This window comes from Leucoraja erinacea, chromosome 1, assembly GCF_028641065.1.
Source record: "Leucoraja erinacea ecotype New England chromosome 1, Leri_hhj_1, whole genome shotgun sequence".
Classification (NCBI taxonomy): domain Eukaryota; kingdom Metazoa; phylum Chordata; class Chondrichthyes; order Rajiformes; family Rajidae; genus Leucoraja; species Leucoraja erinaceus.
Window position 1 is genome coordinate 168774407 of NC_073377.1, and position 72089 is coordinate 168846495.

The window sequence follows — 72089 nt, forward strand, 5'->3', positions numbered from 1 at the left end:
CTAATATTCAAAATATGTCTGGTTGTCATATTTGTCTAATCCACACACTCCTCACGGTCTACTTTGGAAGAGCACTCTTATAAAATGTGCTGTTTTCAATGAAAGATAGTTTCCAACAATTTTATTACTGCACTAGAAAATTGGTTACATGTTATTAGTATGAAGAATGCTGTCTTAATTCCAGAATTCATGATCATAGTTATAGCAATAAAATAGATGTCTTAATCAACTATGATCTTTTGAAATGAATCGATTTAAATCAGCTTTATGATTTGAAGATCAGTTATTGACATTGTCTTTGCTGTTCCAATTGTGTCAGCTTCAGGATATATGAATAATGTGCCCACTCAGTAAGACTTAAAGCAAAAGCAACATTTGTCTTTAGATTACCAGTGTTAAAAGAAGCTCATACTACAATGGCCATCAAGGTCTGACAGCCTTAATGTTGTCCGTGTATATTCTATACATTCTTCATGGGAATTGAGATGACTGATGAAGCCCATGCACACTTAGCCTAGAAGTACTTGTACATCAGTTTTAAATTTAAGTACATTTAAATACTGCCCTAAGCTACCATTACACTAAAGCATACTGAACTCACAGTAAAGGGGCTGTCCCACTGCGGCGACCTAATCTGCGGGTTTTGAAGAGTTTGCCCTCGACTCAAACTCACAGCATGGTCGACACGTGGTCCTAGGCGGTCCTATGAAGTCACTGGAACTCCCCTTCATGCTCGAGGGAAGTTCCCGCATGATCACGGCCTCAGTTTGGTCAAGGAAAACTTTTCAGCATGGTGGAAAATTTTTCTGCAAGTAAAAATTGGTCGGCATGGTTTTTTTAAACTCATAGTGCAGTGGAGTGGGGTCACTAGTTAGTTACAGGCAGTCGGGGGCAGCCGTAGGCAATCTCCTTCGCTGACTGGGCATTTTAATTGGCCCATTGGAGTTTTCAGGACCAAGTCTTCTGAAAAGTGTCTCCACTCCTTCTCCCCACCCCCCCCACCGCTCTCTCTAAAGGACTTACCGTACACTGTGCTGCCGTCTTTTGCCTTCCTGTTCATCGCGGGTGTGAATTTCAGACAGCGCCGTCCCGCTTTCCCTGGTCCCGTTGGAGGGGGGGTGTGTGTGCGTGTGTGTGTGCGTGTTTGTGTGTGCATCTTTGTGTGTGTGTGCGTGTGTGTGTGTGTGTGTGCGTGTGTGTGCACGCACGTGTGTGTGTGTGTGTGTGTGCACGTGTGTGTGTGTGTGTGTGTGTGTGTGTGTGTGTGTGTGTGTGTGTGTGTGTGTGTGTGTGTGTGTGTGTGTGTGTGTGTGTGTGTGTGTGTGTGTGTGTGTGTGTGTGTGCGTGTGTGTGTGTGTGTGTGTGTGTGTGTGTGTGCGTGCGTGTGTGTGTGTGTGTGTGTGTGTGCGTGTGTGTGTGTGTGTGTGTGTGTGTGTGTGTGTGTGTGTGTGTGTGTGTGTGTGTGTGTGTGTGTATGTGTGTGTGTGTGTGTGTGTGTGTGTGTGTGTGTGCGTGTGTGCGTGTGCGTGTGTGTGTGCGTGTGTGTGTGTGTGTGCGCGTGTGTGTGTGTGTGTGTGTGTGTGTGTGCGTGTGTGTGTGTGTGTGTGTGTGTGTGTGTGCGTGTGTGTGTGTGTGCGCGTGCGTGTGTGTGTGTGTTCCAGGCGAGTCTCCTCGAGCTTGAAGGTTGAAGACAGTTGCAGTAAAGTCGCGTCAGTGGGACAGGCCCTTAACTATATTTTAACTCATCACCACCCAGATCATAAGGCCTTAAGGAATAGGAGTCAAATTAGGCCATTCGACCCATCAAGTCTTCAATCATGGTTTCTTCTTGTTTCTTGGTCCTCCAAAATATTCAAAATGGAATTTAAACTGGAGGTGGAATTTTATTAAGATTAATTAACATTGTTCATTAACAATTATTAATTAATTTATTACTTATTATCAATTAACAAAATGTATTAACATTAAGAAGAGGTTGAAATTTTATGAATTGATGTCCATGCAGACTTAGTGACTATGAGATTTTTTTCTGTAGCCTCTACTTAAACTTGAAATAACTTATCAATTGTAGTAAATTACAGTGTATACAGTGTACAATGGGTGATCTATCTCTCCCTTCTAACCCCATTCTCTTGCCTTCTCCCCATAACCTCCGACACCTGTACTAATCAAGAATCTATCTATCTCTACCTTAATATCCACTGACTTGGCCTCTACAGCCTTCTGTGACAAAGAAATCCACAGATTCACCGCCTCATCGCCTTCCTAAAATAATGTGTTTTAATTATGAGGCCATGACCTCCAGTCCTAGACTCTCCCACTAGTGGAAACATCCTCTCCACATCTACTTTATCCCCAAGCCGTTCACTTTTGTGTATGTTCCATTGAGGTTCCCCCTCCTTATTCTATACTCCAGCAAGTACAGGCCCAGTGCTGACAAATGCTCATCATAGGTTAACCTTCTTGTAAACCTCCTCTGTACCCTTTCCAGAGCCAGCACATCCTTCCTCAGATGTGGTGCCCAGAATTGCTCCCAATATTCCAAATGCAGCCTTCTCATCACCATGTACTCAGCATTAGATCCCTGTTTTTGTATACAATTCATTTCACATCAATCTTCATTCGGAAACCAATATAGCTTGGCATGCTCAGTAAAATGTTTATTGCCCTGTATGCGGGAGCTAACACAAGGTTTCTTTGTATTGAACAAATTATACTTCATTGTTTATGAAACTGAGAATTATATAAATGAAAACAAAATTGTTTAAGCAATTCTTATAAAAATATGTATTGTCACGTTAAATTCTGTAGCGTATTTAGTGAGAGGGTTGGCATTAAAAATATAAAATTCAATGTTTATACATATTTACATTTATTTACAGGTAAAATTTACAATTAACTTTTTGGTTTTGTTTTAAAATAACTTTGTAGAAAATTTACAAAGGCGTCTAAAAATTCTTTGACGTTGTGTTCTTGAAATTCCTCGCATGTTGTGCAGCTGTTCTGTTGGATTAGAACACAGGTTCTAATTGATTATCGGAAAGCAAATCACATTTTTAAAGAAAAGCATGGAAACTAAATGGTGAAAATTCCCATAACATTACAACCAATACAAATGTTAAATGCTAAAGAGAGGCACTCATGCATACAGACCAGCAAAGCACCACAACACAAGGAGGAAAAAACATCAGTAAGTGGCTCTGATCAAAAATCATCAGGCAGATCGAATCACAATGCCACATATTTATTTGGGTCTGACATAAATTGTCATTTCATCATTGGCAACCACACAACAAACTCCATTTTGTTCTTGTAGAAGTGTAGTTTAGTGTCCACTACAAACCCACTGACTCCCATGGCTATCTGGACTACACGTCTTCCCACCCTGCCCCCTGTAAAGACTCCATCCCCTACTCCCAATTCCTCCGCCTACGCCGCATCTGCTCCCAGGATGAGGCGTTCCACACCAGGACATCAGAAATGTCCTCATTCTTCAGGGAACGGGGGTTCCCCTCCGCCACCATAGATGAGGCTCGCACCAGGGTCTCATCCATACCCCGCAACACTGCTCTCTCTCCCCATCCCCGCACTCGCAACAAGGGCAGAGTCCCCCTAGTCCTCACCTTTCACTCCACCAGCCGGCAAATACAACACATAATCCTCCGCCATTTCCGCCACCTCCAACGTGACCTCACCACTCGCCACATCTTCCCATCTCCCCCTATGTCTGCCTTCCGCAAAGACCGCTCCCTCCGCAACTCCCTTGTCAATTCTCCCCTTCCCTCCCGTACCACCCCCTCCCCGGGCACTTTCCATTGCAACCGCAAGAAATGCAACACCTGTCCCTTTACCTCCCCCCTCGACTCCATTCAAGGACCCAAGCAGTCGTTCCAGGTGCGACAGAGGTTCACCTGTATCTCCTCCAACCTCATCTACTGCATCCGCTGCTCTAGATGTCAGCTGATCTACATCGGGGTGACTAAGCGGAGGTTGGACGATCGTTTCGCCGAACACCTCCGCTCAGTCCGCAATAACCTACCTGACCTCCCGGTGGCTCAGCACTTCAACTCCCCCTTCCCATTCCCAATCCGACCTCTCTGTCCTGGGTCTCCTCCATTGCCAGAGTGAGCAACACAGGAAATTGGAGGAACAGCACCTCATATTCCGCTTGGGGAGTCTGCATCCTGGGGGCATGAACATTGAATTCTCCCAATTATGTTAGCCCTTGTTGTCTCCTCCCCTTCCTTAGCCCTCGAGCTGTCTCCTCCAATCCCCCAGCCCTCAGGCTCCTCCTCCTCCCTTTTTCCTTCCTTCTCCCCACCACCCCCTATCAATCTGAGGAAGGGTTTCGGCCCGAAACATTACCCATTTCCTTCGCTCCATAGATGCCTCTGCACCCGCTGAGTTTCTCCAGCATTTTAGTGTACCTTCCATTTTTTTCTTATTAGCCTGCACAAACAATTAGCTCGATCTCAACATGTTAATCTTATATTGTTGATAAATAACTTTTGTTCCTCCCTTGTGGATTAACCTGCATATTTTGACATTGTAGGTTTTAATATTGCATCAGTTGGGACACAATTCTTTCATTTACTTTTACCATGCGAGTCATATGAAGAGGGTAATATGTACAGGATATGTTCAATGGAATACAGTAATGTCAGCATTAATTACTGCAAGACTAAATTGCTTTGGGGAGCTTTGATGTTAAACCTTGAACAGTGGATGAAAATCATTTGTTTTCTAGAAACAGGAAAGGCATTGAATGCACCTGATGAAGGAAGAATGTCAAAAAATGCAAGCTTAATTTGAATTCAAGCGATATAATTATTGAATTAAAAGACAAAAGAGGAACTCAAGCAGTCAAGTGGCATCTGTGGAGGGAAATGGACTGTGAATGTTTCTGGGCAACTGTTCCATTTCCTCAACAGATACTGCCTGACTCAATGAGTTGCTCCTGCAATTACTTTTTTGCAACAGCTTCCAGTGTTTGTAGTCGCCAGTGTAATTAATATGGGGCTGGATAAAGTACACTTCAAACCATTGAAAAAAATGAATGAATATCAAGCAGGGAATGGGTGACTAACACTAAAAATAGATGCAATATACAAACAAAAGCATCAGGATTGAAGAAAGATTCTACATTAGGTGTAATATAATAATTAAAACAAAACTAACAAAACCTTAAAGGAAACATTTCCAAACTGAAAGAAAATTGATGGTGATAACTTTAGTCACAATAATGGCTGATTTATACAGTTGATATAATATTGTTTAAAAAGTGGCTTTGTGGAAAGGTTTACTTGCAGACACCACAAATGAGAATGACTGGTATAAGTTTAAGAAGGAACTGCAGATGCTGGAAAATCGAAGGTAGACTGAAATGCTGGAGAAACGCCGCAGGTGAGGCAGCATCTATGGAGCGAAGGAAATAGGTGACATTTCGGGTCAAGACCATTCTTCAGAAGAAGGGCCTCGACCCAAAATGTCACCTTCGCTCCATAGATGCTGCCTCACCCGCTGAGTTTCTCAAGATTGGTATAAGTGTATTTAGGAAGTCATTCAAGAATTTGCAGAAGATCCTGTCCCTATACCTTCTCCCTCGACTCCGTTCAAGAACCCCCGGCAGACAGACCTCTCAAGTGAGACAGAGCTTCACTTGCAACTCCTACAAACTCATCTACGGTATCCGCTGTTCCAGTTGTGGACACGTGTATGTTGGTGAGACCAAGTGTAGACTCAGCAATCGTTTAGATGAACACTTTCGCTCAGTCTGCCTAGGCCTACCCGATACTCCAGTTGATAAATATTTTAACTCCCCCTCCCATTCCCACACTGACTTTTCTGTCCTGGGCCTCCTCCACTGTCAGAGTGAGGCCAAATGCAAACTGGAGGAACAGCACCTCATATTTCACTTGGACAGCTTCCAAGCCAGCGGTATGAATATTTATTTGTCTAACTTCAAGTAACCCTTGCTTTTGCTCTTTCTCCATCCCTCCACCACCTTAGTCCTCTAACTAGTTTCACTGTCCTGATTAATTTCACTGTTTAACCATATAACATATAACAATTACAGCACGGAAACAGGCCACTCGGCCCTACAAGTCCGTGCCGAACAATTATTTTCCCTTAGTCCCACCTGCCTGCACTCATACCATAACCCTCCATTCCCTTCTCATCCATATGCCTATCCAATTTATTTTTAAATGATACCAACGAACCTGCCTCCACCACTTCTACTGGAAGCTCATTCCACACCGCTACCACTCTCTGAGTAAAGACGTTCCCCCTCATGTTACCCCTAAACTTCTGTCCCTTAATTCTGAAATCATGTCCTCTTGAAAAGCTGGTCCACATCAACTCTGCCTATCCCTCTCATCATTTTAAAGACCTCTATCAAGTCCCCCCTTAACCTTCTGTGCTCCAGAGAATAAAGACCTAACTTATTCAACCTTTCTCTGTAACTTAGTTGTTGAAACCCAGGCAACATTCTAGTAAATCTCCTCTGTACTCTCTCTATTTTGTTGACATCCTTCCTATAATTGGGCAACCAAAATTGTAACACCATACTCCAGATTTGGTCTCACCAATGCCTTGTACAATTTTAACATTACATCCCAGCTTCTATACTCAATATGTTTGTATACCTTATTGTCACCTTCCCCTCAACCAACAATGAACCATTTTACATTTTCTTGTCTGCTTTGCTCTGTTGTTTTCACACCTTATCCTTCCATGCCTCTAGTATCCATCTCCACTGACCTAGTCTGAGCTCGGTCCTCAACCCAAAACATCACCCATTCTTTTTCTCCAGGGACGCTGCCTGTCCCGCTATGTTACTCCAGCATTTTGTGTCTATCGTCAAAGAATATAATTCCACTGGTGTATTATTTCAGAGACAAAGCCCTCTTTTACAAATGTACCCGAGTTATTCATGCCAACGGCCAAATGTGGGCAAAAGGGCTAATCCTATGATGTTCTGTGTTCTTTGTTTCAAAACGTAACAACTTACCTTGCTTTTATGATTTTCAAAAGATTTAGCATTGTCTAATAACGGACCAAATTCACGAATTATTTCACAGATGAGTTTGAATTCATAGTCTATAACTTCCATCTCTGAGACGAAGCAATTCAACGATGTGTTAAAACATTCTTCCTAGAGGGGGGGAAAAAAAAATACATTTAATATATTTAGTTGGGTTTAGAGATTCGCTTTAGAAACATGACCTTTGGTTCATCGAGTCCATGCCAACTATCAATCACCCGTAGACTAGTTCAATCCTACACACCAAGGACAATTTACAGAAGCCAATTAACCTACAAACCTGTGCATCTTTGGAATGTGGGAGGAAACCAGAGCATCAGGAGAAAACCCACGTGGTCAGAGCGAGAACGTGCAAACCCCACACAGACAGCACCCATAATCAGGATCAAAACCGAGTCTCTGAGCTCCACCACTATATTCCAGTAATACTGATTTTTTGTGGGAAGAGGTTTCATTACTTGCATGTCCTAAAAAGAATTGCATTGACCAACTAATATATTTGGAAAACATCCTTGTGTTTGAAAAAAATTGATATTTAATAATGGGAGATTGGCTCCAAACTCATTTGTTCTATTTCATTACTTTAGTTCTGAAACAGCTGCAATGAAAATCCTGAATTTCAATTATTAACATAACATTCTAGTTACTAACAATCCAGCTGGCAAACTGTTCAGTCTGCTCATAGAGTCATGTAACATTGCTGTTGAGAACACTGCCTGGATTAGAGTTTTTCAGCTACAAGGAGAGATTAGATAAACTTGGTAAACACAGAATGCTGGAGTAACTCAGCGGGACAGGCAGCATCTCTGGAGAGAAGGAATAGGCGACATTTCGGGTCGAGACCCTTTTCTGACTGATGTCAGGGGAGTGGGCGGGACAGAGGTAGAATGTAGTCGGGGAGAGTAAGATTGGTGGGAGAACTGGGAAGGGGGAGGGGATGGAGAGAGAGGAAAAGCAAGGGCTATTTGAAGTTAGAGGTCAATGTTCATACTGCTGGGGTGTAAGCTACCCAAGGGAAATATGAGGTGCTGTTCCTCCAATTTGCACTGGGCCTCACTCTGACAATGGAGCAGGCCCAGGACAAAAAGGTCAGATTGGGAATGGGAGGGGGTTAAAGTGCTGAGCAACCGGGAGATCAGGTAGGTTAAGGCGGAGATGTTCAGCAAAACGATTGCCGAGCCTGTGCTTAGTCTCGCTGATGTACAGTTTACACCTGGAACAGCGGATACAGCAGATGTGGTTGGAGGAGGTGCAAGTGAATCTCTGCCTCACCTGGAAAGACTGTCGGGGTCCTTGGATGGAGTCAAGGGGGGAGGCAAAGGGACAGGTGTTGCATCTCCTGCAGTTGCAGGGCAAAGTACCTGGGGAGGGGGTGGTTTGGGTGGGAAGGGACGAGTTGACCAGGGAGTTGCGGAGGGAACGGTCTCTGCATAAAGCAGAAAGGGGTGGAGATGGGAAGGTGTGGCTAGTAGTGGGATCCCGTTGGAGGTGGCGAAAATTATCTGTTGTATGTGATGGGGTGGAAGGCGAGGACAGGGGGGAGGGGGAGCAAGAGCGGAGCTGCGGGATGTCAAGGAGATCCTAGTGAGAGCCTGGTCTATAATGGAAGAGTGGAACCCCCGTTTCCCAAAGAATGAGGATATCTCCGAGCATCTAGTATGGAAAACTTCATCCTGGGTGCATGATGAAGTTTTCTTTACAGGAAGCAGGGTGGGAAGAAGTGTAGTCTAGATAGCTATGGGACTCAGTAGGTTGTGCAAACAGTCACTTTAGCCCAAACTGTCCATGCCGACCAAGAAGCCAGCCCATTTACCTGCGTTGACCCATATCCTTCCAAACCATCCCTATCCATGTACCTGTCCACAGACATTTAAATGTTGTTATTATAGTTGTTTTAGCCAGTTCATACCATATACCCAACACTGTGTAAAAACATTGCCCCTCAATTTCCTATTCAATCTTTCCCCTCTCATCTTAAAGCTTTGCCCTCTAGTTCTTGATTCCCTAAACCTGGGATAAAATGTATGTATGTTTACTCTTTCTTTGCCCCTCATGATTTTATACTCTACTAGACCAAGTGCAGACCCGTTGGGTCTGTTTCCCCAACAGCCATTTGCAGTGTGGGGCTGCGGCATCACACTAACCTTAACCACCGCCCAAACACACAGGTGGGGGGGTGGGGGTGAGAAAAGGGGAGGGGAGGGAGAGGAGGAGGAGGAAACGGGACAGATTTGGGAGAGAAAGGAGAGTGGGGAGGGAGAGTGGAGGGGAAGGGGGGAGAGAAGTGGAAGAGTGGGGAGGGAGGAGGAGAGGGGTAGGGGGAGTGATGGAAGATGGACAGAGGGGTAAATTCTTGCGGGTACAAGCCTAGGACATCTGTGAACATTGGGCATTGTGACATCACACGATGGAACGTTCACCAGGGGCTGGGGCTGCTTCTATGGGTGAGAAGCCAGTTTATTTTTGAAATATTGGAGGGGGGGGGGGGGGGGGAAGGATTTGATTAAAAACGTGAACTTAAACACGACGAAATGTAATGAGGAGCGGATACTTAGAAAGAAAAGCGAAATCTCTACCGAAATGGAAAAGATGCCGGCGATTCTGCGTCTGGTTTCGGAGTTGCAGGGAATCAAATGAAGAAATGCGGCCGGCAGCCGCCCATGTAAATGGATCCATTCCGATTGGACATCTGCGAGTATTGGGCATTGTGACATCACACGATGGAAACGAATCAAAAGGAAGAAAGGCAGCCGGACGGACGGCAGCCACAGAGTTTTATATAATAATAGATAGATTAATAATAATAATAATAATAATATATTTTATTGTCATTGCACATATGTGCAACGAGATTTGGTATGCAGCTTCCATCCGATGTCATAACTTAAATAACTATTAACATTTAGATTTAGATACCCCGAGAACCCCTCAGTCTGCTACACTCCAAGGAATAAAGTCTCAGTCTGTCCAACCTCTTCCTGCTGTAGTATATTGGTGACTACCTCAATATTAAATTAAGCACGTCAGTGGAGTCAGGAAATCTACAATAGTATTTAGGCAGCCAATTCTACCTACTTAGGATTACTGTGGTGCTGTTGATCTATCATCCAAGCCAAGGCTTTGAGAAGAGATATAAAGTATATTCTTATTAAATGATACCACGGCTACTTTTATATAACTTGACTTCAATGCTGAATAAAATTAATCTGAAGTAGGTGGATATTTAAATTCAAGAATATCTAAATAAGTTGATGCCAAATGAATTCAGATCCAACCAAATTAGAATTCTTGTAGTTTGGAAAATACCGGTACAAAGAAAAGCTTGGGAAACATCACTAAATGTATAGGAGTTGAAATCATTCACTTGGCATTCACCACAGAGGGCAGTGGAGGCCAAATCACTGGATGGATTTAAGAGAGAGTTAGATAGAGCTCTAGGGGCTAGTGGAGTCAAGGGATATGGGGAGAAGGCAGGCACGGGTTATTGATAGGGGATGATCAGCCATGATCACAATGAATGGTGGTGTTGGCTCGAAGGGCCGAATGGCCTCCTCCTGTACCTATTTTCTATGTTTCTATATATCATGTCAGGCCATTACATTGGGACCAAATCAATATGGAACGCGCACATATTTTTCATGCAAAAATAAAAGGCTATTCTGGTGCTTGAAGTGGAAACACAAACTAACCTAATAAAGAAGAAACAATTGTCACAGCATTATGCAGCAAAAACAATTAAAAAACATTTCACACAATGAAAAATAATCATCAGATGATGCAAAATTATGTTGACAAATTAAATGTGTTATTACCGTGTCTGGTGATATGAAATCAGGTTTGATGTAGAACAAGCTGCCCTCTAATGCTGAATGAGTTTTGGATTTACCCTATTAGAGATGCATGGAACATTATTCTACCTTTGATAATCTATGTACCATTTAAAAATCAAAAGGGCATGTCACAAGATCATTATGAATGGTAAATATTTTGACTTCATGGTCACCTTTCTCTCATTAACCACAAGGGTGCCACAAAGTTCAGGCCACCACATTTCCCACAAACAAGATATTTGTTCCAGACAGTTTCCACCCAAGAAGCAGCTATTTGTTTTAAATGTTGACGCATTATATTAAAAGGGTTGGTGCAGGCAGTCGCTAGATTACATTAAGTTTGTGTTCCTGAGAACTGTCTGTAAGATGATTTCTGCATTAGTCACAAATGCCTATTTTCTCCTGTAACCTATACCTTATCACTCTACCTACACTTGCTATAGTCTTTTCATTTCATCATTTATACATGCTAACTCTACCCATAATTAAACTAATGGAATACACACAGCATCAAGTCATTAATACATACCGCAAAACAGTTTATTATTTATTGCAGTCTGGTAGGGGGATATAGATTAGTTACAGATATACGCATAGATGTGGTAGACAGATTTTAAGCTGTACAGATATGATAACGTTATTTAAGGGACTTTAAATATGCACATGGATATGCAGCAAATGGAGAGTTATCATGTCCAGGCAGGAGAGATAAGGTTCACGACATCATGTTCAGCACAGACATTGTGGGCTGAAGGGCCTGTTCCTGTGCTATACTGTACTGTTCCATGTAAATGTCAGTTGTTGCACTTTGATAGGTCAAATGTAAGTATTTCGTTAATGGCAGGATCTTTTACAGCATTGATGTAGAGTGATCTTGAGATCCAAGTCCATATCTCCCTAAAAATAGCAACACAAGTAGATAAAGAAGGTGTATGGAATATGAGGATGTGGAAGTTATGGAGAAGAGGTTTACCAGAATGCTACCTGGATTAGAGGATATTAGTTATAAAGAGAGGTTGGACCAATTTGGATTGTTTTCTCTGGAGCATTGTAGGCCAAGGGGACACATGATAGAAGTTTATATCTTCACTGTTCTTCCTGAGAACATTGAAAAAGACTGGTCTACCCCAACAGCTGCTGGCAACCTTCTACCGCTGCACCACAGAGAGCATATTAACGTATGGCATCTCTGTGTGGTATCTCAGCTGCACGGAGGCGGAGAGGAGAGCTCTTCAGCGCGTCGTCCACAGAGCGCAGAGGATCATTGGGACACAGCTACCAGCCTTGGAGGGCATCTACCACACACGGTGCCTTAGGAAGGCCGTCAGCATTCATAAAGACTCCTCACACCCTTGTAATAGACTGTTCGAACTACTTCCCTCCGGCAGACGTTACAAGGCCTTCTACGCCCAAAACTCCAGACTCAGGAAAAGCTTCATCCCCAGAGCTATAGCGGCTCTGAACCGGCCCTGCTGAGTGCTTTAACTGGTTTTTTTTTTATCTTGTTTCTCTGGGTGTCTAAATTTTTAGTTAATTAACTTATTACATCGGATGGAAGTTGCATTCCAAATCTCGTTGTACCTCTGTGCAATGACAATAAAATATATTATTATTATTATTATTATATTATTATTATAAAATTCTGAGATATAATATGGATAAATATATAGATAGACAGTCAGAATCATGGCATTAAAGTTTAAGGGGAAAGTTGAAAGGAGAATGATGGGGAACATTTTATTTTTACACACTGCCATGGGTAGTGGCGGAAGCTGATACAAGCGTGGAGTTTAAGAGGCTTTTAAATAAACATCACAATATACTGGGAATGGAAGAATATGTATCATGTGCAGACAGAATGAAGCAGCTTAATTTGATATCATGATCGGCACAAACATTGTGGGGCAAAGGACCTTCTGTGCTGTTCTGTTATATCTAGCTATGTTCTGGAACAACTTTGAAAAATGCTTTAAAAATGTTTCAGATCATTAGTGAAGCCTGATTTCCATATGTGCAGCCATCCGTTCCCTGACCAGTCCATGCACATTCAATGACATGATGAGAAATCGGAGAATTCAGCGCTCATACCATTGGTTTGCAAGCTACCCAACGGTGTGAACATTAGCTTATTTTAATAGTACAAAGAGGGTGTTATGGTGATTAACACTTACCGATACATCGTCAGGAGTGTATAACAACATTTCCTAAGTGAAAAGAAAGAACTTCAATGACAATGCATGTCAGGATTTTTCATTTAAAATGTCCTCGTTGTACACCAACCACTTTAATTTCATGTGCAATTTTAATGGTTTACATATAATTCTACCAACATAACAATATTCAATAAATAGTATATTCTATTTTTGGAAATCATAATTTTATTTAATATGGTGACAGTAAATAGTTTTGCAGAGCTTCATAAGTTCAAGGAGCAGAATTAGGTCATTCAGCCCATCAAGTCTACGCTACCATTCAATCATGGCTGATCTTTCTTTGCTTCTCAACAGCATTCTCCTGCTAACTCCCCATAACCCCTGCACCGTTATTTATCAAGAATCTGTTCATCTCCGCCTTAAACATATTCATTGATGGCCTTCACAGCCGTCAGCAGCAGTGAATTCCACAGATTCACAACTCTCTGACTAAAGAAATTCCTCATCCCCTTTCTAAAGGTACATCTATTTATTCTGGGGCCATAGCCTCTAGTCTTAGACTCTCCCATTTGGAAAACATCCTCTCCAAATTCACTCTATCCATGACTTTTACTATTCGGTAAGTTTTAATGAGTTTGCCTGTCATCCTTCTGAACTCCAGTGGGTACAGGACCAGTCCCTTCAAACGATCATCAAATGTTAACCCAATCATTCCTGGAATCATTCTAATAAACCTATTCTCCAACGCCAGCACATCTTTCCTCAGATATGGACTCAAAACAGCTCACAATAGCAATCTGTATCACAGCCCTCACTCTAGCAGTGGACAGGAGATGGAAAAGGCATTCACGTCTACGCACACAAGTCTATCTACTCTTACAGTTCTCACGTTAGCTATCTTTTGGAACAAACTAATCCATTTCAACAGTTTCTGATATTTGAATCAATGGCTCATGGATGAGATTCATTAGATTTTAAAAACGTTAGGTAGCTGTTAAATGAATGGAGAATGTGAGCATCGTGAGGTTGTAAGCAGAGTGGAAAATATTGTTTAATGTGAAAGTGAATTTGTTAGTATTCGTAAATCATGTGCATTGAAGAGAATACTAATACCTGTAATTATGTACAAGTATATGAAGTTTCATGGTAATGTACTGTTAGGTATTAAACTAGTAATCAATTTAATGCATATCTCCAGGCAATAAGAATTTGGTAGTTAATCAAAATTGAGGTAGTGCCAAATGAATGTCAAACATTGTGCAAGTTGGCTACTGCTGAAGTAATTGGAGTCAATTATGGATAAGTAGGGTTGCAATTTGATTGTGGTTATGACTAAAGTGATACAAAGGAAGAAAATGTTGGCTTTGTAGTGTGTTGGACATTTAAATCCTGCGCACCTATGATTTAAAATATTATTAAATGAGTCGTTTATAACCATGGATGCATAGCATTGGAGATCTTGCCGTCACCAAGACCATTCTTTACAGGTAAAATATCTTTAAGCTCCCATCCTGCGTTTGGACTGTTCGACCTGCTGCCCTCTGGAAGGCGCTATAGGTGCATCAAATCCAGGACAAATAGACTCAGAAATAGTTGCTTTCCGAGAATTATAACTACTATTAATTCTAATTCACACATGCACTGACTTCACTGCCCAACACCACGGACTTCCATCTGTATATATGTATATATGCATGTAGCGCCGCAGAAATTGTGCACCTATCCCCCCCCCCCCATCCCCCTCCCCCCTTCTCCCTTCTGTTTTTTGTTTTTCTGTTTCTTGTTTTTCTGTGCTAAATTGTATGTATGCACTGAGTACGAGCAGCTTTCAGTTTCACTGTACATGTATAGTGACAATAAATGGCATATCATTTATAGCTAATTATGAAAAAGGGATTTTATTTTAAGAACACAGGCATTTGCAATGGGTGCAAGCAAGAGTGAAACGGTAGTGGAATATTTGAGAGCCCTCTCTTTCATGCCATAACCAATCTGCATCCATTCGCAAAATATTAAATTCATTTGTGATAAATGATTAATTTGTTTACATACATTTTCTGGGCTAGGATCTGCCAACAAATACATGAGGATCATGACCTCTCCATTGGAATATAAATAGGCCCATTACCACCAGACTCTTCACAAGATTCTCCCGACGCCGGAGCACCATCACCCGGTGAGAAGGGCCTGGAATATCGGGTCTCCGTAGCGGCGACTGCAGAGGCCTCAATAGGCCCGACTATGGGATGGGGACTGGACTTGGTGCCTTCCCTCACAGTGGGAACCATTGTGGGGGGGGGGGGGGGGGGGGGGGGGGGGTTTATGTTAAATGTCTTTATTATTGTGATGTTTTTTATGTGCTGCGTTGGTAACACACATTTCACCACACCTATTGGTGTATGTGGCTACAAAGAACCTTTGAACCTTTAATTCCCTTGTTTTCTTCAACTCTCATTGTCTTTTCACTATGTTTGCCTCTCATCCTTTGTTGATCCATATCTGTGCCTAGTTATAATTCCTGTCAACCTTTCCATTATGCATTCTAATGCCCACCTTTCTAATTAATACATTGATATAAACGTTCTCATGTTCATCGGATACCTAAAAAATCAGTTTTACTATTTCATGAGACAATAAAATTTGTGATAAAATGTATCTAAACGGCAAATGCTTATGCTTAGCTGCAAATTCTAAATGAAAATAAAATGTTATTCTTCTAAATGTAGGGAAGATTCAAACAAGGGGACACGACTTGAGAATTAAGGGACTGAAGTTTAGGGGTAACATGAGGGGGAACTTCTTTACTCAGAGAGTGGTGGCTGTGTGGAATGAGCTTCCAGTGGAGGTGGTGGAGGCAGGTTCGTTTTTATCATTTAAAAATAAATTGGATAGTTGTATGGACGGGAAAGGAATGGAGGGTTATGGTCTGAGCACAGGTATATGGGACTAGGGGAGAATATGTGTTCGGCACGGACTAGAACGGATGGCCTAGAAGGTAATCGAGATGGCCAATTTGTGAAGTTTCCGTGCTGTAATTGTAACATGTATTTGGTTGGTGAATCCAACTCTTGTGAAGTTGAGGCCACTCTTTATAAGAGTTAGATGTGGCCGTTGTGGCAAGGGGATCAGAGGGTATGAGAGAAAGGTCTATCAGGAGTTTGATCACTTTTCAAAAATGGCGGTGCAGGCTACGAATGGCCTACTATTTCTATAGCTTGTTTCTATGTATCAAAAATTAATTTTTGTTTACCAACTGATGGAAACATATGTTGTGGCGGGGAAGGAGAATAGAGAGTGAAGACAGGAACAGTTCATGAGCATGTGAGATAAAGTGAATGCAAATGAGGTGTAGTGCGATAGGGTAGCAAATGAGTAGGAGTACAATCAGTAGCTGAAGATAACAAAATATACCAGACATCTCAGTGCAGGCATCTCAGTAAATTTACATTTCATAAATTCATGAAACACGGGAACTTACACAAAAAGAGTTTTAAAAAAAAAGGTGAATCAGCTGCTCCAGCAACTGCAGTTATACTAACACAGGTTAAATCAGTCATAATTATGATCTGTAGAAAGAACTGCAGGTGCTGGTTAATGTAAAAAAGGACACAAAGTGCTGGAGTAACTGAACAGGTCAGGCAGCATCTCTGGAGAAGATCTGAAGGAGGTGTGAAAAAGTGTCTTGCCCTGATAAGTCACATATCCATGTTCTCCAGAGATGCTGCCTGAGCTGCTGAGTTACTGTGTGTCCCATAGTTATGATCTTGTATATCAATCTTAAATATATTTTAACCACCATACATAATGTAATATCCTATCCTGGAGAATTAAAATGAGTGAGAAGTGCATTTAAAGGTCGGTGTAATTGCAGAGTTTTATATTGTTCAAGGAATCTTTCCTCCAGCCACTATGATTGAAGACAGGGGTAAGGGGATGGTTTTGTTACTCATCCACGAGACATTTAATGCCTTCGAAAGATAAATCTTCAAAACAGTCTCTTAATTAATAGTTCCTTTATTGTTGTAGTAAAAACAGTGAGCTATTCATCCAGAATTCTTCTTGTTTAAGTACATTTTGATCTAGTCAAACTTGTGCATGGTCAAAAGTTGTGCCTTCCCCATACTTCCTCCAACTCACACTAAAACTACCAGCGCTTCTGTGCGGGAACCTCAGCCTCAAACACTCCTCCAACTACGTAAAAATCCCACCCACATAATTACAGGTGGATAAAATTTAACGGCAACTGGTTATAGTTTATAACACACTGAGTTAAGCTAAATGTCTACTACAGGCGGCACTGAGCAAATAGTCACTCAATTCCAAGCTTCCTCACAGCAAGTGAGTTGCGGACAAATGCAAGCATTACCTCAAAGTATTCTTGCAAAAAATGCAACATTCTAACCTACTCATGGAAAATCCTGGCCTTGCAAGATCAAAATGAAGATACTGCTGCAAACACTGCAATTGTTGAAAACACTGAGAACCCAGAGGTTCTTTGCTGAGAGCATTTGGTCAAAGTGCTGGAAGTATCACATCAGCCTACATACATTTCAAGTATCTCCTGCTCACTTGTACATTTCACATTAGCTACATCAGCCAGCCTAGTAACCACTGAACTGGAGTGAAAGCAAGTCATTCTGAGCAACTAGGGGTTGCCACAAACTGGGGTGGGGACAGATGGAGACCAAATATTAGACAATCCAGCTTTGTGACTGACATTTCAGCCTAGTTTTCAGGGGCAGCAAAAAGACATCAAAGATTACAAATAGTCAAAGATGGGGAATATTTAAAATATTCCTTTCACCTACAATGTAAGAAATATCACAAATGCCAGTGAACTAATAGCACGTTTCAGTCATTTATTTGTTTATGGATTAGAATAATTTGAATGCAAATAAAACTGAAAGCAATCGTTTGATTTCAATATTTTTGAATATCAGGGGCATCCACAAACATTCACAGTTTTTAAATAAGGTTTGACAACTGGCTTGGATGGGTATTGTGGTTTAGCTGGTTGTCAAATAATTATGTTTGGCTGTTGCATGGATGAGATGTGTTCTGACGTACACCTTTGAAAGTATTTCCACATTCAAGGCTCAGCCATGATAACATTGAATGGCTCGAAGGGCCAAATGGCCTACTCCTGCACCTATTGTCTATTGAAACATCTCACCAATGGGGTTCAGGGGATTCAACAAAATGGCACATTTTGGCTTTTACTGTCAATTTTCTGTTAGTCTTAGCACCTCATTGCTGATAGGAAATTCTGGCCCAATATTTCTCACTGACCTACTATTAAGTCAACATCAGCATAGTTTAGTTGACACTTACCCGACAAGATGAGTTTGTCTTGTTCACTCGTCTCTAAACAAAAATAAAGAACATACAATAAAATAAAGGCAATTGCCACAATAATAATGTTAAATAGTTATATAAATGTGTTGAATACCAACTTGAATACGTTGTGTATGGACTAGGATTTCTGACATTATTGATTCTGTTCTCCTTGTTTTTCTTGTTTTAATCGAGTCTCCACCATCTGCTATTGGAAGGCACACAGCGAGGCTGCTGAGGAATGCAGAAACAATTATCTAGAGCATGCAGTAACCTTTTAAACTGCTGTTATTGTATCACTTTCACAGTCCTGTCAATTACATTACATCATGCATGGCAATAAGGTTACATCCTTGAACTGAGCTTCGACAGCTCCTTTGTCAAATATACATTGTCAATCTCTATGTTAAATAATACTTCACATAATTCATCCTATTCCTGGAGCAAACTGGCAACCTTACGATGGCTCTGGATACTAAAAACTCAATTAAACATTGATCTTCCACAAAAAATACTAAAGATATACATTTAATAGTTTCTTAAATCAAATTACCACACTGTGTGGTCCAATACTTTCAGTGAAGGGTGACAAATAAGGAATACAGGATTTTTGATTTGATTTTAAAAGGAAAAAACTGGTTTGTAATCTTAACATGCTAGCTGCATGGTGCTTGCAGAAAAACATTAAAGTATAAATATAAATGTCAATGCAAGATTCATCTTATGTAACCCTGTGTCTTTTTATTCCTTGTCAATTGTAGTTGTTTCCTGCTAAACTGTCGTTCAATGTGGGTTAAATGCATGTAACAGCATTATTGCACAACCACTTGTTCAGCAAGCACATGACATCAAACGTGACATCAGTTTGTGGCCAGAAGATGGGCCAATTTACACAGCACAGTGAATGGTTTTGGGCCCCATATCTGAGGAGAGGATCCAGAGCAAGTTCACGAGAATGATCCCAGGAACGAGTGGGTTAACATATAATGAGGTTTGACAACCCTGGGTCTGTACTCGCTGGAGTTTAGAAGGATGAGGGGAGGTCTCATTGAAACATACTGAATAATGAAGGGCCCGGATAGAGTGGATGTCGAGAGGATGTTTCCACTAGTGGGAGACTCTAGGATCAGAATAAAAGAACATATATTTAGAAAGGAGATGAGGAGGAATTTCTTTAGTCAGAGAGTGGTGAATCGGTGGAATTCAGTGTCACAGGCTGTGGAGGCCAAGTCAATAGATATTTTGAAGGTGGAGATGATTAGCAAAGGTGTCAGGGGCTGTGGGGAGAAGGTAGGAGAATGGGGTTTAGGGAAGTATAGATCAGCCATGATTGAATGGTGGAGGAGACTTGATGGGCCGAATGGAACATTGTTGCTACACTCCACCTGGCTGACAAGCCCTTATCTTGTCTACATCCCTCATTGCTTCTTCCATGTGGCATATTTTCACCGAGCAGCATCAATTGTAGCAATGGCTATTCTCCACTTGTTTGACCCACACCAATGCTTCCTGTAAGGACTCCATGCCCTACTTGTAGTCCTCCGTCTACGCCAATCTGCTCCCTCGATGTGGCGTTCTCCACCCAGTTCCTGACATATCTGAAATGTCCTGTTTGGCACCTTAACGGGGGTTCCAAGGAAATTCCTCCACCATTTCCAAATGAGGCCTCGCACCTGGGTACTCTTCCATACTGAATGTGTCAACTATGCTCTCTCACAAAACAGTTTGATTCCCGCACTCAAGCATAATGTGAATGGGCCGAGAACCCCCTAGTCAGACAGAGCAATGTAATTCACCCCACTGCCGGTTTATTGAAAAGTGATCCTCCGTCAGTTTCGCCACTCCAACGAAACACCACACTACTGGCCACATCTCCCATCTCCCCCCATATCTGCCTTCCCACAGTGACCCATCTCCATACCAATCCCTTGTCATATGCATCCCTTCCTTCTCGGTCTCCCCCCTCCCCGGGCACTTTCCCTTGCAACCGAGGGAGTACAGAGTCCCTTTCACCCCCCCTCGACTCCGTTCAAGGACCCAAGAAGAAAGACTGGGTGACGACAGAGTTTTACCTGCATCTCTTCCAACCTCATCTATTGCGTCCGCTGATTTAGATGTCAGCAGATCTATATCAGTGAGACCAAGCGGAGGTTGGGCGATCGTTTCGCCGAACACCTCCGCTCGGTCCGCAATAACCAAGCTGACCTCCCGGTGGCTCAGCACTTCAACTCCCCCTCCCACTCCGTCTCCGACCTCTCTGTCCTGGGTCTCCTCCATGGCCACAGCGAGCAGCACCGGAAATTGGAGGAACAGCACCTCATATTCCGTTTGGGGAGTCTGCACCCCGGGGGCATGAACATTGAATTCTCCCAATTTTGTTAGTCCTTGCTGTCTCCTCCCCTTCCTCAGCCCCCCTGCTGTCTCCTCCCATCCCCCAGCCTTCGGGCTCCTCCTCCTTTGCCCTTTCTTGTCCCCTCCCACCCCCGCCCCAGGTCACCTGTGCTGTTTCGCCCCTAAATGTTGTACTGTTCCTCGCTCCATAGATGCTGCTGCCATCCCGCTGAGTTTCTCCAGCATTGCTTGTGAAACCTGCTATCAGATCCACTTGTTTGACTCACACACAATCATTCTGTAAGTAGCCGAGGACAAATGCTGATACTTGTAGTGCCCATTGTGTGCAACCAGCTCCCTCGATGTGATCTCTTCTCCAATTGTTCCTGATATATTGGAATAACCTTGTTTGGCACCTTACTATAGGTTTCCAAGGAAATTAAATCCACCATTTCCAAATGTTCCACCCAGCTGGTTACACTCAAATTACTGAATGTGCCAACTATTTATCTTTCACAAAACAGTTTGATTCTGGTTAATCAAGCTATAATGTGAATGAGGCAGAACCTATTAAGGTCAGACAGAGCAATGTAATTCATTTCCACTGCTTGGTTTATTGAGAATTGATTATAGAGTTGTACAGCATAGAAACACACCCTCTGGCCTACTATATCTATACCGACCACAGTGCCCATTATACCAATACATAACACCATATGCATTACTTCCTTCTGGTCTCCTAATCTGAGGAAAGACATTCTTGCCATAGAGGGAGTACAGAGAAGGTTCACCAGACTGATTCCTGGGATGTCAGGACTTTCATATGAAGAAAGACTGGATAGACTCGGCTTGTACTCGCTAGAGTTTAGAGGATTGAGGGGGGGGATCTTATAGAAACTTACAAAATTCTTCAGAGGATGGACAGGCTAGATGCAGGAAGATTGTTCCCGATGTTGGGGAAGTCCAGAACAAGGGGTCACAGTTTAAGGATAAGGGTGAAGTATTTTAGGACCGAGATGAGAAAAACATTTTTCACACAGAGAGTGGTGAATCTGTGGAATTCTCTGCCACAGAAGGTAGTTGAGGCCACAGTTCATTGACTATATTTAAGAGGGAGTTAGATGTGGCCCTTGTGGCTAAAGGGATCAATCTGGAAAAACAACTCTCCTCTCATACTCTGCCTCCTCCCACCAAGCTAATTTTACATTACATTTGTAAACTCTCCATGGATCCCATTTCTTCACATCTTTCACACTTGAATATGCTGAGAGAATGGAGCAGCTGGGCTTGTACACTCTGGAATTTAGAAGGATGAGAGAGGATCTTATTGAAACATATAAGATTATTAAGGGTTTGGACACTAACGAGGCAGGAAACATGTTCCCGATGTTGGGGGAGTCCAGAACCAGGGGCCACAGTTTAAGAATAAGGAGTAAGCCATTTAGAACGGAGATGAGGAAACACTTTTTCACACAGAGTGTTGTGAGTCTGTGGAATTTTCTCCCTCAGACGGCGGTGGAGGCAGGTTCTCTGGATACTTTCAAGAGAGAGCTAGATAGGGCTCCTGAAGATAGCGGAGTCAGGGGATATGGGGAGAAGGAAGGAACGGGGTACTGATTGGGGATGATCAGCCATGATCACATTGAATGGCGGTGCTGGCTGGAAGGGCCGAATGGCCTACTCCTGCACCTATTGTTTATTGTCCTGTGGAACCTTGTTAAAGGTTTAGCTAAAGTGCATATGAACAACATTTACCAACCTGCCCCATAAATCTTCCTGAATAAATCTTCCTGAAAAAATGTGTCTGACCTCCAATTTGAACATGGCCGTTAGGTGATTAAATTCAGAGTTGATCAACAGCCCAGAATAAAGGTGTGGGGGAAAATTACAGAAATGGAAGTATTGCAAAAATACCATGTATATGGTATATATGTGCAACATAATGGTTTCTAATGAATTCATTCCAACTCTCAGTTTGTTAAAGCTCTATTTAGAAATAGCCACACACATCAATATTTTTATTGCGTTTGAAAACTATTGGGAAACACATTCCCTTGATGGGGCTGGATATGGAGGAAGACTCCAATCTTCTGCCACATCAGAATTTGTCCGAGTATAATTGAGAAGTAAACACACGCTGTACTAACTATCCCAGCTAGACAAAAGTGCTGGAGAAACTCAGCGGGTGCTGCATTATCTATGGAGTGAAAGAAATAGTCAACGTTTCGGGGCAAAACCCTGGGATAGTTAGTTCAATGGGAGACAGCGTGTTTACTTCAATATTGTACTCGGACAAATTCTTCGCTCCACAGATGCTGGTGCACCCGCTGAGTTTCTCCAGCAATTTTGTCTACCTTCGATTCTCCAGCATCTGCAGTTCCTTCTTGAACTAACTATCCCAATCTGACCGCTCTCTATCCAGACTTCAATATTGAAATTTGAGGCTCGGGTCCAATAACTATGCACTATAAGGCAACAGTCATGTGTAATAATCAAACACAATGATTACTTCATTAGAAGCACTATAAATATTACTGGAAAGAAAGTACTCATTAGCCAATCTCTTGGCAGCCCGTATGTACCATTGGACTCCAAAGCAGATTTCCTTCTTAGTCGCAAAGTTTCAATGATACCATGCTGTTACTGATCTTGCAAACACATTTTAAATTTGCTTTCACATTTTTGAGAAGAGCCGGAGGAGGCTCAGGTAAAAAGAAGAGAAGGTACAAAGGTACAAAGGTACAAATGACATTTGGTGTAGTGAAATTTGACTTGCCGTGGTAAACACTCAATAGCTCGGCCCTTTGCTATGTAAAGAGCAACTGCGTCAATGTTTCTTTCAGAATCATTGACTTTGTTTCTCTCTCTAGGGTGTTGCCTACCTGGTGAGTATTTCCAGTATTTTACTGTTTGTATTTCAGGTTTTGACATGGAGGCTCGTGTGATGTGCATGGAGCACGTTGAGATTGTTTGGGAGCACCTGAGGTAGAGAAGGCTGGATTAGTAGCGGAGGGGCAATGGGTGAAGGGGCTCGAAGCTGTGAACTTTAGAAACAGCATGGCTATACACAAAGGTGCCGTGGAGAGAGAAAACCGGGGAGGAGGAGAGTGGAAGACAAGGCTCAGTAAAACATCTTTCATGAGGTGCAGGAAAGTAACAAAACTGCAGTGGAGTTTAGCTTTGAAACTGGTTCATGAATTGACAAAATTATTTTGGCCGTTGACTGATGGAAATTTTGTGAAAAATTGCTTTTCAATAACTGTGACAAGTTCCATCCTATTGCAATTTTAAAGATTTAAAAAAAGAGTAAGCCTAAATTGTAGGATTCAAAACGACACAGAGTGTCAAAGAGTTGTGTGTGCTGAGTGCTGCAGTAACTCAGTCAGTCGGGCAGCATCTCAACACAACATGGGTAGGTGACGTTTCGGGTCAAGATGCTTTTTCCGACTGTGTGGACCAGTATCTGCTGGTTGGATAATGAGTAACTTCGTTGCTTCCTTGTTTCTACACATCAATGTGGGACTGCTCAGCTCTGTATCAGGAAAATGACAACTCAGAACCCTTAGAATAAATTCTTAGAATAAAGGGGAAGTAATTTAAGACTGAGGTGAGAAAAAACTTTTTCACCCAGGGAGTTGTGAATTTATGGAATTCCCTGCCACAGAGGGCAGTGGAGGCCAAATCACTGGATGGATTTAAGAGAGAGTTAGATAGAGCTCTAGGGACTAGTGGAGTCAAGGGATGTGGGGAGAAAGGGGGGGTGGGGGGGGGTTAATTGTCGTGACACTGTGATTCAGATTTGTGTAAAACTTGCAGGATGAGAAATAGTTCAAGGATGAGCATCAGGAAAAAGAGTGGAGTGAGAAAACCTAGCATTTCCAGAGATGACAGGAATCTCTGACATACTGGAACTTCCACAAAAGCCAACAGCAGAATTGGATAATAAATAATAACTTAAAGCAGTAAAACTTAATAATAATAATTAAGTTAAGCCATTGTCAAAATGATGTCAGAAATAGCCAAATTGCTGGCCAAGGCTCATGCAACGAGTCAATATGAATGCATTGGTAAATTTGTACAAATAAACATTTTATTATGCAGTGATTTTAAACTTAAATTATGTGGTCAAATTACAAATTTGTCGTACTTAAAAAAAATCTAATTCATTTGCTGTGTTTCCCAGTTTTTTGAATAATAACCTAAGATATTGGCTTGATAATTTGTGAATGATACACTGTTAAGTTTAATGGAAGTGCCTTCCAGGTGCATAATTTTTTTCCTTCAAGTTTGACAATGCTGTTCTGCGTCTGGAAGTTATAATTCAGGTAATAATCAAGATATTTTTTCTTAAAGCTACTCATTACGAATAACAAGCACAAAGCTACAGATTGTTGCAAAACCAAATCCAGTTGTTCAGAAAAGGAAATCGGCCACTATATTCCATTTAGCCTCCATATGACTATATGTAACAGCAAACCCACCAATACAGTTGCCTCTTCCATGCCAGGCCCTTTGAAAGAGTCCAGCAAGTGATATCAAAGCCTTCTCCAGGGCAGCTCCCAGGCTCTGGAACTCCCTCCCCCAACTGATCCGCAATTCCGTGTCCCTCACCATCTTCCAGTCCTGCCTCAAGACCCATCTCTTCACCTCTGCCTATCCTTAGCCCCACGTGCCGTCCCTTTTCATCTGTGCATTGATTGCCTCATATTGTGTTTTGTATTGAATTCTGTACTTACTTTGTGTACTAGTCATATCTCTACTATTTATTTCATTCCCTTACATGTTTTTCCTCTACCTGCTAAATTTTTGTAAGGTGTCCTTGAGACTCTTGAAAGGCGCCCATAAATAAAATGTATTATTAGTATTATTATTATTAAATTCAAAGGGAATTAGAAATCAGCAATAAATGGTAGGTTGTGTAGAAAGGAACTGCAGATGCTGCATTAAACCGAAGATAAACACAAACAGCTGGAGTAACTGCAGGACAGGCAGCATCGCTGGAGAGAAGGAATGGGTGATGTTAATTGCTAAGTTACCAGTGATCTAAACAAATAAATTAATTAGATAGTTGTATTAATTATTAGACAGAACTTATAAATTGTATTATACAGTACACTATTACAAGAACAAGTTTATGTAGCATATTTTACATGTCACAATGAATAGATGTCCAAAAATACAAAATTACCATAGTAAGAGCAGAGAAATCCCAGTCTCAGTATTTATGAAGGTGAAAATATGGCAGTCCAAATTAAGGTGTAAGTTGTAGTTGAAATAAACCCGCTTCACTTGCCTTCTCTATAGAAAAAATGATACATATATAAACACACTGCAAAAATACAATTGTCTTACTTTAACATTTATTTAATACGGATGATTATTGCCAATAACTTATTTTAGATTTTTTTTAGGACAGAATTAAATATGAAAATAGTTAAAATATGTGTGGATGCATCAAATGGAAAAACAAACATTGTCCTAAATAGAACTGTGTAATGTCAGCAACATCACTCTGCAATAAGTGTCGATACGTTTGCATTCATATATATACACACACACACAAAACAAAAACCTATATCAATATTTTGATGTGATTACAGGATTAGCTCAAATATCAAGCAACAGCCCAACTAGAATTCAAGCTCCACGTTTCAGCAATTATTTGTTCAATATTATAAATACATTTACACACACATGCGCTTGTGTGCTCACACACACACTACGTGGTGAATTATTTTTAAATCGCTGTCATCTCCCACAGTACGAGGCCACAAAGGGGCTAAAGGATATCTAATTGGAAAGCGACAAGTCCCAATGAAAATGTTGCGTTCGTTAAAGTCCGTCAGGACATTCAAATGTTTATGTCCTACTGAATACGTAATCCATTTCAGAATTAACTCCCTGATTTGTTCTGTGTGGAAATTGAAAGAATAATTGAACGGTCTAAGTATAAGAAAAAGAGTATGCAGAGGCTTAAGGTAGCATACAATGATGCAATGAGGTTGCTACTTCGTGTCCCTAGGTGGCATAGTGCCAGTCAATTGTTTGTGTCCACTAGAGTGCCAACCTGTGAGGCACTCTTAAGACAGCTGATGTTTAGTTTTATGTGTCGCCTGGACAAGTCAGAGAACCACATAATTGAAGCCTTAGTCAGCCCTCTGAAAAGCTGCTATAGATTCACTTCTAGGCTAAGATGGCATTGGTGCAATAGCTTATATATATTTTAGGCTAATATGCAATTTCTTAATGTATCTGTAATTCTTTGTACTGTTTGATGTGTATATGGACCTGTGTCTGAAATAAAGCTTTAATAATAATAATAATAATAATGGATCTGCATCCTATTAATCAATGAGTGAGTTTGCCTTGCTATCCAAATTGAAATGAAGCCCAAACTGAAGCCCAAATGGTTTGCGTACCTTGCTGTTGTCACTGAGCACATTGCGATCACTCTTGCCTGACATATGGTTACTATCAACATGATTCCTGGAATATTGTCTAGTGTACAATGAAGTCTGCAAATTATTATCTAATAAACTAAATGAGGTGCAGATAGGAGGTTGAATCTCAAGAACTCAATCTTCATTATAAAATAGAAACCGTTTTCAATATTCATTTTCAACATAACATAAGTAACCATAACCAAAAAGTGACCCAACTAACCCAATAAACCAAATATTGAAACCCCATTCGCTCCTTGTGTCTGGAATTATGAATTGGGCATCTTTAAGCCAAGGGGCCACAGTTTAAGAATAAGGAGTAAGCCATTTAGAACGGAGACGAGGAAACACTTTTTCTCACAGTGTGGTGAGTCTGTGGAATTCTCTGCCTCAGAGGACGGTGGAGGCAGGTTCTCTGGATGCTTTCAAGAGAGAGCTAGATAGGGCTCTTAAAAATAGCGGAGTCAGGGGATATGGGGAGAAGGCAGGAACGGAGTACTGATTGGGGATGATCTGCCATGATCACATTGAATGGCGGTGCAGGTACGAAGGGCCAAATGGCCTACTCCTGCACCTATTGTCTAGTGTCTGTTGTGTCATTGAGTACCAACTCAGCCTTATACAGTGGGAGAAAAACCCTGTTTAGAACTGCTAATCTCCTAAATTGTCTATTAGTTAGCCTTCATTTGTTCTGTCCTGAAAAGTTACCTTCCCATCTTATTCTATCATCCATTCTGAATGGTCTCACAGCCGAGCTAATTATATTCTCCCCTTTAACAACAGCAAACCTACCAAGATATTGGCCCGGGTGCTGTTGCCATACAAATCCCACATTCTCTAGAACGGTCTCAATTGCCTCAGCTATCCTGAACCCTACCTCTCGTTCACCTCCACTGTCCTCTTATTTCTGCTTCCACTATCACGTGGCTCTGGGATAATTCAGATATTACAACATTAGGCAATGCTTAATCTCTCTCAGTTGTTTATACTGAGGGCAACATTCTCTTTCTACCCATGTCCTTGTACCGAAATGGACGATGACCTTGGTTGATCATGTCCCATCAAAATGTTCCATAGCCACTCATTGGCTTGCCTAATGCTGGCTCTGGAGAGGTAAAATATCATCCAGGAGCCACATGCCCACCAATAATTGCCCACCTCCATCTAGCTATCGGTAAGTAAATGATCAGAAAATTGAGAAATGGTACACGCTATAATATTTATTCAAAGAACATGAAACAGATATACACTTACACCTCAATATTATGCTAGCCTGGGGTCACGCTACCAATCTAGTCCAAGATCCCTGTTTATATTTACTTTTCAGCTCCTTAATCATGTTAGCCCCCTTTGTGGACGCCCGTACACAGTCAAACCAAGGGTTTGGAGTTCCACAGGTATCTCTAGCAAGTCTGAATTGTGAGACACACACCTTCCACCTAATCCACATGTTAAACTGAGTTCTTTTGCCAGTCTAATTCAAGAAAACTTGATTCAAACCATTGCTGTTAAAATCGATTTGTTATTCTGACAGCGCTGGATAATTCTTTAAACCTTCTAACACAGAGCTGGAAGCTCCAGGGCAGGTCTAAAGAGCTAGCAAATTTGGTTCAAACTTAACTCATTATTATAGGTATTAGGCAATTATGGTACAGAAGGTGTGGCAAAATATTAGCCAATCATTATGGATAACCATACATTAGCTTATTTGCATTAACCAATCAACTAAATCCTTTCCAGTGATTGACAACATGTGCAGTCACATGACTAAGTGGAGTAGAGTAAAACCACAGAAATATAAAATCAATTCTCATAGACCACCTCTCAGAATATACAATACACATCATACATCAATCACACAATACATACACACAAAACATATATTTTCACTTTCGGAAAAGTTATTTCTAAAACTTCAGATTTAAACAAAGTCTAATACTTACAATCCTAATGAAAACACAATACACTTCACAAATAATGTCCCTACAACTACATAGTTAAAATACAGTTACCTATGGATAGCAATGTTACAAAATGTTGAGATTTAAAAAATCAAGTCTGCAATTTATCCCATCAGATAAAGCATAAAAATAAGTTTAATTTGACACCTAATTCACTTTCATATCTCAAGTATTTAAAAAGTTATGGCCATTTTCATACTCGGAAATTAGCATCTTGTTCCCTATTGATTTTCTATGGACATAACAAAAAAGCTGTGATCATGGACAGTCAAAAGCCCATAACCTTCTTAAAAATTAAGAGAACTGAATGAAATTTTCAGTTATCATAGATTGAACCATTCTGAAACAAATATAAAATAATCTTACTTGGATGACCTGAAATTAAAGCATATAATTAGTTAGTTACCCAATTGTAGCTAATTCCAAACTTCAATTACTAGATCTAAACATCTATCCATTTCTTAATAAATGATTAACATTTTTAAATAGCCTAAGTGTCCAAATAATATTCACAAACAATTCACAATAAAACATGATCTTTAAATCTCATTTACATTAATTTATAGGCCAAATGGAAGGAATTTAGTGTTTAATTGCTGTAAATTAAAGTCCATTTAAATCAGCTTTCTAGTGGGATCCTGTGAACGCGCTGGTTTAGAACGTTCACATTGCAGTAGATTTGTGCCCTCAAATGCCCAGAAAAATACTGCGGGATATAATGGGCCCAAAATTAGCTACTCGCAACATTAAACTTTGTATAAAGGGATCTTAAGAAGCCCTTTTTAACGTAAAAATAAACAGCCTACCTTCTGTTGTCCCCTGTATGAGATCTGGCCTGTTGTCGGCGGTCGCGGGTTTAGAGGTTAATTTTTAACCTAATATAACAATTAAATAAAGCCCTTAAAACTAATAATAGCTCAAGCAAAGGAATCTTACAGCGATTTTTCGTTAATAATTAACTAGGCTGAAAAACCTCGATTTGAACAGCCTAGGGAAAATCGCGTTTTAAACCCGCCCCCCTCTAAACGGCGCCAAAATCGCGCACACGGGCTGGGACAGATTTTCAGCGACGCTTCAGGTACGTTTTGCAACATACCTACTATGGATTACAAAGATGAGTTTTGCCCCATTCTTACAAAGTGGTAAAAACTTAAGTTATTTCTAATCACACAATTCCCAACTCCAAGCACACAAAGGCCATACTTGTCACACTGGATAAATTATAATTGCTTCTTACCAAGCTCAGGTCTAGTTTCATTTTGAATTACAATCTCCCCCTTCTACCTCTGGACGAAAGGAATGCAAGGCCTCTTTACGACCCTCACTAATAGCATTCCACACAGCAAATGGAAGATTACTATATGCAGACCCCAATCGTTTGACTTAGATCAAAACAGAGTTACTTTCTCAGTTTTCTATAAACATAAGAAATCACCCTTATACAAAGGTCACACAATCATCACCTATGCCTTATCTCTTATCTCAACATAAGTACATTTACACAGCACAAACCATATCACAGACTATTATCTAGTCTTGCTGTCTAAGACCCAACATGAACAACCATAAACACTCTTAATGACACACCAGAGCTGAAAGATGTGTCACAAAGAAACGACAAATTGTCCCTATGTCCTGGGAAGAGACCCCATTAACAACCTATACTCTAAACACCAAACTAAACCAAATACAACATCTGACAGCGTTATAGCTGCTTCAAAGCAAACAAAGCTAAGCTTATTCAGATCAACATTTCCATGTTATGATAAGCCATCTGTTCTCCTGTGTGTGTGTTCTTTGTACTTTATTTCTTTGTGGCGACATGTATTTCTGAAAGCCCCAAACGCTTCTCTTGCAACTCAACACAAGTTCCTCACACACAAGTTATTACTGAACAATTCTATTGTATAATATTTCCTCACACATTTCTTATAAAATATAATTTAAAAAAGCTGAAAATGCTGGTTTATACCAAAGATCGACAACAAATGCGAGAGTGACTCTGCAGGTCAGGCAGCATTTCTGGAGAAAATGGATAGGTGAAGTTTCTAGTCCCCACCCGAAATGTCACCTATCCATTTTCTCCAGAGATGCTAGTAAACATGAGATATATCCAACATCATATTAGTAAACAAGATATCTATCTAACCAAAGAATGTGCTTCTATAGACGGCCCTACCCGCTCCTTCTCCTTTATCTTAAAATAGTTCAGTTTCAGTTTAGTTTATTGTCACATGTGCAGTGAAAAGCTTTTGTTGCGTGCTAACCAAGCAGCAGAAAGACAATACATGATTACAATCAATCCATTCACAGTGTATAGATACATAAGGGAATAAGGTTTAGTTCCCAATATTCCTGCCTCTTCCTAATATTCCTGCCTCACATATATTTGATATTATTTGTGACCATTTCCAGTTTTTGCCTCCTTTGCTTACGTGTATCATTATCCATCTATGTGCGGGACAGGCAGCATCTCTGGAGAGAAGGAATGGATGTGATGCTTCTTCTGATGGGCCTGAAGGGTCTCGACCTGAAACGTCACCCATTCCTTCTCTCTAGAGATGCTGTCTGTCCCATTGAGTTACTCCAGCATTTTGTGTCTATCTTCGGTGTAAACTAGCATTTGCAGCTCCTTCCTCCACAATCCATCTATGTGCACTAGTCTGGGATGAGTTTATTTTTTTAGTCACTTGTACAGAGGTGAAAGGCTTTTGTTGTGTGTTAACCAACCAGTGGATTACAATCGAGCCATCCAACATACAGATACGGTAAAGAGAATAACAGTTAGGGCTAGATGAAGATGACACCATCACTTTTTCCACATTTTGTTACGTTACAGCCTTATTTCAAAATGGATTAAATTCATTTTTTATATCAATCTACACACAATATCCCAGAATGAAGAAGCAAAAACATGTGTTTAGATTTTTGCAAAGTAATTAAAAAGAAACAACAGAAATATCACATTTACATAAGTATTTAGACCCTTTGCTATGACACTTAAAATTGAGCTGTTTCCATTAATTATCCTTGAGTTGTTTCTACACTTGATTGGAGTCCACAAGTGGTAAATTGATTGTACATGATTTGGAAAGGCACACACCTGTCTATATAAGATCCCACAGTTGACAGTGCATGTCAGAGCAAAACCCAAGCCATGAAGACGAAGGAGTTGTCTGTCGACCTCCAAGACAGGATTGTGTTGAGACACAGATCTGGGGAAGGGTATAAAACAATTTCTGCAGCATTGCAGGCCCTGAAGACTTATGTAAATGTGATATTTCAGTTATTTATTTTTAATTACTTTACAAAAATCTCTAAACGCCTGTTTTTGCTTTTTTATTATGGGGTATTGAGTGTAGATTGATGATTTAAAAAATGAATTTAATCAATTTTAGAATAAGGCTGCAACGTAACAAAATGTGGAAAAAGTGAAGGGGTCTGAATACTTTCTGAATGCACTGTAATATAGTTGCTCACAACTGCTCTCTAGTTGTTGGTTGGATGGTTCAGTTGCCTGCTAAAAGCTGAGAAGAAACTGTCCCTGAATCTGGATGTGTGCATTTTCACACCTATACCTCCTGCCTGGTGGGTGAGAGGAGAAGGAGTGGCCAGGGTGCAACTTGTCCTTGATTATGCTGCTGGCTTTACCGAGGCAATATCAGGTGGAGTCTTGCAATCTCCCACAATTTGTATTGCTGTATCTAATTAGGATTACCTTTAAGATAACATACTTTCCCGGCACACTCAACTAACAAAGTATTCATACTGTTCAAAACATGGTACATTTTCATGGACTTAGCTGAATTATTCAAGAGCCCAATAGCACACCCCCACCTTTAGTGTTGTTAAATGATTGCTAACTTACATACGCCATATTTGCATCAAATGCAGAAAGTTTGTCTTCATTGTTTAATAAATGGAATATGGGAACACACAAAGGTCAGTTTATTGTCACCATGTGACATCTCAGATTTGTTCTGAATAACTGATAACATGAATGCAGCTATTACTGACAAACTAAATCATATCATCAAACAAAGGGCATGAATTTATTTGCACAATGCTGCCCCAATTCCACAAGTCATTCCACCGTGAGGTGGTTATAATTTCCTTAATTTGTGTTTCAACTTCTCCACTCCACTGCATGATGTTAACCATATATTTTATGCACTTCGTAAATGAAAGATACATTTTAAAAACCCATCCAAACAACATTTGTTTATTGCACGGAGACAAATATAATCAAAGCTTCAGCTTTCTTGGTTTGTTTCTGGCAGCTTGGTAAATATTTGTAACATTTTTTTAAATAAAGTTTATTTCCACATTCCCAAATTAAAAACGCCCTTGCTGCAGAATTCTCATTCTCATAAGTATTCAGAAATTATGCTCTTAGAAAGGAAGATTGATTTTGGAGAACTCCCGCCTTACCTCCTGATCTGTTGGTTGATATGTATTTTCTTTTTGTCTTTACACTCTTAAGGGCCTGTCCCACGAGCATGCGACTCCATGCGGCAAGCGCGACCTGACGTGGTCACTTGTGCCGTACGGCCTCACGGGGCCGGTCCCACTTTGATCGTCGGAGCCGTATGGAGTTGTGCGGAGCCGGTCCCGACATCGCGCGGGGCTCCGAAAAACTGACCTTGTTCAAAAATTCCACGCTGCAACGGCCTGCCGGCCCGCAGCCGCATTGTGGCCGTACGCACCGCCTCGACGGGCGTGAGCAGCATCTTGACGCCGTACGCAGCATCTTGCCGCCGTACGTCACGAGCGGACTTCGCTCGAACTTCACGTCACTCACTCGACCTCCACGCGGCCCCAGCTTCCGGTTTGGTCGCGCTTGCCTCATGCAGGTCGCATGCTGGTGGGACCGGCCCTTTAAACCGTTGGCAAGAACTAGGTTCATTTCTGTCTTTTATCAATTCTACTTAAAATTGGAAAACGCACCTTGTACCCGTAGATTTTCCGACCATGAAAATATGCTTTGTTTTCCATTGCCTTGGTACCTCTGGTCTCCATAAAATTCTACAACTACTGTCCCCCATCAAGGTCATAGTAATGATCATAATACTCTCAGTTTAATGGTATAAAAGTTAAACCTGAACAAATAAACTACATAAATCATTGTTTAGTTTATTACTCTATAAACCAGCATTTGCAGCTCCTTCCGACACGGATATATTAATGTAAATGATTACCAGTAATGGGCCTGTACCACTTAGGCGACTCTTTAAGCGACTGCCAGGGACTAGTTTTAATGGAATTTACCTACGACACCTGTCGACAACCTACAACACCACCTACATCAAACAACGACTGCAAAAATTGTCACCGCCGTCGCCGAATAATTCTCAACGTTGAAAATTCTGCAGCAGTCACCTGTAGTCGCCCAGAAAAATCACCCATGTGGGACAGGCCCATAATTTGAGGCGGTCCCACCAGTGAAAGCAAATTCTGAGCAATAAGATCCACAGAAATGTTTTGCACCCATCTTTGATCATTCTAAATATCCTTCCTTCTGAAAACGGAATCAAATACTTTTGGTATCCACTCCTTCAACCTTCTTCCTCTGAACATGTGGGATCCCTGAGCAGTAGGAATTCCAAAAAACAGGTGAGGAGGTGTGGATCTGGAAACCTTGCCCCTGTGAGGAGAGTGAAATGGTCAATTGTTGAAATCACTGTATGTATAAGGGTGGGAAAGTAATAATAGTAAACGTGCTCAAGTTCAAAGGGCTGGTTATTTATTTATAACTGTGGTACATGAAAAAATACTTCTTGCATGAGCTGGCGAATCACTAATACGCTCTGCCCCAGATCAAGTTGAACATTTTTGCTGGGCATACTGTCTATCAGACTCGTCAGCTTAATATTGCAAGAAGTTGGTCCTGAACAATGCTTTGTCTGGCATTCTTATTCCCTTGTGGAACGTGCTGTAGTTCCGACTTATGCTAAGAGTTAAAATCTAATTTCAGTCAACTCTAAACGTCATTCAATGTGTTCTAAAAATATAAAATGCATAGGAACTAGGAGGTCACTATTTGTGAATCGGCCAGATATCAGACTCTACAACTCAATAAGCTAAGAGGCAAGATTCAAAACGGTTTAATTGACATATGTACTGAAACTGAACAATGAAGTTAAGATTCAACTTGTTGACTATTAAGAGAGATCCTAACTACTCACATATATACAAACATAGTAGCCAAAGATGCAAGGCAACAACTTGTTTCTGATCTCCTATGTTTCTGGTGTTGTGGCTTTGGCAAGATTTGAATAGGGCTGCAGTGTGGCACAGCAGTGGAGCTGCTGCCTTACAGCGCCAGAGACCCGGGTTCTCTCTTGACTATGGGTGCTGCCTTTTCGGAGGTTGTACTGCGATGTTACAGTGCCCTCCATAATGTTTGGGACAAAGACCCATCATTTATTTATTTGCCTCTGTACTCCACAATTTGAGATTGGTAATAGAAAAAAAACACATGTGGTTAAAGTGCACATTGTCATATTTTATTAAAGGCCATTTTTATACATTTTGGTTTCACCATGTAGAAATTACAGCTCTGTTTATACATAGTCCCCCCATTTCAGGGCACCATAATGTTTGGGACACACCAATGTCATGTAAATGAAAGTGATCATGTTTAGTATTTTGTTACATATCCTTTGCATGCAATGACTGCTTGAAGTCTGCGATTCATGGACATCACCAGTTGCTGGGTGTCTTTTCTGGTGATGCTCTGCCAGGCATGTATTACAGCCATCTTTAGCTTATGCGTGTTTTGGGGGCTAGTCCCCTTCAGTTTTCTCTTCAGCATATAAAAGGCATGCTCAATTGGGTTCAGATCAGGTGATTGACTTGGCCACGCTAGAGTTGACCATTTTTTAGCTTTGAAAAACTCCTTTGTTGCTTTAGCAGTATGTTTGGGATCATTGTCTTGTTGTAGAATGAACCGCTGGCCAATGGGTTTTGAGGCATTTGTTTGAACTTGAGCAGATAGGATGTGTCTATACACTTCAGAATTCATTATGCTACTACCATCAGCAGTTGTATCATCAATGAAGATTAGTGAGCCAGTACCTTCAGCAGCCATACATGCCCAGGCCATAACACCCCCACCACTGTGTTTCACAGATTAGGTGGTATGCTTTGGGTCTTGGGCCGTTCCTTCTCTCCTCCACACTTTGCTCTTGCCATCACTCTGATACAAGTTAATCTTCATCTCGTCTGTCCACAAGACCGTTTTCCAGAACTGTGGTTGCTCTTCTTGGCAAACTGTAACCTGGCCATCCTATTTTTGTGGCTAACCAGTGGTTTGCATCTTGCAGTGTAGCCTCTGTATTTCTGTTCATGGAGTCTTCCGCAGACAGTGGTCATTGACAAATCCACACCTGACTCCTGAAGAGTATTTCTGATCTGTCGGACATGTGTTTGGGGATTTTTCTTTATTATAGAGAGAGTTCTTCTGTCATCAGCTGTGGAGGTCTTCCTTGGCCTGCCAGTCCCTTTGTGATTAGTAAGCTCACCAGTGCTCTGCTCTCCATTGCTACGCAGACGATACACAACTCTATCTCCCCCTGAAGCCCAAAAACCAATCAAATCTGCTTAACCTTACCCGCTGCCTCGAGGATAAAAAGTGCTGGATGGCCCAGAACTTCCTCCAACTAAACGAGAGTAAGTCTGAGGTCATCCTTCTCGGCCCCTCGGACTCAATCAAAATTATAGCAGGCAGCTTTGGAAGCCTTACCCCACTACTCAAACCTCACGTGAAAAACCTCGGCGTGATATTTGACTCAGCACTGACATTTGACAAACAAGTCAATGCCGTGGTAAAAGCTAGCTTCTTCCAGCTTCGGACGATAGCTAAAATAAAACAATTCCTCCAGTTTGATGACCTTGAAAAGATCATCCACACATTTATCTCCTCCCGCCTAGATTACTGCAACTCCCTTGACACTGGCATCAGCCAATCTTCCCTGTCCCACCTGCAACTGGTCCAAAACGCCGCAGCGAGACTCCTGACGGGACCCGATAAAGGGACCACATCACCCCAATCCTGGCCTGTCTCCACTGGCTCCCTGTGCGGTTCCGTATACATTTCAAGATCCTCCTCTATGTCTACAAAGCCCTCAATGGGCTTGCCCCCTCCTACATTAAAAGTCTTCTCACCCACCACTCCACCTCCAGGCCCCTCAGATCGGCCGACTTGGGGCTGCTGAATATCCCGTGGTCTAGGCATAAGCTCAGGGGCGAGCGCGCCTTTGCGGTTGCAGCTCCTAGACTGTGGAACAGCATCATCCCTCTTCCCATCAAAACTGCCCCCTCCATCGACTACTTTAAGTCAAGACTAAAAACCTATCTATACTCCCAAGCCTTTCCTGACGTCCACTGAGCGAGGGCTATATGCATATATGTATTTAGTTTGTTTGTTTACACTATTCTTATAATAAATGTAAAGCACTTTGGCCAACCAGAGTTGTTTTTTTAAATGTGCTCTATAAATAAATGTGACTTGACTTGACCCTCTTTCTTCTTAATGATGTTCCAAACAATTGACTTTGGTAACCCTAAGGTTTCGCTGATGTCTCTTAACAGTTTTATTCTTGTTTATCAGTCTCATAATGGCTTCACGACTGCATAGCCGGTCATAGTGCGAACTCCATCATCAAGTTCGCTGACGACACCACTGTTGTGGGACGTATCACTGATGGAGACAAGTCAGAGTATAGAAGTGAGATCGACCGACTGACCAAATGTTGCCAGCACAATAACCTGGCCCTCAACACCAGCAAAATAAAAGAACTGATTGTGGACTTTGGAAGGAGTAGGATGGGGACCCACAGTCCCGCTTATATCAACGGGTCGATGGTGGAAAGGGTCAAGAGCTTCAAATTCCTGGGCGTGCATATTTCTGAAGATCTTTCCTGGTCCGAGAACACTGATGCAATTATAAAGAAAGCACATCAGCGCCTCTACTTCCTGAGAAGATTACGGAGAGTCGGTTTGTCAAGGAGGACTCTCTCTAACATCTACAGGTGCACAGTAGAGAGCATGCTGACCGGTTGCATCGTGGCTTGGTTTGGCAACTTGAGCGCCCTGGAGAGGAAAAGACTACAAAAAGTTGTGACCACTGTCCAGTCCATCACCGGCTCTGACCTTCCCACCATCGAGGGGATCTATCGCAGTCACTGCCTCAAAAAGGCTGCCAACATCATCAAGGACCCACACCATCCTGGCCACACACTCATCTCTCCGCTGTCATCAGGTAGAAGGTACAGGAGCCTGAAATCTGGTACATCCAGGTTCAGGAATGGCCACTTCCCCACAGCCATTAGACTATTAAACACAAATTCAAATAAACTCTGAATTGTAACAGCCTATTTCACTAACTGTTTATTTATGTGTGTATATATATATATTCTATGGTATATGGACACACTGATCTGTTCTGTATTTATGCCGACAATATTCTGTTGTGCTGCAGCAAGCAAGAATTTCATTGTCCTATCTGGGACACATAACAATAAACTCTCTTGACTCTTGACTTTCATTGGCACAACTCCTGTTGATGAACAGCAATAAACATTTCCAAAGGTGATGGAAAGACTGGAGGAAAGACTCGGTGCTGAGAGCTCTCTTATACCTGCATGAAGGAGGCAATTAAACACACCTGAGCAATAACAAACACCTGTGAAGCCATGTGTGAAATCAAGGATGCACACCTTGAGTCAAATTATTACTGTACTAAAAAGTTGAACAAGCCTCAGCATACAATCTAATTGGAGCAATGTAATTTAGATAACACAAATAAAGTTGAGAAATCTGAGTACTTTGTCAATCACCACTTCCAAACTGGAAGCAAACACCCACTTTTAATCTGGCACCATTGAATTAAGCAATCTTTTGAAAGTCTGAAGAAGGGCCCCGACCCGAGGCATCTGGATGAAGAACAATCCCAATCCATAACATCACCTATCCGTGTTCTCCACAAATACTGCCTGACCTGCTGAGTTAATTCTGTTTAGATTATTGTCACGTACACTGAGGTACGGTGAGAATCTTTTGTTGCATGCTAACCAGAAACCGGAAAGACAATACATGATCAAAATCAAACCGTCCACAGTGTACAGATACATGGTAAAGTGAATAATGTGAACAACGTTTCATGCAAGGTAAAGTCCAGTAAAGTCTGATCAAACATAATCAGTTTCCTCGGAAGTTACTCCAAACTCTATTTTCGTAAACCAGAATGTACAGTTCCTTGTTTCTACCAACTGAAAGGTTAGTTGGTGTTTGGTTGTTACAAACCACCTTGCAGAATTCTAGAGTTCTTTAATGTTCAATGTCACAAGAATTGGTGCATCTACAGTCTGGACTTCAACGTCTTGCATAATCTAGATGCCCCCAGAATATTCAGGAGAATAAGCAAACATGGTAAAATGCTGGAATTGGGATGAGAAGCAAGGACTGCGTATGGCCATATCCACCCAGGATGTTCGTGGAGCACTTTAGACTCTAGACTTCAGTGAAACAGCGCTGAAACAGGCCCTTCGGCACACCTGGTCCACGCCAACCAGCGATCACCCCGTTCGCCAATACTATCCCACACAAGGGACAATTTTCAATTTGCCAAAGTTAATGAACCTACAAACCTGTACATCTTTGGAGCGTGGGAGGAAACAGGAGAGCAAACCTATGCAGTCACAGGGAGAACATCCAAACTCCGTACAGACAGCATCCGTAGAAAGAGTCGAACCCAGTCTCGGGCGCTGTATGGCAGCAACTCTGCCACTGCGCCACTGTGCTGTACTTCTCCCAGATGAACCAATGTGGAACAGCACAGAGCATCTGTCCATTCAAATCAATTTCTCAAAGATGCCCTCAGCTCCTGGTCTTGGCAAAGAATGTTCTGCCCATTGAGCCAATTGTCACCACCAAAACCCTTATGTTGGCTTGCTTCCAAACCGGAACCAAAGATGCTTGCAACATCTACAGGTTGTCCACCCTCAGTTGCTCAATCAATAAAGTTGCATATTCTCTTGCAGCAAGAGAGTAACTGTTAGGGCTAGTACGTTGATTCACAAGGATGAATAGCTACACAATGATACCGTCTGCCTGCACTGTTTAGTTTAGTTTAGAGATACAGCATGGAAACAGGCCCTTCGGCCCACCTTGTCCGTGCCAACCATCAATTACCTGTACACTAGTTCTATCCTACACTCTAGGAACAATTTACAAAAGTCAATTAACCTACAAACTTGGACGTCTTTGGAATGTTGGAGGAAACTGGAGCACCAGAAAAAACCATGTGGTCACAATGAGGACATACAAACTCCACGGGGAGAACATACAAACTCCACGGGGAGAACATACAAACTCCACGGAGAGAACATACAAACTCCAATCCTATACTGTTAGCAAATCATCCCCAACTTTTACAAAAAGAGTTGTTTTTTTAACCATATTGCATTGTGTTCAATCCTCCTAATCAATATCCTGGTGAATTTCACTATAACTTAGCATGTTTCCTAGCTTCTATAGTCCAACATGGTAAATGGCATATCAATAATACTGAGCTTTGAAAAGTTTATCTAAACTGCAGAAGGATCTCGACCCGAAACAATTTGTGAGGTTATCCACTTTGGTAGCAAAAACAGGAAAGTAGACTATTATCTGAATGGTGGCCGATTAGGAAAGGGGGAGTTGCAACGAGACCTGGGTGTCATGGTACACCAGTCATTAAAAGTAGGCATGCAGGTGCAGCAGGCAGTGAAGAAAGCGAATGGTATGTTAGCATTCATAGCAAAAGGATTTGAGTATAGGGGCAGGGAGGTTCTACTGCAGTAGTACAGGGTCTTGGTGAGACCACGCCTGGAGTATTGCGTACAGTTTTGGTCTCCTAATCTGAGGAAAGACATTCTTGCCATAGAGGGAGTACAGAGAAGGTTCACCAGACTGATTCCTGGGATGTCAGGACTTTCATATGAAGAAAGAATGGATAGACTCGGTTTGTATTTGCTAGAATTTAGAAGATTGAGGGGGGATCTTATAGAAACTTACAAAATTCTTAAGGGGTTGGACAGGCTAGATGCAGGAAGATTGTTCCCGATGTTGGGGAAGTCCAGAACAAGGGGTCACAGTTTAACGATAAGGGGGAAGTCTTTTAGGACCGAGATGAGAAAAACATTTTTCACACAGAGAGTGGTGAATCTGGAATTCTCTGCCACAGAAGGTAGTTGAGGCCAGTTCATTGGCTATATTTAAGAGGGAGTTAGATGTGGCCCTTGTGGCTAAAGGGATCAGGGGGTATGGAGAGAAGGCAGGTACAGGATACTGAGTTGGATGATCAGCCATGACCATATTGAATGGCGGTGCAGGCTCGAAGGGCCGAATGGCCTACTCCTACACCTATTTTCTATGTTTCTATGTTTCTATGAAACATCATCTATTCCTTTTCTCCAGAGATGCTGTCTGGCCCACTGAGTTACTCCAGCTTTTAGTGTCCATCTTCACCACCATACAGCTGGGAAAACATCTTGTCATAAAATCCAGTACTCAAATAGTAATTCACTGAGTTAATATTTTGGCACTATATCAGATTTTGTCTATTGGTTTGATTGCATTCAAAATTATTGGCTTTAATTTCATGGTGAGGCTAAATTTACAGCAAGATATTTAACCCCAAACAAAGCAATATTAAAGAGGTCAGAGAATGCAATGTAAAAGCAGAACGCGACTTTCACATTCATTCATTAATCATTTTTATTTCACTAATCCCAGCATGCGATGAGAATCAAGGAGCCCTTAACTGAACTTTCCAAGTATTCTGTGAGCTGAACAAAATGAGTGCCCGTTTCCTTCTCTGAATCTCTAACGTCTCCCATGTGTAAGACATACAAATTAATGGAGAAATCGCATCACTAGTTCCACCAGTGATGCGTTCATCGCCAAAATGTTGCACATGTTCATGTTGCTGCCGTGAAATCCTTTGGAAACTTTCTACCAAAATACTTAAATATTATAAATGTCAAAACATCCAGCATGATGACCTCCATTGAAAGGACAAGACATTAACTAATTCATTAAAAGTCAAGTCTAGTCACTTTTATTTCTATAGCACATTTAAAAAACAACTCTCGTTGACCAGTGCTTTAAGTGAAGGTACTAACGTTACATTGGTAGATTAAGACATGGGTACTAATGTTATACAACATCATGGTTCATAGATAGCCACAAGTACATAACATAGCCAATACTGGCCTCAACTACCCTCTGTGGCAGAGAGTTCCAGAGATTCACCACTCTCTGTGTGCCTCTCATCTCGGTTTCAGGAGGATGTCCAAGAAAGAGCAATATTCCTCAAGAGTAAGAATTTTGAGTTTTAAGTCTCGATCTTAAATTCTAAGTATAAACCAAGACAGTCGACATCCCAGGAATCAGTCTGGTGGGGCAGTCCTTCTGATTTGGGACCAAAAAGAGGGATGCTGTTCCACAGTAGCTTCCATTGTCACAAGTTTAAGAAGAAACAATCTCACAGATTTACAGTAAAGAGTCGAGAATAAGATATTGAAGGTACAAGCAAAAGCCATGGTAATAAGATCAATTAAATTGTCACAGGTAAACGTCAGGAACTTGTCAATCTTGCAGACAGGATTGATGCTCTTTACATGTGGGAACAGAGAACTCTGAGTGATCATCTGGAATTAAATAAAACTGTACAACTGAGGAACATTTAAAAGTTAAAAGAACTGCTTGCAGTCAAACTACGATCAGAAATGATTCACTTCTGCAGTTGGGAACAAGTGTGAGTCACCATAATTAGGGAGATATACATGTGCATCCAAGTTACAATTCAAAATTAGAGAGGTCATTGCAGCACAGTATCAAAGTTATATAGCGGAGTGAGGGGATATAGGCTCGAAGGGCCAAATGGCCTCCTCCTGCACCTATTGTCTATTATATGTGGAGTTCTTTTATGGTTTATTTCAACACGTTATGTTATTTGTAAAGTTTTTTATGCATTTACCAAGTCTTTATAGTCTTTCAAAGGCATTATATGTGGCATTGCTCAGTGAGCTCTTTTCAGTTTTACACAATATGAATAGACAACAGACAATAGGTGCAGGAGGAGGCCATTTGGCCCTTCGAGCCAGCACCGCCATTCAATGTGATCATGGCTGATCATCCCCAATCAGTGCCCCGTTCCTGCCTTCTCCCCATATCCATTGACTCCGCTATTTTTGAGATCCCTATTTAGCTCTTTCTTGAAAGTATCCAGAGAACCTGGCCTCCACCGCCCTCTGAGGCAGAAAATTCCACACTCACAACTCCGTGAGAAAAAGTGTTACCTCGTCTCCGTTCTAAATGGCTTACTCCTTATTCTTAAACTGTGGCCCCTGGTTCTGGACTCCCCCAACATTGGGAACATGTTTCCTGCCTCTAGCATGTCCAAACCCTTAACAATCTTATATGTTTCAATGAGATTCCCTCTCATCCTTTTAAACTCCAGAGTGTACAAGCCCAGCTGCTCCATTCTCTCAGCATATGACAGTCCCGCTATCCCAGGAATTAACCTTGTAAACCTACGCTGCACTCCCTCAATAGCAAGAATGTCCTTCCTCAAATTAGGGGACCAAAACTGCACACAATATGCAGGTGTGGTCGCACTGGGGCCCTATACAACTGCAGAAGGACCTCTGCTCCTATACTTAACTACTCTTGTTATAAAGGCCAACATGCCATTCGTTTTCTTCACTGCCTGCTGTACCTGCATGCTTACTTTCAGTGACTGATGAACAAGGACCCCCCAGATCCCGTTGTACTTCCCCTTTTCCCAACTTGACACCATTTAGATAGCAATCTGCCTTCCTGTTTTTGCTACCAAAGTGAATAACCTCACATTTATCCATATTAAACTGCATCTGCCATGCATCTGCCCACTCCCCCAACCTGCCCAAGTCACCCTGCATTCTCATAGCATCCTCCTCACAGTTCACAATGCCACCCAGCTTTGTGTCATCTGCAAATTAGCTAATATTACTTTGAATCCCTTTATCCAAATCATTGATGTAAATTGTAAATAGTTGTGGTCCCAGCACCGAGCCTTGTGGTACCCCACTAGTCACTGCCTGCCATTCTGAAATGGACCCGTTAATCCCTACTCTTTGTTTCCTGTCTGCCAACCACTTCTCTATCCATGTCAGCACTCTACCCCCAATACCATGTGCCCTAATTTTGCGCACTAATCTCCTATGTGGGACCTTATCAAGCGCTTCCTGAAAGTTCAGGTACACTACATCCATTGGGTCTCCCTTGTCCATTTTCCCAGTTACATCCTCAAAAACATCCAGAAGATTAGTCAAGCATGATTTCCCCTTCGTAAATCCATGCTGACTTGGACCGATCCTGTTACTGCTAACCAAATGTTCCGCTATTTCATCTTTTATAATTGACTCCAGCATCTTCCCTACCACCGATGTCAGGCTGACTGGTCTATAATTCCCTGTTTTCTCTCTCCTGCCTTTCTTATAAAGTGGGATAACATTAGCTACCCTCCAATCCACAGGAACTGATCCTGAATATATATAGAACATTGGAAAATTATCACCAATGCATCCACGATTTCTAGGGCCACTTCCTTAAGTACCGTGGGATGCAGACCATCAGGCCCTGGGGATTTATCAGCCATCAGTCCCATCAGTCTATCCAACACCATTTCCTGCCTAATGTGGATTTCCTTCAGTTCCTCCGTCACCCTTGATCCTCTGGCCACTACTATATCAGGAAGATTGTTTGTGTCCTCCTTAGTGAAGATGGATCCAAAGTACATGTTCAACATCTGCCATTTCCTTGTTCCCCATAATAAATTCACATTTTTCAGTCTTCAAGGGTCCAACTTTGATCCTAACTAATTTTTTCCTCTTCAAATACCTAAAGAAGCATTTACTATCCTGCTTTATATTCTTGGCTAGCTTACCTTTGTACCTCATCTTTTCTCCCCATATTTCCTTTTTAGTTATCTTCTGTTGCGCTTTAAACATTACCCAATCCTCTGGCTTCCCGCTCTTCTTTGCTACGTTGTACTTCTTCTCTTTTATTTTTATACTGTCCCAGACTTCCCTTGTCAGCCACAGTCGCCCCTTACTCCCCTTGGAATCTTTCGTCCTCCTAGGAATGAACTGACCCTGCATCTTCTGTATTATTCCCAGAAACCTGCCATTTTTGTTCCACTGTCATCCCTGCTAGAGTATCTTTCCAGTCAACTTTGGCCAGCTCCTCCCTCATGGTTCCATAGTCCCCTTTATTCAACTGTAACACTGACACCTCCGATCTACTCTTCTCCCTCTCCAATTGTAGATTAAACCTGCCTCACTGCCTCCTAATGGCTCATTAACCTCGAAGTCCTTTATCAAATCCGATTAATTACATAACACTAAATCCAGAATTGCCTTCTCCCTGGTAGGCTCCAATACAAGATGTTCAAAAAATCCATCACGGAGGCACTCTACAAACTCCCTATCTTGGTGTCCAGTCCCAACCTGATTTTCCCAGTCTACCTGCATATTGAAATCTCCCATAACAACCATAGCATTACCTTTGCGACATGCCAATTTTAACTCCTGATTCAACTTGCACCCCATATCCAAGCTACTGTTTGGGGGCCTGTAGATAACTCCCATTAGGGTCTTCTTACCTTTACAATTCCTTAGTTCTATCCATACTGACTCCACATCTCCTGATTCTATGTCACCCCTCGCAAGGGACTGAAATTCATTCCTCACCAACAGAGCTACCCCACCCCCTCTGCCCACCTGTCTGTCTTTTCGATAGGATGTATACCTTGAATATTCAGTTCCCAGCCCTGGCCCTCTTGCAGCCATGTCTCTGTAATTCCCACAACATCATACTTGCCAATTTCTAACTGAGCCTCTAGCTTTATTTCGTATACTTTGCGCATTCATATACAACACGTTGACCTCCGTATTCACTTTGCCCCTCGTGCCGCTCGCAACTGGCCCTGACCTTACCCTCTTATCCCTTCTCAAACTTTCCTTCCCATTAATTCGAGAGTCTTTTGCAATTTTTCCTGTAGCCACTTCCCCTTCAACTCCATCTTTATACTCCCAATTTGTCAATCCCTCTCCCCCACTATTTAGTTTAAACCCACACGTGTAGCCCTAGCAAACCTGCCTGCCAGAATGTCGGTCCCCCTCCAGTTAAGGTGTAACCCGTCCCTTTTGTACAGGTCACCCCTACCCCAGAAGAGATCGCAGTGGTCTATAAATCTAAATCCTTGCTCCCTGCACCAGCCCCCCAGCCACACATTCAGATCCACTATCTCCCTGTTCCTGTCCTCACTAGCACGAGGTACTGGAAGCAATCCAGAGATAACCACCCTAGACGTCTGGCATTTCAGACTTCTTCCTAACTCTCTGAACTCACATTGCAGAACCGGTTGTTCACCTTCCCTCTCGAGGATGATCTGAACTCGGCTCGTGACATCATGAACCAGGCCCGACTAGGAATGTTTAGTTTATTTTACCAGTTTAGTTTATTAATGTCATGTGTACCGAGATACAGTGAAGAGCTCTTTTTTTGATTTGTAGACATTTTAGCGCAAAAAACAACAAATTAATTTAATCAATCTCTGTAAAGCACTTTGGTTCACACACTGGTTTTGTTTACTATAAATAATGGATATTATTATTATTTCTGTACAGTTATTATTCCCTCTCGAGGATGATAACTCGTTTACAGTGACATCGAATTGCCTCTGGGAAGAAACTCCTTCTTTACCAGTTCCGTTCTCACCGCATGGCAACGGAGGCATTTGCCTGACCGTAGCAGCTGGAACAGTCTCTTGCAGAGGTGGAAGGGGTCTCCCATGATTTTATTTGCTCTGGAGTTGCACCTCCTGTTGTATAGTTCCTGCAGGGGGGCGAGTGAAGTTCCCATAGTGCGTTCGGCTGAACGCACTACTCTCTGCAGAGCCTTCTTGTCCTTGGCCAAGAAGTTCAGGACCATACTCTAGCTGATGAACGACACATGAGAATTATGATGAAGCTTAGATTACCCCACAATTAAAGGAAGCAGTAAAGGTTTCGGTAACTTGGGAAGAACATGTGTTGCACTTGGAAATGAGGGCTGCATACTCTGATGAATTCAAGGAATGGTGGCAGCTTTAACTGAATGGGACTGTTCTGTCTGGGCTGCCCCACAATATCAAGTCAGCCCAACCAATGGCAATTTGGGACAGTGTCAACTAATACATTAGACAAGCTGGCAAGAATGGAAGCTTCCCAATATGCACCACAAGGTATCTGTGAGCAATAGACAATAGGTGCAGGAGTAGGCTATTCGGCCCTTCGAGACAGCACCGCCATTCAATATGATCACGGCTGATCATCCCCAATCAGTACCCCGTTCCTGCCTTTACCCCATATCCCCTGACTCCGCTATTTTTAAGAGCCTTATCTAGCTCTCTCTTGAAAGTATCCAGAGAACCTGCCTCCACCGCCCTCTGAGGCAGAGAATTCCACAGACTCACCACTCTCTGTGAGAAAAAGTGTTTCCTCGTCTCCGTTCCAAATGGCTTACTCCTTATTCTTAAACTGTGGCCCCTGGTTCTGGCCTCCCCCAACATCGGGAACATGTTTCCTGCCTCTAGCGTGTCCAAGCCCTGAACAATCTTATATGTTTCAATGAGCAGAATGTAGCCTGTCTAATAAATCACAAAGACAAAAGAAATGGATTGGGACCAATTATCAAGAAATGGTTTCATAGCTTGCACTCCATTTCTTGCTAATAAAGCCATGTCAGCTCCTCACTGATAACACCTATAAGGGGACAGAGACATATCTCCACTGTGGCATTCAAACCTTTTTCAATGATTATCGGGAAGCAAATCCCACAAAGAAGAAGTCTAATGCATATCATGCACTGTGAAGGCAAGAGAAGTCTAAAATGGGGAAAAAGAATTTAAATATGATACAGATAGGACATGTTGTATGCGTCCAGAGCAAATTATCATTATTATCAAAATTCTTTCATAAATCAGAGATTAAAAAACGAGTCAGCTGCTGGAATTTGTTCATTTGGCGATGGGAAATGTATGCATTTGAATGGCAGAGCAGACTTGATGGGCCGAATGGCCTAATTCTGCTCCTATACACATGACTATGATCAATAACTCCATAAAGTGAAAGAAACAAAAGTAGAGAGGGTGATGAAAAATCATTAACATTTTTCACCTTAAACCAAAGAACAAACTGCCAAAGAGTAGCAGCGAGGGGAGGGGACAACTGATTGACCAATCGCTCAGGTATTGTCACCATACCAACCTATGTTAGAAGGAAGCACAGAGGCTGTGTCCAGTTCAGAGTATTTGAAGGTGGTATGGTTATTTTGATATTGCAGTTTAATAATCATTGCACTACAATCTTGCACCTCATCGTTGTTTATTGGTGTGCCCACCATTACTATATGTACACTGTTTATTCTGTGCACTTCATGTAAACATCACATCCTTCACTGAAAGTAAACATGCAGGTACAGCAGGCAGTGAAGAAAGCTAATGGCATGTTGGCCTTCATAACAAGGGGAGTTGAGTACAGGAGCAAAGAGGTCCTCCTGCTGCAGTTGTACAAGGCCCTGGCGAGGCCACATCTGGAGTATTGTGCGCAGTTTTGGTCTCCTAATTTGAGGAAAGACATTCTTGCTTTTGAGGAAGTGCAGCGTAGGTTCACGAGGTTTCGGGATGGCAGGACTGTCATACGTGGAAAGATTGGAAAGACTGGGCTTGTATTCACTGGAATTTAGAAGGATGAGAAGCTGGTAGGTGCGGCAAAAATAATCTAGTTAACCCTGGTTGGATGGAGGGCACAGACTGTCCATCAACACGTGGAACTGCATTGGAAAGACGGTGTGCAAATTACAGGCTCACCTGGTGAACACCACTGGGATTCAAACGGGCCCTGCGAACTTCCTGAGAAGGATCCTCAGGACTTTCTACAGGGGCACGGTGGAGTCTTATACTGCAAAAAGTGCAACTGCTCGGACAGGAAGGCTCTATGAAAGAGGATCATTGGGTCTCCCTAAGTACAAGATGCAGAGGAAAAAAGCTCGAAGTTGCACCCCCCCAATACACCTGGATTCCTGCCATCAGGAGATATCGAAGTCCAAGACTGCTAAAAGCACAGGCTGTGAGGCTGCTAAACATGCCCACTCTGTACTCACAGTCACTTGAAGAACTTTAAAATTGGCACTGGCCACTCAAATCAGACCATTTAAAACTGAGATGAAAGAAAAACTTTTTCACCCAATTGTTGCTTGCAAGAGTTGTGAATGTGTGAAATCTTATAAAAAAGTATTAAAATTCTGCCACAGAAGTTCCCAGTGGGAGAGAGGCCAAGTCACTGGATGAATTTAAAAGAGAGTTAGATAGAGCTCTAGGGGCTAGTGGAGTCAAGGGATATGGGGAGAAGGCAGGCACGGGTTATTGATAGGGGACGATCAGCCATGATCATAATAAATGTTGGTGCTGGCTCGAAGGGCCAAATGGCCTCCTCCTGCACCTATTTTCTATGTTTCTATATCCAGTCACACATTCTGGCTGTAGTATGATCGTTGTTAATCGGGGCTGATATTTGATGCTGTCAGCATTGTGGAAAACGTTTGCCATTTCCATTGCAAAAGTGATTGTTAAAGACTGATTGTTGGATCTGGTCCAGCCCGAGAGAACTTAAAGCAAGAAAAGAAATGTCAGCTGTTAAGTCATTCATCAATTAAGGTCAGATGGCAGGAGGAAAATCGGCAATGAAGAGTTTAACTCACATTAAAAGGATCAAACGGGATCAAAGAAAGGTAAGAAAGCTGGGAAAACAGGGATCACTGGTGGCATGTTTCCACGCTGTATCTCTAAACTAAAACGATGACTATACTGTAAAGGCATGCGCAAGGAACTGCAGATGCTGGATTACCAAAAAAGACACAAAGTGCTGGAGTAACTCAGCGGGTCGGGCAGCACCTATGGAAAACATGGATAGGTGACGTTTCAGGTCAGGACCTACTGAGTTACTCCAGTACTGTAAAGGCAGGTTTTGTGGTCTTAATTGTATAAAAAGTGACTAACCTTCATTTCTCAGTGTTTTTTTGTAACAGGGATCTGAGCCAAAGGATATAGAGTTGGTTTCCTTTTCTGAATCTGTTTGGTCATGTTAGTAACAAGATTTAAAAACTTGCACAGGAGCTGCAGACAAGGTGGTTCCCCTGTACACATTGGATCAGATCCCAAGTACTTGTTGAGATGCATTATGTTCAAAATCGCAAAGAATTTAACTATTATTCATTTGTACATATGTTTTAAACTTAAAAAGACAGCTTGCACAAAATAGGGAACTGAGATTATTGTTTGCCAAATGGATTCTTGGGGTGGCAGCTCAGTCACTCAAGCCTGATCTGCTGGCTGCTCACTCACGGCTGGTGGGCTGGCAGTTGACTCACAGATATTCCTTGAAATTCCATTTCAATCAGGGTGCAAGGCCAACAAATTCAAAAGCAGTTTCCTACCATTCAAAGAAGGGTGCAAGGCCACTGAATTCAAGTGCAGTTCCATACCACTTCAAGCAGCGTGCAAGGCCAACAAATTCAAGTGCAGTTTCATACCATTTCATGCAGGGTGCAGGGCCACCACATTCAAATGCAGTTTCATACCATTTCAAGCAGGGTAAAACCACCATAACCACACAAAACACCACATAAAAACCACACTCACAGTTCAGTAGACATTCAGTGTTCAGTTGATTCACAGCTCAGTCATGACCTCTCCCTCCCCCATCTTGCAGAGACTGAGCCACACCCACACTTCCGGGTTTTATAAACCCTCCCCCTCCCACTGGAAGGGGCGTGGCCTTCATTGCGTGATTGACAGGAGAGAGATTCTCAACATTTTTTAAACACTAATAACGCTTTTATTTTTCATTGATGGGAAGAATCCTCTGCTCCTGATGAGCGGAGGGGGACTGAGTAAGATGACCAAAAATCACAGCCGTAAGTGGTAGCGTTTTATCTAAAATCAATATACAGTGCAAACAGGAAGTTGTCAAGTTTAGACTTTTTTTGCTGTGCTGTGCCTTAGTTCAAACCAACCGCCACCAACAACCATTTGCTGTGCTTTAGTTCAAACCAACCACCATCAACACCCATTTGCTGTGCTTTATTCAAACCAACCACATTTTCATTTTCAAACCACCTTAAAGGCACTCGAGGTCAGTAAAACCACACTCGTAGTTTAGTAGACATGTGTTCAGTGTTATTCACAGCTCAGACTGAAAGACGCGACCCTCTCGCTTCCATCTCATCTTGCAGAGACTGACTGAGGCACTCAACACTTCCAGGTTTTATAGTCCCTCCGGAAGGGGCACGGCCTTCAGGAGAGCGAATCTCAACATTTTTTAAACACTAATAACTCTTTTATTTTTCATCGATGGGAAAAATCCTCTTGTCCTGCGCAGTGGAGGAGCACTCTGAGTAAGATGGCCAAAATCACAGCCGTAAGTGGCAGCATGTTTTCTAAAATCAATATACAGAACAACAGGAAGTGGTCAAGATCAGACTTTTAGTAATATCGATTTATTGGGTAAGTGGACCAAAACACTACTCAGTATCCCAAGTGAGGACTCACCAACACTCTATAGAATTGCAACAAAACCCTCAGCCACAGCAACGGTGAACAATACAACAAATATGAACGTAGACACAAAATGACGTCTCGACCCGAAACGTCGCCAATTCTTTCTCTGCACAGATGCTGTCTCACCCGCTGAGTTACTCCAGCATTTTATGTCTACCTTCGATTTTACCATCATCTGCACTTCTTTCTCAAACAAATATGAACATACCGATTCTCGACAATGGCAGCATCCAGCACGTGAGTTATAGGAATTAGGATGAATCATTCTCAGCCACGTTCGGGCAGAAATGCCGAATGTGTGATTCAATGCGGCTTCCTCTGGGGGTTGTGAACAGTACAGAAACCACACTTTGCCAATTGGATTCACTCCAAGGTTGAGAACATTGAACACGGTGAAAATAAGCCCCAGGATTAGACAACGATCCTAGTCTTGCGCCAGATATCTCTGGTCAATGCTGAACAAACTTAGTACTCTGGTATCCACCCAACAACATGGAAACTTGTGTAGGAAGGAACTGCAGATGTTGGTTTACACTGAAGACAGACACAAAATGCTGGAGTAACTCAGCGGGTCAGGCAGCATCTCTGGAGAAAAGGAATGGGTGATTTTGGGTCAAAAAGGGAGCTGGATAAGTCGTATAAACGAGCATTTGCAGGACTATCAAGGTAGTGGGGAGAGGAACAAACTAATTGGCCTGTGTACGCTGAGCATTAGCTGATTTTTGTACAGTAACCAGCTTGAGACGTGGGTTATGCAGGCAGGCAAACTGACAGCAGTTTGACCCTCATTCAGGGACCCCAACTGTCTTTCCAGGTGCGGCAGAGGTTCACCTGCATCTCCTCCAACCTAACGGCAGCGGCTCGACTACAGTCGTCTGTCTTTTGTTATATTTGTCTTGTTAAATGTATGCCTTGAGTTAGTTTTTATTATTTTTTTTAGCTGTGTATATGTGGGGGGTGGTGGGGGAAACCGTTTTATATCTCTTCCCTGTGCGGGGACCCGACTATTCCCTGTCGGGTCTCGGATGTCGTTGGGCCTAACATCATGGAGCCGGCGGCGACCTCCGGCCGGGACTAACCTGGGGGCTCCAGTTACAGAGCCTGCGGAACGGACATCGTGGAGCTGGCCAACTTTGGCGCGGGAAGAGCTGTGGTGGCGCGCGGCTGTGACCCGACTTTGGAGTTCGGAGGCACCGGCCGCAGACCCGGTCGGTGGACGGGAACATCGGGAGCTCGCAGGTCCCTGGTGGGAGACCGCTTTTCCGAGCTCCGCAACGGTGACTTCTCCCGCTGGAATCGCGGGTTTAAGGACATGGAGCCGGGGCCTAACATCGCCCGGCGTGGCTTAAACGGCCTCAGGACTTACCATCGCCCGCCGGGGGCTTTAACATCGGAGCCCCAGTCGCCTCGACACTGCAGTTGGACTGCTGGACCACGGTAGAAGGTACAAAGGGAAGAGATAAAGACTTTGCCTTCCATCACAGTGAGGAGATGTTGGAGACTCACTGTGATGGATGTTTATGTAAACTGTGTTAAGTGTGGGTCTTGGATTGTTTTGTAATGTAAAAAACTGTAGAAATTATATTTCGTTCAAACCTAGGTCTGAATGACAATGAATAGCATTCTATTCTATTCTTCTACTGTGTGGCAACCGCAAAGTCTCCTGCAGTCGCCTAAAATGTTGCCTAAGTGTGACAGGCCCGTATGGCAGCGACTCTACTGCTGCGCCACTGACTTGGTGCTATCATGTTCACAGCAGGACTATCTCAGATTCTTGAGTTGCGATTTGTGAATTCCATGGGGGCAGTATCCTTATAGACATAACATGATCATCCCTTTACTCTCCACTCACATGGTGGTGCAACTCCAATACTTCAAAAGCTCAACGTCATCCAGGCAAAATGGCCTTGAGGGATGCACTCCCTGCTATTGAGGGAGTGCAGCGTAGGTTTACAAGGTTAATTCCCGGGATGGCGGGACTGTCATATGCTGAGAGAATGGAGCAGCTGGGCTTGTACACTCTGGAGTTTAGAAGGATGAGAGGAGATCTCATTGAAACATATAAGATTGTTAAGGGTTTGGACACACTAGAGGCAGGAAACATGTTCCCGATGTTGGGGGAGTCCAGAACCAGGGGCCACAGTTTAAGAATAAGGGGTAAGCCATTTAGAACAGAGACGAGGAAACACTTTTTCTCACAGAGAGTGGTGAGTCTGTGAAATTCTCTGCCTCAGAGGGCGGTGGAAGCAGATTCTCTGGATGCTTTCAAGAGAGAGCTAGATAGGGCTCTTAAAGATAGCGGAGTCAGGGGATATGGGGAGAAGGCAGAGACGGGGTACTGATTGTGTGTTTGAAAATGCACTTGAATTTGGTGGCCTTGCACAAAGCTTGAAGTGGTATGAAACTGCACTTGAATGTGGTGGTGTTGCACCCTGCTTGAAGTGGTTGGAAACTGTATTTGAATGTGGTGGCCTTGCACCCTGCTTGAAATGGAATTTCAGCGATTAGCCGCGAGGCAACTGCCAGCCCACCAGCCGTGAGTGAGTGAGTTGCCAGCACACCAGGGTTGAGTGACTGAGCTTTCAGCCCAAGAATCCAATCGGCCCACAATGTCCATACTAGCCCTCTGGAAACCAGTCCTTCAGCCCACAACACCCATATTTGTCTCATACTTTGGGATATTACTTTGGGGGACCAGCCCTCCCGTGTGAACATGGGACCCAATGGGTCCCACTTAGTCTAGTACTTCTTAAAAGTGTCTCTACTCCTTTTCTTCCCCCCCCCCCTTCTCCCCTCCCCCCCCCCCCCCCCCTTCCTTCCCCCCCCCCCCCCTTTCTCCCACGATCTCTAAAGGACTTACCATACACTGTGCAGCCATCTTTTACCTTCCTGTTCATCGCGGGTGTGAATTTCAGACAGCGCTCCCCCGCTGCCCTTTGTGGTGTGTGTGTGTGTGTGTGTGTGTGTCTGTGTGTGTGTGTGTGTGTGTGTGCCTGTGTCTGTGTGTGTGTGTGTGTGTGTGTGTGTGTGTGTGTGTGTGTGTGTGTGTGTGTGTGTGTGTGTGTGTGTGTGTGTGTGTGTGTGTGTGTGTGTGTGTGTGTGTCTCTGTGTGTGTGGGTGTGTGGTGTGTGTGTTATGTGTGTGTGTGTGTGTGTGTGTGTGTGTGTGTGTGTCTGTGTGATGTGTGTGTGTCTGTGTGTCTGTGTGTGTGTGTGTGTGTGTCCAGCTCGCGGTTTCATTGCTGATGATCGATCCAGCTCAAGGTCTTTCAGGCGAGTGCCCTCGAGCTTGAAGGTCGAAGACACTCTTCTGAACTTGCAGATTAGGTCGTCGCAGTGGGACAGCCCCTTTATGCTTTGCTTCAAGACCAAAAGTCTCAGAAATCTTTTGATAAAACATATTTCCCATATCTTTAGTTGAGATTATTATTGTCACGTGCACCAAGGTACTGTGAAAAGCTTTTGGTTACCTGCTATCCAGTCAAAGAAAGACTATACACAATGACAATCAAGCTGTCCACATGCACCGATAAAGGATAAAGGGTACAACATTGAGTGAAAAATATAACACCAAAGTACAGGATACAAGATTTAGTGCAAGGCGTGGCATAGAAACGTTCATTCAATGATATACCAAGCTCAAATCTAAACTTGTATACCATGTGAATCATAGTGTTATTCTCGGTCATTTCATGCGCTCAGTGCATTTACACTCACGGGTTTCCTCGGTCTTCCCCCGGCTATTAATGTTTTGCTGGTTGCAATCAAAATGGGACGCGGAGTTTCCGAAAGCAAACTCTTCCCCGATCACGTACAGTGCCCTCCATAATGTTTGGGACAAGGACCCATCATTTATTTATTTGCCTCTGTACTCCACAATTTGAGATTTGTAATAGAAAAGAATCACATGTGGTTAAAGTGCACATTGTCAGATTTTATTAAAGGGTATTTTTAAACATATTGGTTTCACCATGTAGAAATTACAGCAGTGTTTATACATAGTCCCCCCATTTCAGGGCACCATAATGTTTGGGACACACGGCTTCACAGGTGTTTGTAATTGCTCAGGTGTGTTTAATTGCCTCCTTAATGCAGGTATAAGAGAGCTCTCAGCGCCTAGTCTTTCCTCCAGTCTTTCCATCACCTTTGGAAACTTTTATTGCTGTTTATCAACATGAGGACCAAAGTTGTGCCAATAAAAGTTAAAGAAGCCATTATGAGACTGAGAAACAAGAATAAAACTGTTAGTGAATTGAATTTAATTTAATTCCCTTTATTGTCATTCAGACCTTTCGGTCTGAACGAAATTTCGTTGCCTGCAGTCATACATATAATAATAAATAACAAAAACACACAATAAACACAAATTAACATCCACCAGAGTGAGTTCACCAGGCACCTCCTCACTGTGATGGAAGGTAAAAGTCTTAAAGTCTCGGTCTCTTCCCTCCTTGTTCTCCCTCTGCGTTGAGGCGATCCAGGCATCCGATATTGTGACCCCGCCGGGTGATGGTAAGTCAGTCCCGCGGCTGAATCCGAGCTCCGCGAACGGGCCGGTTCAAGCTCCGCGGCCCGGGATGTTCGAAGCTGTCGAAGCTGCCGCCCTCCAGTCCAGCGGGCGAAGCTGCTGTTGCGGGAGCTCCGGAAAAAAAGAGGTCGCCAACCTGTGTCCTGCGAGCTCCCGATGATGTCGTCCACTGGGCCCGCGGCCGAGCCCCCGAATTCAGGTCGCCGCCACCGGAACGCCGCCACAGCCCCACGCTGGTAAGTCCTGGCCGGCTCTGCCTCCGGAGCCTCGAGGCCGGTCGCAGTTGGAGGTCGCCAGCTCCGCCATTAGGCCTCAGCGCAGACGGAGACAGAGAAGGGGGATACGACAAGATAAAGTTGCTTCCCCCTGAAGGAAGAGACAGAGAAAATGTTCCCCCCCCCCCCCCCCCCCCCCCCCCCCCCCCCCACCACACACATACACAACCTAATAAACAAAAATTTAACTAAACAGGACATAAGAAAACAAAAAATAAATAAAAAAACAGACGGACTGCAGGCGAGCCGCAGCTGCCAGGCAGCGCCACCACTTCCGGGAGTTAGAGACATCAGCAAAACCTTAGGCTTACCAAAATCAACTGTTTGGAACATCATTAAGAAGAGAGCACTGGTGAGCTTACTTTTATTTTATTTTATTTTATTTAACCTTTATTTAACCAGGAGAAGTCTCATTGAGATTAAAAATCTCTTTTACAAGAGAGTCCTGGCCAAGACGGGCAGCAGCACAGTTCCACAGTTACAGACAATAATTTAAAAACAACAGAGAACATATAAATAGAGTCACAGTCAGAACATCATATAGATAGGGTGGTAAAGAAAGCTTTTGGTATGCTAGCCTTCATAAATCAGAGCATTGAGTATAGAAGCTAGTTAAAATTGTACAAGGCATTGGTGAGACCAAATCTGGAGTATGGTGTACAATTTTGGTCGCCCAATTATAGGAAGGATGTCAACAAAATAGAGAGAGTACAGAGGAGATTTACTAGAATGTTGCCTGGGTTTCAACAACTAAGTTACAGAGATAGGTTGAATAAGTTAGGTCTTTATTCTCTGGAGCGCAGAAGGTTAAGGGGGGACCTGATAGAGGTCTTTAAAATGATGAGAGGGATAGACAGAGTTGATGTGGACAAGCTTTTCCCTTTGAGAATAGGGAAGATTCAAACAAGAGGACATGACTTCAGAATTAAGGGACAGAAGTTTAGGGGTAATATGAGGGGGAACTTCTTTACTCAGAGAGTGGTAGCGGTGTGGAATGAGCTTCCAGTAGAAGTGGTGGAGGCAGGTTCATTGGTATCATTTAAAAATAAATTGGATAGGCATATGGATGAGAAAGGAATGGAGGGTTATGGTGGGACTAAGGGGAAAAAAAAATTGTTCGGCACGGACTTGTAGGGCCGAGATGGCCTGGTTCCGTGCTGTAATTGTTATATGGTTGTTATCATCAAACAAAGCATGTACAGACAGAAGAGCCCGCTTCAACATCATTAAGAAGGGATTTAAATCTGTTTATAGAAACCAGCTCCTTAAGTTTCAGTTCCATCTGCAGCTGGTTCCATGCGAAGGGAGCAGCATAACTAAATGCCCTTTCCCCCAGTTCAGTACGAACTTTAGGTACAGTTAGTAAGAACAAGTCCTCAGAGCGGAGCTGATAAGTTCCTGTGCTTTTTCGAATTACATACTTCTGCAGGCATGAAGGAAGAACACCGAGGATAGTCTTATAAATAAGGATATGCCAATTACTAATCACAAAGGGACTAGCAGGCCAAGGAAGACCCCCACAGATGACATAAGAATTCTCTCTATAATAAGGAAAAATTCCAAATAACTGTCGGACAAATCAGAAACACTCTTCGGGAGTCAGGTGTGGATTTGTCAATGACCACTGTCCGCAGAAGACTTCATGAACAGAAATACAGAGGCTACACTGCAAGATACAAACCACTCGTTTGGATGGCCAGGTTACAGTTTGCCAAGAAGTACTTAAAAGAGCAACCACAGTTCTGGAAAAAGGTCTTGTGGACAGATGAGATGAAGATTAACTTATATCAGAGTGATGACAAGAGCAAAGTGTGGAGGAGAGAAGGAACTGCCCAAGATCCAAAGCATGCCACCTCATCTGTGAAACACGGTGGTGGGGGTGTTATGGCCTGGGCATGTATGGCTGCTGAAGGTACTGGCTCACTTATCTTCATTGGTGATACAACTGCTGATGGTAGTAACATAATGAATGCTGAAGTGTATAGACACATCCTATCTGCTCAAGTTCAAACAAATGCCTCAAAATTCATTGGCCAGCGTTCATTCTACAACATGACAACGATCCCAAACGGTCTGAAGAAGGGGTTCGGCCCGAAACGTCGCCTATTTCCTTCGCTCCATAGATGCTGCTGCACCCGCTGAGTTTCTCCAGCATTTTTGTGTACCTACGATCCCAAACATACTGCTAAAGCAACAAAGGAGTTTTTCAAAGCTAAAAACTGGTAAATTCTTGAGTGGCCAAGTCAACCCGATCTGAACCCAATTGAGCATGCCTTTTATATGCTGAAGAGAAAACTGAAGGGGACTAGCCCCCAAAACAAGCATAAGCTAAAGATGGCTGCAATACAGGTCTGGTATAGCATCACCAGAGAAGACACCCAGCAACTGGTGATGTCCATGAATCACAGACTTCAAGCAGTCATTGCATGCAAAGGATATGCAACAAAATACTAAACATGACTACTTTTATTTACATGACATTGCTGTGTCCCAAACATTATGGTGCCCTGAAATGGGGGGGGGGACTATGTATAAACAAACACTGCTGTAATTTCTACATGGTGAAAACAAAATGTATAAAAATGGCCTTTAATAAATACGACAATGTGCACTTTAACCACATGTGATTATTTATATTACAAATCTCAAATTGTGGAGTACAGAGGTAAATAAATAAACGACGGGTCTTTGTCCCAAACATTATGGAGGGCACTGCATTTAATATTTGCGCAGAGAAAAGCTGTTGACATTGAGCCGATAATTGTCAGGCTTGTGTTGTTTAAACAAACGCTGAGCTCTGAAAGAGAAAGTGGAGGCTTGTTCGCTCCTTAGCGCTTGTGCAGCCCACCAGCTCCACATGCTCTCTCACCCACTCTACTGCAAACCAATGGGTTTCACCAGAAAAATAAAAGACTTTTGCTTGATAAAACCAGCTTACGCGAGCCGGGAAGGTCAAATTTAACCGGGCGGTATCTTAATTGTGGCAGGGAAGGAAGCCGAAATGGGGCTAGGGTCCCATTGTGCAGAAAGTATATGCACGACATTGTAAAAGAATTAATTACCTGGGTGAATGGAGCGACCCGCATAAGCGATAGAGCAGTGAGAGGTAAAGCGAGGATGCAGAATAGAGGGCTCATCCGTCCGTTTTACTTCCTCTTTGTGGTAGCGATCATGATTGTGGAGATCGCCAACTCGTGAAGCCCAGGCTGTTAAAGTCCAAGTTAAAGCGAGTTTTCACCCTCTTCAATGCGAGACAGACACTGCCCAGCTTTGTCCCAGGGAAGGAGCCAGCAGTGGCGACGCGGCGACCTCCAGCCAGCACCCTCTGCTGATAGATCTTTGATTTGTTCCACGCACCACTTTCGAAAGAGAAAGTTCAAACTTGAAAAAGTTGAGGAAGCCATAATATCACGAGGAGAAGTCGCGTACACACTGGGCTCGCAAACGTATCCATGACTCAAACGTCCCACCCATCATATCTTAGCTCCCCTCGCTCTAGTGTCAAGGAACTTGCAATGTTTACCCACACTGGACTGTTTAACCCTAACTCGGCCACAAGGAACTGCAGATGCTGGAAAATCGAAGGTAGACAAAAATGCTGGAGAAACTCAGCGGGTGCAGCAGCATCTATGGAGCGAGGGAGATGAGAGGGAGGAAGGACATACATGGTGAATGGTATACCTTGGCGAGTATTGAGGAACAAAGCTACTGTAGGGTGAAGGTTACCTGAAGGAGGCAGCTCAGTAGATAAGAATGGTTTAAACAAACAAAAAATGCTTGTTTTCATCTGGCAGGGCATAGAATATAGGTATTGAGCATGGAAGGTGCAGAAACATAAGTGAGGCCACAGCTGGAATATTGTGCACAATTGTTGGCATCATCATATAGAAATAATGCAAGGGGAGATTGGCCAGGACTGCCTGGAATGGAGCGGCTTAATTATGAAGAGGGGCTGATTAGCGCTGGTTTTGGCTACCTGAGAGCAGAGAAGAGTGAAGGGGAACCTAAAAGATATATATGAAATCATGAGAGGTATGGATAGGGTAGACATAAACATAGAAACATAGAAAATAGGTGCAGGAGTAGGCCATTTGGCCCTTCGAGCCTGCACCATTCGCCATTCAATATGATCATGGCTGATCATCCAACTCAGTATCCCGTACCTGCCTTCTCTCCATACCCCCTGATCCCTTTAGCCACAAGGGCCACATCTAACTCCCTCTTAAATATAGCCAATGAACTGGCCTCAACTACCTCTGTGGCAGAGAGTTCCAGAGATTCACCACTCTCTGTGTGAAAAAAAGTTCTTCTCATCTCGGTTTTAAAGGATTTCCCCCTTATCCTTAAGCTGTGACCCCTTGTCCTGGACTTCCCCAACATCGGGAACAATCTTCCTGCATCTAGCCTGTCCAACCCCTTAAGAATTTTGTAAGTTTCTATAAGATCCCCTCTCAATCTTCTAAATTCTAGAGAGTATAAACCAAGTTGAGCATGGAAGGTGCAGAAAACATAAGTGAGGCCACAGCTGGAATATTGTGCACAAGGGGGGATTGGCCAGGACTGCCTGGAATGGAGCGGCTTAATTATGAAGAGGGGCTGATTAGCGCTGGATTTGGCTACCTGAGAGCAGAGAAGAGTGAAGGGGAACCTAAAAGATATATATGAAATCATGAGAGGTATGGATAGGGTAGACAGTAGTAAACTTTTCCTATGGTAGAGAAATATTTAACTAGAGGCCGTATTAATTGGCTTGATAAATGTATAAATTGTCCAACTTCCAGTCTAGTCCCTGGTGGACTCTTCGGAAGTGATGACCACAAGGTACAAGGTATTAGAGGGAATTAGAGATTGCACTTCACAAAGAGGGAAGAAGATTGGACATTATTGCCTTCCATCACAGTGAGGGATGTGGGGAATCCACAGTGGTGGAAGTTTATGTTAACTTTTATGTAACAGTGTGGCTTGTTGCTTTTTTTAGTATGTATGGTAAATCGAATATCACTGTACCTTAATTGGTACACGTGATAATAAAATACCTTGAAACTATTGGATGCAAGGTGACTTGGACAGGTTGGATGAGTGGGCAGATGCATGGCAGATGCAGTTTAATGTGGATAAATGTGAGGGTATCCACTGTGGTGGCAAAAGCAGGAAGGCAGATTATTATCTGAATGATATCAAGTTTGGGAAAAGGGGAATGTTGGCCTTCAAAACAAGAGGAGTTGAATATAGGAGCAAATAGGTCCTTCTGCGCTTGTACAGGGCCCTAATGAGACCACACCTGGAGTATTGTGTGCAGTACTCTTTAGAAGAGATGGGTACAGTGGTTGGCATGGACAAGGTGGGCTGAAGGGTCTGTTTCTGTGCTGTAAGTTTCTATGACTCTAAGGAGCCAGATCTCCTCAAAGTACACACCTTTTGCGGAATCCTCGTTGCCATTGTCAAACTGTAACGGATTCCCACAAGCCATCTCGGCAGCGAAATGTGCCGAGCGGTGGTCCCATCGTCTTACACAGGAGGTAGCCCTCGTGCCCATTGATGATATACTTTTTAAGTCTTGTATTCGATTTCCTCCCACGTGTGTGCTGACATTTACACCAATCTTGTTACTAATGTACATTATTTATGCTCCAGAAACAAATGAATTCAGTTGGATAGGAAAGAGTTAGAGGGATATCAGACAAACATGGGCAGATGGGACTAATGTAGATGGGGCATCTTCATCAGCATGGGATGAAGGGCCTGCTTCTATGCTCTATGACTCTATGAATTGTAACACTTTTGCAAGGAGAAAGTTCACCAACAAATGAATAACTTAAAACTGGAACTTGGGACGATAAATTTCTACAATTTGATATAATATTTGGCCGTTATTATGGAGGAAAGCTAGTATGAATAGTAAGGCGTATGAGAAGATGTGTTCTAAGAACAGCATAAACACTATAACATATTTTTGATATAGTCAATGGACATCACAGAAATTGCATAAGTAGTGTTGCATTACACATGTCTTCCTGCTCTTCAAATTAATAATTGGCTGACCAATGTACTTGTGTGTGTTTAACTGGAATCACATTAAAGTATGCCAAGAAGTAGTCATAACATTCTAGTCCTGGGTTAGACTAATATGAAAATATGAAATAGAAATACTGGCCATTTCTTTCTAAAGTCTAGTGCTACTACCTATGCTACTAAACCCATAGATATTAATGAGCAGAGCTTTTTTTTCAATTATAATATCTTATTACTCTCATTATTGAAGTCTGATGTTTCCACCTGCTTTAAAAGGACATCAATAATAAGGACATCAAGAAGAGTAAAGGGCCTGTCCCACTTGCAAGCGATTGCGTGCGTTTGGCACGACCAACCTGAAGCAGAGTTCGCGTTAAGTTCGTGTTAAGTTCACGCTTGACGTCATTTACGTCATGCTTACCAATCAGCTGGGCAGGAGGCGGGCCAACTCAATTTGGGCGTCGCACGGCGTCGGGCATTGATGTCATCACGCAACGCCACGCTGGGTGGTGACGTCATCACGAAACGCCACTCGCTAGGCGTACGCCGTCAAAACGCTGCGTACGACCGCAATGCGCCTGCGTGCGAAGATTTCAGCCACTGCAAGAATATCGGAGCCCCGCGCGATGTCGGGACCAGCCCCGCACAACTCCACGCTTCTAAGTGGGACCGGCCCTGCGCGGCCATACAGTGCCCGTACGCCTCAAGCGACTACGAGGCTCGCGTAATTTGCGAGCCAAGGTTGCGTAAGTGGGACAGGCCCTTAAGGTGACGTGCCTCAATGACGACTGACGTCTGATGTCTGTGGTGATGAAGTGCTTTGAGAGGTTGGTTAAGGCACATCTCAAGTCTTACTTCACCAAGAATCTTCACCCATTACAGTGTGTCTACAGCTACAACAGGTCAACGGAGGATGCAATCTCACTGGCTCCCCACTCTGCACTGGATCACTTGAAAAATAACACATACGTCAGGCTGTTGTTCATAGACTACAGCTTGACGTTCAATACCATCATCCCCTCCAAGCTGGTTATCAACGGTGGAGGGCTCTACCCGGGCCAGCTGCCTGCCCCTTTTCCGGGGTTACGTCCGTGCCCGGGTGGGATTAGAAAGGGAATACGCCCTGTCTGTGGGCACCCTGAGGGAGTTCCGGGACCGCTGGGCTCCGCAGGGTGTTGAATGTATCCTCAATAAGGATTGTATCATAATTGTATATTAGTTTATAATGGATATATGTTTGTATTGTATTTATGGTGGTGGATTCTGGCTTGTTTTATTGTAGTGTAAATATTATTTTTAATAATTGAATACATTTTGTTGTAATAAAAATTTTTTTTTTAAAAAGCTGGTTATCAACGGTGGAGGATTTCTGGGACAGCTAGGTTGAATGCATCATGGACAAAGATTGTAACATAGCTGTATAATCGTTTATTTAGTATATTTGTTTGTCGTGTATGATGGTGCTGGGTTCTGTTTTGTTTTATTGCGCTGTAAATATTAATTTTAATAATTGAATACATTTTTTGATTAAAAAAAGCTGGTTACCAAGCTCATGGAACTGGGTCTCTGCACATCGCTCTGCAACTGGATCCTTCACCTCCACATCAACAGACAACAATCTGTACACATTAGCAGCAACAGCACAACTTGATACTCATGAGTGTGTAGCCACTCACAGTTCCAACTCCATCTACAAATTCGCTGATGACACCCGAATTACAGATGATGATAAGTCAAAGTATAGGTGGGAGATCGATTGACTGACCAAATGGTGCCAGAACAACAGCTTTCCCTCAATATCAGTAAAACCAACGAACTGGTTGTTGACTTTGGCAGAGGTTGGTCCAGGATCCACAAATCTGTTTTCATCAACAGGATGTAGGTGGAGAGAGTCAAAAACTTGAAATTCCAAGGAGTGCATATCTCTGAAGATATGACTTCATGTCCATAAGTAATTGGAGCATATTTAGGCCATTCGGCCCATCTACCGTGCCATTCAATCATGGCTGATCTATCTTTCCCTCTCCAACCCCATTCTCCTGCCATAATCCTTAACACCCTTCCTAATCAAATATCTGTCAATCTCCACCTTCTAAATATCCAATGACTTGGCCTCCAACTAATTCAACAGATTCACCATCTTCTGACTAATTAAATTCCTGCTACCCTAAAGGCACGTCCTTTTATGCTGGATCTTGGGCCTTGCACATTGATGCAATCATACAGAAAGCTCATCAACACCTCTATTTCCGTGGAAATTTGGCATGTCAACGAATACTTTTGTGAACTTCTACAGGTGTACAGTAGAACATTTTGAATGTTTGCATCACGGCCTGGTTCAGCAACTCAAATGCCCAGGAAGGAAGAAGATTGCAAAAAGTAGTGAACAGTGCCCAGTCCAGCATGGGTACTGACCCACTCCACCATCGAAGGGATCTACAGGAGGCACTGCCTCAAAAAGGCAGCCAGCATCATCAGGGACCCACACCTCCCTGGCCACGCTCTCGTTTCACTCCTGCCATCGGAAGAAGGTACAGGAGCCTGAAAGCAGTAACATCCAGGTTCGGGAGTAGCTTCATCAGGCTATTAAACACAACAACCACCAGCAGAACCCTGAAGAGTTCAGCCAATATACCTGCAGTGCAACAAATCAACAACTCTTCCTCAGACAAATAACGTCTTCAACCAATCTCAAAAGCATTCTCAAAGGTGATGCCAGAGAGTGGTGTCATTTTACGAGGAGCTCCTCTTAAAGGAGTTGAGACAGAGTTTTATGATTGCTTCTCCTTTGCCTAAAGCTCCATCAGGCGAGAATGAAATGCTCGGAGGAGAAAGAGGTGCAGCACACACACAGGCCTTGAACCTGGTGAGACTCAGGAGCAGCCCGGCCAGGACCCACCCCACAGAGCCCAGTCCCTCCACGCACTAGAGTCTCCCAACCCCTGCAGAGTGGTTACTAAGATGGCTGATCCGTGGGCGGTGGCTGCTGGTACGCAAGTCGGGGCCTGATCAACGCCGGCTGGGTCGCCTGGGCGAGGGTGTCTGATGCTGTGAGACCCGAAACACCCGATGCCCCCCAGGTCACATCACTGAGAATGCATCCCAGTGCATCTAGAAGATGTGTTTTTCACACTATCCATCCATTCCAATGCTGAGAAAGCCATTAGTTCCTGTGCTGAAAGTTCCATTCGTTATCTGAATTTCAAAAGATCTTGCGAAACTAGCGATCTTTATGAGACCCCATGCTGCAAGAAAATGTGGTGGTCAGTGGGGGTTGTAGCTGCATGCAGGCAGACACCCCCCCCCCCCCCCCCCTTCCCAGCCTACTTGTAGCCAACCATCAATCAATCACTCGAGAACAAGCTTGACGAGCACGGAGCAAGGTGCTATTTGAAAGGGAGATAGCATAGCTGACTGCTCTTTCACCTAAGCTGCTGCAGAACCTGAGTGTTTCTCTGTTTAACTGTACGTAATCCTTCGGCAATGTGAAGGGTGGCAGCATCAGCATTTTGGTCAAAGCTTCGTTGTGTACTGATGTGACAGTTTTAGCTCATTTCTGCACCCCTGACCTGGAAAACATGGTTACAAATGACCATCCCTTTTATCCATAGGGAGGGATGAGAGCAGAAGCCTCCACGTGGGGCATTCCGGGCAATGTTGACGACAGAAACTGTCCCACAGTGACTGACTGAAGTAGCCAATTCTGCAACCACCGACCGTCACCCGTCACTGACCGACCCGACGTGATATCGGTCACGAGGGAGTATATCCATAGGGAATAGCCTCCATCAGCTTATCTGTGTTGTACATAGCACTTCAAGCCAATGTCAAATTGGCACTGGGTGAATTAGACTTGGTCGTCAACTCCCTTGAGGCAGCAACTCTCCTAAAGCCCTGTTCATCAGCGCAGGCAATTTTAGGCAAGCTAACTTCAGGAACATATTCTTCAAATACTATCAATGTGTCTCCCTCCTGCCCTACACACTTGATCACTGTTGTACAACCATCTATCCTTTGTCCCCATTTTAGCTAGTCTGATTATCAAGTCCAGTCAAGTCACTTTTATTTCTATAGCACATTTAAAAAAACAACTCTCGTTGGCCAAAGTGCTTTACATTGGTGGACGTACTAACATTACACAACATTGGTTCATAGATTAAATACAAACATCACTACATACATATAGCCCTTGCTCAGAGGACGTCAAGGAAGGCTTGGGAGTAGAGATGAGTTTTAAGTCTCGACTTAAAGGAGTCGATGGAGGGGGCAGTTCTGATGGGAAAGGGGATGCTGTTCCACAGTCTAGGAGCTGCAACCGCAAAGGCACGGTCGCCCCTGAGCTTATGCCTAGACCGCGGGATGGTCTGTAACCCCAAGTCGGCCGATCTGAGGGACCTGGAGGTGGTGTGGTGGATAAGCAGACTTTTAATGTAACATAGAAACATAGAAATTAGGTGCAGGAGTAGGCCATTCGGCCCTTCGAGCCTGCACCGCCATTCAATATGATCATGGCTGATCATCCAACTCAGTATCCCGTACCTGCCTTCTCTCCATACCCTCTGATCCCCTTAGCCACAAGGGCCACATCTAACTCCCTCTTAAATATAGCCAATTAACTGGCCTTGACTACCCTCTGTGGCAGAGAGTTCCAGAGATTCACCACTCTCTGTGTGAAAAAAGTTCTTCTCATCTCGGTTTTAAAGGATTTCCCCCTTATCCTTAAGCTGTGCCCCTTGTCCTGGACTTCCCCAACATCGGGAACAATCTTCCTGCATCTAGCCTGTCCAACCCCTTAAGAATTTTGTAAGTTTCTATAAGATCCCCTCTCAATCTCCTAAATTCTAGAGAGTATAAACCAAGTATATCCAGTCTTTCTTCATAAGACAGTCCTGACATCCCAGGAATCTGGTGAACCTTCTCTGCACTCCCTCTATGGTAATGTAGGTGGGGGCAAGCCCATTGAGGGCTTTGTAGACATATGTTGATTATATGTCAGTGCTGCCCATGCCGGCTTAGTTTACAGAGACTGAGAAGCCAGGCATTACTGAAAGGAGTAATACAGCAAGTGGTCTGAAGAAGTCAAAGGTTTACATTAGGACTGCCTTAGTTGGTGGACTGGGACATGTACAAAGCCAGTTCATCCAGCCTGAATAAGTAGGCCTCAGTTGTCACTGGTTTCATCAAGAAATGCAATGACAATCGCCTTCCGACAAAGTTAATTAGGATATACACAAAAAGCTGGAGCAACTCAGCGGGTCAGGCAGCATCTCTGGAGAAAAGGAATAGGCGACATTTTGGGCCAAGACCCATCTCGACCCGAAACGTCACCTATTCCTTCTCTCCACAGATGCTGTCTGGCCCGCTGAGTTACTCCAGCTTTATTGTGTCTATCTTCGGTCTAAACCAGCATCTGGAGTTCCTTCCTACACCATGAGAATTAGGATCTATCCTAATCCTACACCTTGGAAGAACAGGGAGATTACTACATTAAAGTCTATCCTATGGCTCTTCACTGGGCCATTTATAATCTCATGCGTGGTACCAGGGGAGCCAAAGAAGGCTTCCTGGACAACGGAGGATTCTATTCAATCAAGTGGATACTGTGGTAGGGCATGAAACCCATGACCAGCTACAGACCAAAATCAGGGGAAATCTTTGGCAATGTACATCACCAGAGATGATAACGTTCACACCCCTTCAAACAAAAAGTTGTACAAGTCTGTCCCCCCCCCCCCCCCCCCCCCCCCCCCCCCCCCCCTCCCCCTTCAGAGCCACTGGTAATATAGTATCAGAAAAAATATATCAGGAATGATTCATTGAATAAATGTCCAGATTAGCAGAAGGCAGACGTACCTGCCAAGTCTATTATTATTTCAGCTGGGTAATCTTAGTAAAAACTTTAGAAATGACTCAGTTTGGCAATGATCCTTTGGTCTTCTGATAAATCATATCCTTTGCGGGATGAATTGCAAAAAGTATATGCAATGTAAGAAAAAGATCAGATTTTTATTGTTATTTGCCCATCTTTAATTGATCTCTTTGTAAGTTGCTGGACAGTTTCAGAGGATGGTTATCAAACAATCACCTTAGTGGATCTGGCATCACATACAGATCAGACCGTATAAGAATAACACAATTCTTTCCCTGAAGGGTGTTAGTGAATTAGATAAGTTTTTATAGCAAATCAATAAGTTCATTGTCCCTGCACTACAGATAGAAGCTTTTTATTTGAATTTAAATTGCCCAGTTCCTGCAATAAGATGTGTACTCATGTTCCCAGATCAATGGTCCAAGGCTTTGGAAACTTTTGAGGTAGCCTCTGTGGTTGATTGTGGTTGACCCATGAAGTTAATTAAAGAAAATCAAAATAGGGGTAGAAGTGTATTGGAAGGAATATAGTGGAGTCATGCATTGTGGTAGTAGGAATAAAGACATAAACTATTTTCTAAATGGGGCGAGAATCCAGAAATTAAAGGTGCTAAGGGACTTGAGAGTGCTGGTGCAGGATTGCCGAAAAGTTAATTTGCAAGTCGAATGGGTAGTAGAGTAGGCAAACACAATGCTAGCATTTATTTCAAGTGGGCTAAAATACAAAAACAGGGATGTAATGTTGGGGTCTATGAGACACTGGTCAGGCTGCATTTGGAGTATTGAGAGCAATTCTGGGCACCAGATCTGAGAAAGGATATGCTGGCCCTGGAAAGGGTCCAGAGGAGGTCTACAAAAATGATTCTAGGAATGAGTGGGATAACATATGATGAGCGTTTGACGGCATTGGGCCTGTACTTGTTGGCATTTAGAAGGATGAGGGGGTACCTGATTGAAACGTACCGATTAGTGAAAGGCTTGGATAGAGTGGATGTGGAGAGGATGTTTCCACTAGTGGGAGAGTCTAGGACTAAGGTCATAGCCTCAGAATTAAAGGACGTTCCTTTAGGAATGAGATGAGGAGGAATTTCTTTAGTCAGAGGGTAGTGGATCTGTGGAATTCTTTGCCACAAAAGGCTGTGGAGGCCAACCCTAATGGATATTTTTAAGGCAGAAATAGATAGATCTTTATTAGTACGGGTGTCAGGGGTTATGGGGAGATGGCAGGAGAATGGAGTTAGGAGGGAGAGATAGATCAGCCAGGATTGAATGGCAGAGTTGGCTTGATGGGCTGGATGGCCTAATTCTGCCCCTATCACCCATGACCTTATAGGTGTTGCTGGTTGATAAAGAACATTGATATATATACTTGAGAGGAGAATTATAAGCGTAATATATGACTCGGAGCAAGATACAGAAACTATTTTGAATCAGTCTCTGACTCATAAGCTGATTGTTCATATTGGAGTCATAGTGACACAACGTGGAACAGGCCCTTTGGCCCAACTTGCCCACAACAGCCAACATGTCCCACCAACACTAATCACACCTGCCTGCGTTTGGCCCATATCCCTCTAAACCTGTCTTATCCATGTAAATGTTTCTTAAACATTGCAACACGAGATATTGGCAACACAAGAATTCTATCAAGATCATCTAATGTATACTTTCTACCTATGCAATAAAAAACACACAATCCATATTAAAATATATATGTATATGTAATCTGCAATGCTGATTACCATGTATTTCCCGTATGTTATATTTATAATCATAATAATAATAAAAATAAACTTTATTACAGACCCGAGGTCCAGACAAGGGGCAACATTACATAAAAATGCATTACATATTAAAAAATATCATATAGTACATATACAATCTTAGTATATCACTTATAAAAGCATCATAAATTATATTTAAAAAAACACAATAAGTTAAAAATCCAGATGAAAAGAATGATCAATGTCCTACAACGAGACCACGATACCAGTGTCTCCGCAGCTGGGATTCGTAGCGTGTAGAGCTAAACCTTACGTTTGACAAGGCCACAATAATTACATTTTTAGAGTCATTTATCCTGCAAATGAATTTATACATGCGATTTCTTAGGATATAATTAAGCATTTTAATGAAATAATTAATAATGATAGTGCCATATGACCAGAACATTCAGGACAAAATGTGACCCATTACAATCACTATTTTGAAAGAAGCCATCAATTTGCAATGAAAAGATGTACAGTATGTACCATGAGTTATGATTCTTTACAGATTGCTGTACGATTTACACTGTTAACGTTGTCTAAACCATGGTAGCTGCCTTTTCATTTAAAGGCACTCCACTGGAGGTTATTGCATTCATGAAGTTGCTGGAAAAAGAATGGATGACAAACAAGACAATTTGATCCTTCTCAAATGTTCTGTGACCTTTAACATAATTGACCTTATCATCATCATCTTCCTGTGGAATTATTCTCCACAACCAAAGTAGTTCAAAGAATGAGGAAAGGTGTAGAGTCATTGTCACAAAGGCATAAAGCATTGGAACAGGCCCTTCAGCCCAACTTGCCCATAACCACCCAATTACCCTAGTCCCACCTGCCTGCATTTTGCCCATATCTCTAAACATTTCCTATCCATGTACCTGTAAAAATGTATTTTAAATGTTGTTATGGTACCTGCCTCAACTGCCCCCTCAGGCAGATTATTCCAAATACTCTCCACCCTCTGTGTGAAAAGGTTGCCCCTCAGGTTGCTATTAAATCTTTCCCATCTCACTTTAAACCTAAGTCCTCTGGTAATTGATTCCCCTACTCTGTGTCAATACTGTGTGCATTCCCCCTTTCCCCATCATGATCTTAGACACCTCTGTAAGATCACCCCTCAGCCTCGTGTGTTCCAAGCCTGCCTGACCTCTCCCTATAGCTCAGGCCCTCAAGTCTTGGCAACACCCTTGTAAATCTCTGCACTCTTTCTAGCTTAATATATTCTCCTTGTAGCAGGGTGGCCAAAACAGACAATCTTGAGTCAAGATGGCAGACTGCAGGAGTGGGGCGCCGTTGTGTATGGCTGCTTTGCCTGCAGTCCGTCCTTTCACCCTTTTTTATTTTTAGTTTTAGTCCTGTTAAAAACAAAATGTTAGTTGGAGGTGTTTTATGTGGTGGGTGGGGGGAGGGGAAGGGGGAAACTTTATTTCCTAGTCCCTACCTGGTCGGAGAGGCGGCTTCCCTCCGAGCTGCTTCTTTGCCACTTCCTCGCGGCCTACCATCGGACTGGAGCGGCGTTTCCTGTCGGGATCGGCTGGAACCCCAGCGTTGGCGGCGGCACAGCGCTGTGACACCATCACGGAGCGGGCGATGCCCTACCCGGGTCGTCGTGCAGTAAGCTCCGGAGTGCTGTGACCGCCGACTCCCAACATCCGAGGAGCTGTGGCTGCGGGCGTGCAGCCACGGGCGGCGCTGGATTTGAAACACCGCGGGATCCGAGATCGCCAGAGTCGAAGCTCCAACCAGCGCAGCCTGAGGACTTCGGGAGCCGCGGTCTCCGGGGAGGAAGCGGCCGCTCCAGACATTTCCAACCGCCGAAGAGTGTTCACCCGACACCGGAGTTCCGTCTTCCCGGCA

At 42.9% G+C, this 72089-nt stretch overlaps 1 protein-coding gene across 2 annotated transcripts; it reads right to left on the reverse strand.

The window, feature by feature from the left end:
* Nucleotides 1-1673: 1673 nt before the first annotated feature.
* LOC129704572 (interleukin-15-like) lies at nt 1674-60163 on the reverse strand. Of its 2 annotated transcripts, none has more exons than XM_055647794.1 (7): nt 59646-60163; nt 25882-25991; nt 18482-18593; nt 18360-18392; nt 13047-13079; nt 7013-7156; nt 1674-3003 (listed from the first exon to the last, which is right to left on the reverse strand). In XM_055647794.1, exons 1-7 carry the CDS (start codon nt 59718-59720, stop codon nt 2896-2898), a joined length of 615 nt encoding a protein of 204 aa, XP_055503769.1. In that variant the 5' UTR covers nt 59721-60163; the 3' UTR covers nt 1674-2895. The 2 variants fall into 2 exon arrangements, with proteins under 2 accessions (XP_055503769.1, XP_055503759.1); XM_055647784.1 differs by having other exon boundaries at nt 1678-3003; nt 18482-18596; nt 59646-60158.
* Between the last annotated feature and the right edge of the window lie 11926 nt (nt 60164-72089).

Bases quoted from the DNA above. Each gene is read 5' to 3' on its own strand.
- LOC129704572 (XM_055647784.1), bottom strand. From the start codon at position 59,720: ATGAGCCCTCTATTCTGCATCCTCGCTTTACCTCTCACTGCTCTATCG. The intron at 25,992-59,645 runs GTAATTAATTCT...TTTTTTCTATAG, and splicing joins GGGTCGCTCCATTCACCCAG to AGAAGGCAAGTGAAGCGGGT. The intron at 18,393-18,481 runs GTTGGTATTCAA...ATTTTTGTTTAG, and splicing joins TCCATACACAACGTATTCAA to AGACGAGTGAACAAGACAAA.